Here is a 70,616-nt window from a genome sequence, read left to right on the forward strand (position 1 = left end):
CCCCAATCCCCTCGGACCAGACAGAGCCACAGGGCAGGGTGATCTGTCTGTGCATTTCCTGGTGGGGACAGAGCTGAGAATGTTTCATAACATTTATCAGGACACACACACACACACACACACACACACACACACTGCTGTGTTTCACTACGAAATTAAGCCAAATGGTGATGTGAAGAGACAAGTGCCCAGGGCCCAGACAAGGCCATGCTCAGTGCCCGTCCCTGTCATTTTCCAAGTGTTGACTCCCACTTGCCCATTCCAGCTTTCTGGCCCTCAGTTTCCACATCTGTAAAATGGGCCTAGTCCTAGTGCCCGCATCACAGGGTTTCTGGGAGAAAAATTTTAAATATATAAGGAATTAGGACAGCACCTGTCATGGTTTTCTTTATGTCCTCCCCCAAAAAGATATGCTGCAGTTCTAACCCCAGTGCTTCAAAGTGTGACCTTGTTTGGAGATAGGATCTTCACAGAGGCCATCAAATTAAGACGAAGTCACGAGGGCTGGCCCTAATTGAATATGACTAGCGTCCTTATCAAGAGGGGAGATTTGGACACAGACATAGACAGGCATACAGGGAGGACACCACATGAGGGATGGCAGAGATTGGGATGATGCAGCAGAAACCGAGGGGCTCCACAGGTTGCCAGCAAACTGCCGGAAGCCAGGAGAGAGGCATGAACAGGCCCCTCACCGTGTCAGGAGGATCCAGCCCGGCCGACGCCTTCACTTTGGCCTTCCGGGCTCCAGATCTGTGAGAGGATACATTTCTGTGGTTTAAGTCACTCAATCTGTGGTGCTTTGTTGCAGCAGCCCTAGTCCATGAACGCAGTGCCTGACGCATAGTAGGTACTCAACAGACAGGGTCTTTTGTTATTATTTGCTTGCGGATCCCCGGAGATGGTGGGTGGGGCCGCCTGGGTGGTTCAGCTAAGCGACTGACTCTTGGTTTCGGCTCAGGTCCTGATCCCGCAGTTCGTGGGTTTGAGCCCTGCGTCGGGCTCTGTGCTGTGTCATCGCAGAAGCTGCTTGGAATTCTCTCTCCCTCTGTCTCTGCCACTACCCTGCTCATGCTGTCTCTCTCTCTCTCTCTCAATAAATGAATAAATAAATAAACTAAAAAAAAGAATTAAATATTAATATAGTAATAATATTATTTATATACTTATTACATATACTTTTATTATTCATATATTTGTTATTATATTTTGTATGTTTATTATTTATTAAGAGAAATTAAATAAATACAATAACATTAAAAAAAAAAAGAAACTCCTGGGGCGCCTGGGTGGCGCAGTCGGTTAAGCGTCCGACTTCAGCCAGGTCACGATCTCGCGGTCCGTGAGTTCGAGCCCCGCGTCAGGCTCTGGGCTGATGGCTCGGAGCCTGGAGCCTGTTTCCGATTCTGTGTCTCCCTCTCTCTCTGCCCCTCCCCCGTTCATGCTCTGTCTCTCTCTGTCCCAAAAATAAATAAAAAACGTTGAAAAAAAAAAAAAAAAAAAAAAAAAAAAAAAAAAAAAAAAAGAAACTCCTGAAACCAGCAATGGCTGATCTTATGCTAAGAGTTGTGACAGTGCATGAGGGGAATCTCACACCAAACGGAAGGGAGAGCTGGAGAAGCCAGGCCTTGAAGGGGCCGGGGCCAGAGAGGCTCAGGAAATTCAGGACAGGAAACAAAGGGACCTTCTGCAAAGCGTTGTCTTACAAGGGAGTAAACCCCATGCCCACACGCATTTTCCTTCATCACGTCTGTGTTTTTGGGGAAACTCCAGAATCAGGAGCATCTGCAGGGCACGTCTTCTGGCGGGTGGGTGGGACCCCTGGATCGACAGCCCCACTGGCATTGTGCAGCGGAAGGGATGGTTCTCCTACAAAGGAGGGGCCGGATGCCCACCAGACAGCCTTCTCTCTCCCAGCGGACGGCCTTGCCAGCCTGCTGGCCGCTTTGCCAGGACCACGCTCTCCTTCTGGGCTTTCCCCCCGAATGCCTTCCTCGGGACTCTCCCATTGATGAGTTCCTACAAGCTCTCTGTGTTTTGGGATCTCCCCCACTCCTTTGCCAGGCTGAATTAAGGGAAGTCTGTGCTCCCGCAGGCGGGTCTGTGCTCACTTCTATCCACTCCTGGAGATAGCTCTGTCTTCTTTCCCCTGCTTCTCCAGTCCCTTGCCAGCCCCTGGCCAGCTGCTCGCCCGTGTGCCAGCTCAATATATATCGACTTTTTGCGTGACTTTCGTTGTTAGTCCTGTTCTGTGGGGGTTTTTAGCCACAGGCGAAGAGGACATCTTGTGCAAAAACAAAATTTTCGATTTGTTCCTTCCCAGGTGGGTAAATGGGTTGCTGACAGAGCAGCATGCTGAGCTCTGTGGAGAAGGAGAGAGCAAGGTAGCTGATGGGGTGGAGGGACGGGAGGGGGATTCAGGGAAAGTGGTAGAAAGGGCTGTGGGTAGAAATGTTGCATGGTCTCAGAGATAAGTGGGCTTCCACAGGGGAGGCTGGAGTGCCGGCAGGGGCGGGGGATGCACACCTGCTGCGGGACCCAGAGTGGGGTAACCAGAAACAACGGCAGCCCCCGGGGGTGGCAATGTACTGTGGCCACAAAGGCCAGGGCTTTGGCAAAGTCATGTTTTCAAGTCCTGACCTTTGCTAATGAGTTTTGTGACTTTGGGCAAGTTATTAATGACTCTGAGCCTCCATTTCCCTCATCTGTGACATGGGGTTCATGCCCACCTGACAGAGTTGTTTTAGGGACTCAATGAAACAGCTCTGCTTGGTACACGGTATATAATAGTTGCTCAACAAACACAGATTCCTCACTTCTGCCCCTGGAGAATTCACATAGAACCAGCCAGCAAATATCCAGCATGCCTGCCTGCTTTTGTAAGTAAACTTTTGCTGGAACACAGCCAGGTCTACTGTTCACAGCTGCTTTCATGCTACAGGGGCAGAGCACAACAGTTGTGATGCAATGGGATGGCCAGGAATGCCTCAGATATTTACTGTTCTGGTACCTTAAGTAAACATCGGTTGAGCCTTTATTTATAAGATATATGTCTTATATAGGGGTCCTCAGCTCTCTCTAGATTTTCACTGGTGTGTCCATGTAGAGTAGGGGGTCAATAGATAAGCACAAAGGCTACAGTGGTCAGGCTGGTCAGACTAATATGTCGTTTGCTCATGAAAACGTTTCTGTAGATAGATACATTGTCGTTCATTATTCTTTCCTCTTTTCTTTCCTTTCCTTTTCTTTTCTTTCTTTTCTTTTCCTTTTTCTTTTCTTTTCTTTTTTAAGTTTATTTATTTATTTTGAGAGAGACAGAGACAGCATGATTGGGAGGGGGCAGAGAGAGAAGGAGACAGAAAAAAATCTCAAGTAGGCTCTGTGATGCCAGCGCAGAGCCCGATGTGGGACTCGAATCCACGAGACCATGAAATCATGAGCTGAGCTGAAACTAAGAGTTGGGCAGGTGCTTAACCGACAGGGCCACCCAGGCCCCCCTTGTCCATTTTTCTTGGAACAGGACATTTCTGTGTCTCATCGGTTGTGTGTTTGTTCTCCACGTTTGAGATTGGGTAATTAGAAATTTACTTGTCGGTTCAACAAAGTATTGACTGCATGCTGTGGGCCAGGAAGGCTTCTGTAAGCTGAGAGTAAAGCCGCGAACAAACGAGACAACCACTCTTGCCCTCACAAAGCTCACATTCTGGTGGCAGAGACGGACAATGATCCAGTCAACACACAGCGCTGGGTGGTCATATCTCCTGTTAGGAGAGGCACAGAGAGATGGGTCTCTTCTGGATGGGGTGCCAGGAGCAGTCAGCCTGAGTGGGAAACTGAAGGGTGGTCTCTGTCCTGAGGACAGAAACTTCTGTGCTGGAGGGATACGCAATGTGCGAGGAATGTGATCGTTCCAGGGGTTGAGCCCTCTGCTTCTGTGTCTTTCGTAAGGCTGCAACCTGGCTGTTGGCTGGGACCAGGGTCTCATTGGAAAGCTGGACTGCGGAAGGGTCTGATCCAAGCTGATTCTGCCAGGTTGTGGGCAGAATTCAGTTCCTCTGCAGCTGTTTCCTGAGGACCTCAGTTCCTTGCCCGTGTCGGCTAGAGACCCGCGGGCAGTTCCTGGCCGTGTTGGCCCTTGCAATGCGAAGTGTGTACGCGGAGAAGGCAAATAGAGAAAGTCTGCCGGCAAGCTGGGAGTTACAATCTCAGGTAACGTGATGATGGAAATGACATTTCATCACCTAAGCTGTTTAAAAAAATTTTTTTTTTGATGTTTATTCATTTTTGAGACAGAGAGAGACAGAATGTGAGCAGTGGAAGGGCAGAGAGAGAGCGAGCGAGATAGAGAGAGACAGAATCTGAAGCAGGCTCCAGACTCTGAGCTATTATTACAGAGCCCGACGCGGGGCTCAAACACACAAACCGCGAGATCATGACCTGAGCTGAAGTTGGACACTTAACCGACTGAGCCACCCAAGAGCCCCTTTAAGATTTTATTTTTAAGCAATCTCTATACTTGACACAGGCTCAAATGTACAACCCCGAGATCAAGAGTCACACACTCCACCAACTGAGCCCGCCAGGCGCCCACAATTCTATTAATAACACCTTCCATACCGTGAGTGCTTCCTATGAGCAAGGCTCTAGTTAAGTGTCTTACCTGCATTATTTGCTTCTCACAATGACGGGATGAAGGAGGAACTGGGTAAATATTCTCTTTCTGCTACATATCAGGTGGGAGCCCACCCTTGACTCACACATAATGACCAGTGAGATATTTTATTAAATTAACAGACGGGGGTTATAGAGGGGCGCCTGGGTGGCTCAGGAGGTTGAGCGTCCGACTTCGGCTCAGGTCATGATCTCGCAGTCCGTGAGTTCGAGCCCTGCGTTGGGCTCTGTGCTGACAGCTCAGAGCCTGGAACCTGCTTCAGATTCCGTGTCTCCCTCTCTCTCTGTCCTTCCCTCACTCTCACTCTGTCTCTTTCTCAAAAAGAAAGATTAGGAAAAATTTAAAAAAATTGTTTAAAACAAACACAGGTGTAGGGCATATCACCATTTGTAAAAAGGAATGCAGCCCACGGACACACACACACACACACACACACACACACACACACACACGGGTGTACTAAACCATATTTGCTTGCCCCAAATATCTTTGAAAAGATGTAAAGACGTTGCTAACAGCCGTTCCCTCTGGGGGAGGGAACCCGGTAGCTGGGATCAGGAGAGGCAGGGAGACTTGTCATGGTGTTGCGTATTTTGTACCTTCTTAAAACTTGTGCATATATCACAACATGCCTCAATTTTACCTACACAAAGGATACATGAAGTTAGAGAGAAAGAGAGAGAATTGGCAGTCTGCCTCCAAAGTCTCTATTCTTGCCCACCATCCTGGCTCTGTTTAGCTGTTTAATGCTCCATCTGCCTGTTAACTGCGGATGATAATGCCGCCTGCCTCACAGAATTGCCGTGAGGATCGGGACAGTGGATGCAAAACGCTCAGAAGAACGGCACCTTGCGCCCAGGGTAAGCCGCAATTATCATTATTTTATTCATAGAGAAAAGGTTAGAAAGAAATGCACTTCCTGCGCTAACAGAGTTTTGTCTGCTGTGGGATCATGGGCAACTTTTTATTTTCTTCCTTTTCCCCGAGATTAAAAAAAAAAAAGTTTCCATGTTTTCATAGTGAACGTTTTTCCACATCTTCTCAGCCCGGGCCTCCTTAGGAGGCCCCGAGAGGGGTTCTGTTCAGACTGAGTCATGGCCGAGGTTGGGGGAGGCCAGGCTTGTCTGGCCTGTGTCTAGACACCTTATTTCTCCCGGCTGTTGTAGACACGAGATACTTGTTCATAATGGAAAAATGCTTCTGGACAAACACTCCACGGCCAGGGAGAAGGATGGAGGGAGGGAGGCAGGGGGGTTAATGCGCTGATGTTAATTGGCAAATGGGCATCAATGATGCTTCTTCTTCTTGTTTTTTTTTTCAGAAGGGAGATCTCAGGGAGGTTTTAGATGTTCAAATGAGTTCTGGAGTGGAGATAACTAATTGGCCAAGCTAGCTACTGTTCTTGTCTCAATGATCTGGACTGCAGGTGAAACTGGCTACCAAGCTTCTTTCCCCCGTGTTTTGCGCGCGTAGACGTCACTCTGGGGAGCGGTGGTGCAGAGTGTAGCTGGGTGGAGGGCAGTTCAGCCCCAGGATGCCCTATTTATGCCCCAACTGCAAATGCCATCTGGCTTGGGATTCCTCTCTCTCAGGAAGCCGTCTTTCACTGCCTGCTCTGGACTTCTTCCCACTGTCTTTGTAGCAGAGTGGAGACCAGAACTTACACACTCCTAGGGACCGGGTAAACCCAGATGCAAATCCGTCCTCCTTTTGTGATTTTGGATAAGCCTCGGTTTCCGCGTCTCTAACATGGGGTGATGGTGAGTCCCCACCTTACCAGGGCTTGTGCTGGGCAGAATCAGGGACCCTGAAGGTGTCCACATCCTAATCCCTGTGACTGTGCTGCTTTCCACGGCAAAGGGGACTTTATAGATGTGATTAAGTTGAGGGTCTCCAGTGGGGCGATGTTTCTGCATTTTCTGGGTGTGCTCAATGTGATCCCAAGGGTCCTTGTACGAGCCAGGAAGGAGGGTCAGAGGCAGAAAGTACAAAGACAGACAGGAGAGAAGATGACAGACGACTGGCCTTGAAGATGGAGGGAGGGACCACTAGCCACTGGCATCCGTTGGCTTCTGGAAGCTGCCAACAGCAAGGATCCTCTGGAGCCTCTAGAATGAGTGACAGCTTAGCGTTCGCTCATGGAAACTGATTTCAGACATCTGACCCCTGCACCTGGAAGAGATTAATATGTGTTGCTTCAAGCCACTAAACTTGTGACGATCTGACACGGCCACGGGAAACTCCCACGGGTTTGTTGTGAAGCCAAGTCCTCATCAGCGTGGCAGGTGCAGGGGACAGCCCCCAGGGTCGTCTATCGGAACACCCTGGTACAGGATTTCTAGATCACTCCACAGATGGCAGCGGTCATCAAATAGGACGATTTTGGTCAACTTCTGTGACCACATGTGCTACATCGTGTGACATGTATTCCTTCCCTTTTCTGTGGCCCTCAGGACATGCGAGGTCCTCAGCTGAGAAAGGGGACCTTGTCCTATTCCTGTTGTTTCCTCAGTGCCTGGCACACAGTAGCTGCTCAGTTAATTAGAGCTTGCCAGGCTGAACAGAGATGTGGCCAAGTTCTTGTCCTGTGTGAGGGCTTGAGTGGCCGTACCCTTTCTTTTTGGGTCCCTCTCTCCTCTTCTGGCTGATGCTGTGGCCCCCGTGCTGTGACATCGGTCTCTCACAGCCTCTACTGCAGGTCCTTGCCAGGGAAGGGAGGGACAGTGGCCCCAGCAGCAGGCAGTTTCGAGGGGAAATGACCTTGGAGATCCCGCTGGTTCCAGACAAACCCCTTGTGCCGTTCAGAATGTGTATCAGTGAATTTCTGGCGTGGCCTGTGCTTGCCCTGGCCTCAGAGGGCTGGGGGGGAGCTGACTGGAGGGTGGTGCCCAGTGCTGATGAGGCACTTCTGGCATTCACGATCTGGAAAGATGCTTTCAGGGGGCAGGGCTGGGGCAGGCAAAGTTGTCAGACCCAGTGGTTTAGATTGTTTAGACCTCTGTGTTTAGAGCCGGGCCTGGGTTGCAAGCCCGGGTCCACGCCTTCCTGGCTGTGTGACCTTGCTGGGTCAGACTCTGAGCTGCTATGGCTGTCTCCTAAAGCAGGCACCCACGCTAGGAGCCGGGGCCAGCAGTCACCGGCTGTTTCTATGAACTACCCGGGTCTCTGCTCAGAACTTTACTTGCCCGATTCCAGGCCACAGCCTCTCGATCCCAAGGTCAGGGGCATCTTATCCCTTCTCTACAGATGGAGACGTTGAGGTTTGGAGAGGCTCTGGACCTTGCCCAAGTCCCAGGCTAGGAAGGGCTGCAGGCTGGGTTTGCACCAGCCATCTGTCTGCAGAGCCCCTGTGCCAGTTACGGGCCCCCACCTCTGGCTGAGCAACACCCCTCTCCCCCCAGCCCCTCCCCAGAAGGCAGCGTTACTGAGGTGGGGTGGTGGAACCACCGTGTCTGGAGCGTGGCAGAGATCCACGTTCCATCGGCCGTGCTGTTGTGGTCATTGCCATTCAGCTTGTTGTCTCCATGAGTATCTTCGTTCCATATTCGGTGGAATATGAACACCTCCTCCCTCCCCGTGCCTTTTGTTCAGGCCTGGGCAGGTCTAGGACGTGGCTTTTACAAACTTGCACAGATATATTTGCATATATATATATATATATTCATGTGTGTATACAGTGAATATCCCTATCTGTATCTATATGTATATATATGTGTCTATATACATATACATATGTGTATATGTATATGTACACATGTGTACATATATGTATATACACGTGTGTATATACATATATACACACACACACACACACACACACATATATATGTATATTTAGTACATCTACAGAGTTGTGTGACCATTGTCATAGTCTAATTTTAGGACATTTGTTTCACCCCCAAAAGCAACCTCATGCCCTTCGGCATCCCCCCTGTGACAGTCAGTTTTCTCTGCCGACTTGACTGGCCAACTTCAACATTTTTTTTTTTTTCTGGGTGTTTTTTTCTGGGTGTGGAGGTTGTCCCAGGTGGAATTAGCTTCTGTTAAGAGGGTAGCTCTCTGGTTAAATGTTCTTACCACAAAACAAAAACAAAACCGTAACCAAAAACAAAACCGTAACCAAAAACAAAAGGGCACAAGGAAACTTTTGGGGAAGGTGAGGGATATGTTTTTCACCTTGGTTGTGGTGCTGGTAACACAAGCATATACATATCTCTAAGCTCACTGAATTGTGTAACTTAATCTCGTGCAGTTTTTTTTGTAGACCATTTGTACCACTTATGAAGCGGGGGGCCGGGGGAAGGTGTGGCATGTTTCTCTGATAGGATGAATGTGAAGAGTTAAAAAGGAAACTGGCCTGATGTACCTGCCACGATGTAACAGTTCAGCATGTAAGCTACTCAGAGAGAAGTAACCAGCTCCGCATCTTTCAGCAGGCTGGTGGTGCTGGACCCCAGACATACTGGCTCCTGGTCCTAATGCTCTCCCTACCACATTGCTTCTGGAAGCAGCTTCTGTCTAGCCAAGGAAGTTTTATTCCGATTTGGGAAGATGTTCCCTGAAATGGAGAGAAAAGGCAGCCTGCCTTCATGCTGGGATGTAATGGGGAAATTAGACCAGTGGGTTACTGATCCGTTTTCATTGGAAGCTAATTACATCGTATAGGATAGGAAGAGTGGTAACCAGCTCGTTGATGTCTCTGATGGACAGATGGAGGCTTTGTACTTAGATGGTTATGAGCAGGTCAGGTGTGTGGAGTCCAGTTGGCCAGTAGAACACCTCATGCGATTTAATAAAGAGACCGTTTCTCTCTAGTATCACGATCTTAATAACTGCACAGATATTCTGGCTATGTGTCTACAGCCCTGAGTTTCTTCCTTACGGGGTTTGCCACACAAAATAAACTCCATGCTTGCAGGAAGAGACTTTTGGGTGGAATTCATTTATTAAGTCGACAAATCTGCATTGCACGTCTACTGTGTATTACGCATGAGCCTAAAAGCCAGTAATATGCATTGGGTGGAACCAACATAATCCCTGTCTGCATAGGTTCACAAAACATTCAGCTGCAAATACAGACAATCTTGAAACGGTGGCTTCAACAGATCGGGTCTTATTTTTATCATCTGAGAGTATTCTGGAGGTAGGCAATTCAAGGATGGGGCAGCCATTCAACAATGCTATCGGAGACTGTGACTCTGTATCTTCTTGGTTTTGCCACCTGCAAGGAGGTTTATCCTCATGGCTGCAAGATGGCTGCTATAGTTCCAGATATCACATCTGTATTCCAAGAGGACCAAAAGCCTTCTCCTCCCAAGGTCTTTTTTTTTTTTTTCTTACCTTGGGGCTCACCTTCCTAACAGACTCTGCTTCTACCTCGTCGGTCAGAATTTTGTCACGTGGCCACCACTGGCTGGAATGTGAAGGGGGAGTTGGATCAGGGTGGTGTTGAATGAGTTGTCCTATAGTATCTACCGTACTGCCCGAGTGTCCAAAGGAGCAGGCAGACAGGTAGCAAATGACTTCATCGTTAGTCACTGATTACTACTCGAGAGTCTCAGTGCATGTCTCAGGTTGGGTTTCTTTTGAGGCAGACCCTGAGATAGGGATTTGAGGGCAAGTAATTTTATTTTGGGGGGTGATGCTAGGACACAGTGGTACAAGTGGGGAGGAGGGTGGGGCTCACCTGCCCTGGGAACCTCACAGCTTTCTCCTCCTCTGAGGCTGACAGAGCCGGCTGTCCTGGGGGCCTTCACCTGCCCTCAGTTCCAGCCCTTCACACCCGGGGAGAAAAGTCCATACGTGGGGAGTTGCTGGGTGTGTATAGCAGGATGCTGCAGGCATGAGCTAGGAACCCGAGTGCAGGACAGGATATGGCGGGACATTCATCACACCTGAACTGGCATATCGTAAGAGCCTTTAACCCAAGCTGGGGTGTCAGCTTCTCCCCAGAGAAGTAATTTTCGAGACCAAGCAAGAAAAAAAAAAGTGGAGGTAAGAGTGTTCCAGTTAAAGGGAATGGCACGTGTGAGGACCCAGAGGCAGGGAAGAATGTCACGTGTTCAAGGCCTGAGCGTGTGAGGCTGGAGAGGCAGTCAGGGCCTCAGGCCCTCAGAGCTGCACGAATCCAGAATCCACTAAATACAAAATGCGTCCTTGCCCATGATGCCTGGAGCTTTGTCATGAGAGGTAACCTTTCTTCTTGACATCCTGACATCCTCCCTCCTTTCTGCCCTTCTTCTCTTTCTTTTCAAACATTTCCTCCTTGGGGCGCCTGGGTGGCTCAGTCACTTAGGCCTCCGACTCTTGGTTTCAGCTCAGGGTGTGATGTCCCAGTTCATGGGATTGGGCTCGGCGCAGATAGCTCAAAGCCTGCTTGGGATTCTCTCTCTTTCCTTCCGTCTCTGCCCCTCCTCTGCTCATGCTCTCTCTCTCTCTCTCTCTCTCTCTCTCTCTAAATAAATAAATACGCTCTAAAAAATTAAAAAAATTTTTTCCCTTACATTCTTAAATTGCAGTCCCTCCGACCCCCATCTCAAAGTGCTTTCCACACATACTAATGGTAACATTGCTCTGACTCTGCAGAGGTTACAAAGTGCTTTTACACCCACCAACCTCACCCACTTATCCCATCCTCATAGTGCCCCTTCTGGGAATGGTAGGTAGGAGTACCCCCATTTTACAGCTGAGGAAACTGAGGCTCAGAGAAGGAAGGCACCTTGTCTGGGCTCTCAGGGCCTGTAAGATGCTGATCTAAGACTCAAAATCAACCTCTGGAGCCCCCTCTCTGATGTTGTTCTCTGCCACTCCCAGACCCAGCATGGTGCCCGGTGTGGCTTTAATTCTAAATGCGGTGGTTTGTTTGGATTCTGCCTCAGGAGCGTTCCAATGTTATCATGCCTCTTCAGTTGACTGGCTGAGTAATGATATCATCCTGTGTCTGATGTGCTTCACCCCTTTCCCTATTTATTGAAAAACATTAGTGTTTTGTTTTTTTTTAAGAGTGACTGAGCACAGTTAGGTAGATTATATTAAAATCCTCAGGAACAACAGAGTGATGAAAACCAAGCAAGTTATCCTTATAAAGGGGCCTGGAAGAAGTCCTCCTTTTGGGGTTGAGGAAAGTGAGACCTGGTGAAGACACGGGAACAGGCTGGGCGGAGGGGGCATCTTCTGTGCTGGTCTTCTCCTGGTTCCGGTAACAGCACCTTGGTTTTCCTTTGGGAAGCTACCTGATTTTTGCCAGATAAGATGCAGGATGCTCAGTTAAATTTGAACTTCAGGTTGGAAAACAATTTGTGTGTGTATGTGTGTGTGTGTGTGTGTGTGTGTGTGTGTGTGTGTAAGTATATTCCAAATATTGCATGGTACATACTTGTACTATGTATCTACTCATTGTTTATCTGAAATTCAAATTTGACTTTACTTGCTGCATTGGATAGCCGTGACCCCTCTTAGCTCAAATGTTGGGGGGAAACTGATCCACCTTACCTTGGGTCGAGGAAAGGACAGGTGACCTGGGCTTGGCCACCATGGCATTTTATCCCTCCTACCCACAGAGATGAGTCAGAGATGGGGAGATCAGCTTCAATGTTGGAAATTTGCCTGGCACCATTGAAAAAGAGATTCTTTCTTTTGGCTGGGGTCACTCATCTGGACCCCTGGGATCCAACAAGTGAGAGTCTGCATAAGAATGAAGCCAAGAGAGAGGGGAACAGCAACAGAAAGAGAGAGAGAGAGAGAGAGAGAGAGAGAGAGAGAGAGAGAGAGGAAGAGAAGAGAAGAGAAGAGAAGAGAAGAGAAGAGAAGAGAAGAGAAGAGAAGAGAAGAGATGAGATTTAACGTTAAAGACACCACTGGGGGGCCTTGGACCAGCCTCACTGAATTTCACCTCCATCCTGCCTCCCTAGTGCTGATGGAACAGGGGAGGGCTGATCTCATGATGTTGCAAGCGAGGGCAACAGCGACAGTGGGATGGAATTGAAAGCAAAGGCTTCGTTTGGGGCTGGTTGTGGGAAAGGCCAGTCCTCATCATGGCGGTGGTGGAGGCAGTGACCCAGGGGAAGGGTGTGCACAGTCAAGGGGAGGGTGTGTTCTTGCTGGCGGTCATGCTGTTCAGGGTGCAGGTGCTGCGGATGATGAAGATACAGATACCAATGATGGGGGTCAGGATGGTGTTGGTAAGGAGACTAACGAGGGAAACAGTGGTTCCTGACCTGTCCGTCACCAAGTCTTACCAGCTCTGCCCTCCTCAGAATTTTCAAATTATCTATTCACTTCACTGTCTGTGTACTGCCATCACCACCCAAGCCCAAGCTGCCCGCAGCTCCTGTTGCTTCTATGGCTACATCCTCGTCACTGACCTCCTTGCTGCCCTTCCTGCCTCTCCCTATGGTCTCTGCTCTGTGCCAAAGTCTGCGTGGAGCGTGACATTTAAAAAAAATGTAAATTCAAGTTTCAGTTCTCCGCTCAAACCCATTCAGTGGCTGCAGCTAGGATCCCAACGCTCCATCATGGCCTCAGGACTGGAGTGACCTGGCCCCTACCTGTACCCCAATCTCATTTCCCTCTAGTAGCTTCTGTCTCACTATGTTCTCGTCTGATTACTCTTCTTTTGGTGTTTCTAGAATATAGTAAACCCTTTGTGTAAGGCACGTCCTGGGCGTGAAACGCCTTGCCATGCTTCACGTGTCAGTGCCCATGTCACTTCCTAGATTCCAAATCCACGTGACCTCCTCCTGTTTCTTTCTCTCATGGCACCCTGTTCTAAGGACACTCTGTTGAATGATTCTCTCTCCAGTTTATCAGTTGCAGAGTCTTGGCACAATGTTTCTTCAAGAATGTGTCACAGGAGTGGGCGCCTGGGTGGCTCAGTCGGTTAAGCGTCGGACTCCGGCTCAGGTCACGATCTCGCAGTCCGTGAGTTCGAGCCCCGCGTCGGGCTCTGGGCTGACAGCTAGGAGCCTGGAGTCTGCTTTGGATTCTGCGTCTCCCTCTCTCTCTGCCCCTCCCCTGTTCATGCTCTGTCTCTCTGTGTCTCAAAAATAAATAAACGTTAAAGAAAATTAAAAAAAAAAAAAAGAGGATGGTGATGGTGGTGATGGTGGTGGCAGTGATGGAGGTCGTCCGCGAAGAGGCAGGCGAGGCGATAGGCTCAGAGCACCTGGCCTAGCCCATCGCTTTAAAAAACTTTCATGAAAAATGGGCCCGCCTTTTGCCTCTGCAGTCGACCTAGAAATATCAACCAGAGGTGGGTTTTGGAGGAAGCGTATTGGAGCTGGAGGAAGAGGGGCTGTTGAAGACTGCCAGGCCCGCGAGGCCCCGCTGCCTTCCTCCCAGGTTGTGGGAGGGCTGCCCTCCTGCAGTCCGCCACCGAGAACTTCCATACTTGTCTGGACGGGGGACCGGGGGGGGGGGGGGGGTGCAGGAGGGGGAGCCGTGGGAAGGCCCCGAGCACGTGTGGCTGGAAGTGGGGAGAGCCGGGAGGGCTGGGGCGGAAAGGGCCAGGCAGGGCAGACTGGGTGACGGCCGGCCGGACAGAGGGAAGAGAGCCTGGGAGGAAAGTAGGGGGTGGGAGTGGAGGGCTGGGGTGGGGTCCGAGCGAGGCGGGGGAGGTCCAAGGGGAGGGATGAGGGCTCGGATGGGGGTCTGAAGGCGGAGGAGGAAGGCCGAGGTCTCAGGTGCGGGGTCTGAGAGTGGCGGTGGCTCCGCGAGGCCGGGGCGGTTGAGGGAGGGGCGCTGGCAGGTCTGCGGGCGCAGGTGAGGGTCTGAGGGCGGAGCCAGGGCCGGAGGGAGGGCTGGCGGACGGCAGGCCCGCGCGGCTCCGAGCCCCGAGGCTGGGGAGCCAGAGCTGGGAGCCGCGGGCGGCGGTCCCGGCTGCGCCATGCGGGTGCACCTGGGCGCGCTGGCGGGCGCGGCGGCGCTGACCGGGGCGCTCAGCTTCGTGCTCCTGGCGGCCGCCATCGGCACGGACTTCTGGTACATCATTGACACGGAGCGGCTGGAGCGGGGCGGCCCCGGCGTGCGGGGCCGGGCGGGGGCCGCCAACCGCAGCCAGCTCGAACCTCTGAGCTCGCACTCCGGCCTCTGGCGCACCTGCCGGGGTAAGGCTGAGCGCGGGGACCCTGCGCGCTGCGCGCCCGCCGGGGACCTGTTGCCGGGCTCGCAGCTCTTCCCCTGCCCCCCACCCACCCCCCGCCGCCCCAAGGCGCAAAACGGGGGGTCTGGGCCCGGGCCAGGTGGGCGGGGGGCTGCAGAGCGGGGCTGGTTCCGGCCGCAGCTGCTCCGGGCTCCGCACGATCCTCCCCCGGGGCGGCAGCCAGGGTGGGCGCGGGGGGCGAGGCCACCGGCTGGGGTCTCCGCTCCGAACCCGCAGCCGCTGATTCCTCCGCCCCATCTAGTCCAGAGCCCGTGTGCGCCGCTGATGAACCCCTTCTGGCAGGAAAACGTGACCGTCAGCGACTCAAGCCGGCAACTTCTCAGTGAGTCCCGGGAGGTTGGGGATCGGGGGAGAATCCCGGGTCTGGACGCCAGGTTTGGGGCTCTCCTCCAAAGAGCCGGGCCAGGGCACTGCGGCGGGGGCGCTCCGGTACCGGGCCGGGGTGGGGAGGGGAGTGAGGGGCAGGGGCGGAGAGGGGAGTGAGGGGCAGGGGTGGGGAGGGGAGTGAGGGGCAGGGGCGGGGCCTCTCTTGCTCCACAGGTTACATCGTGTGGTTTAGAATTCATTCGACAAACGTTCATCACAGGCTTTGTATGTGCCAGGCATCATGCTGACAGTTAAGACCTAGGTCATGCCCTCCAGGAGCTCAGATACTAGCTGCGGAGACAGATGTAGAAATGCACAGTCACGTTTCAGAGTGACAAGCAGCGGGGGTGCGGGGTGGAAGAGACACCTAAAGCAGCCTGGGGACCTGAATGCTGCAAAGAGAGATCTTAGCCCATAGATCCGAAGGCACGCCCCGAGTCGGCCTTATTTGTATCCTCAGTGCTGAGAACAAGCGCTTGGATTTGTGCAATGATTCAAGAAAGGCAATCAAGAGGCAGAGAGCAGCCCCCTCCCTCCAGGGGAAATGAACATAATAGTTCAGTTCGTTCACCGAGACTTGCAGTGGACCAGACGTGGAGCTGAATGCTTTCCATCTATGTTTTCATTTAGTGTGCACCTGCTGTGCTATGGAGTTAGTATCATCTCCATTATTGCCTTCATTTTTCAGGGAGATACCATAGAAAGAATGATGAGGCAATGAGGGCTAAGCTCCATAGACCCTGAGAAATGTGAGTAGCTCTGGGTAGGCTTGTTGAGGCTTGGGGACAAAGGTGAAGTCACTGGCCAGGGTGCCTCTCCAATTCCCTTCTCCCCCTTGCTCTTTTTCTCTGGCTAGAATGTGCTAAATTTCCTCCTGCCGCTGGGACTTTGCACGTGCTATTTCCTCTGCCTGAACTCTCCCTGCTCCCGTCCTGCCAGCTTGACTTGCTCAGCTTCTACTCATAGCACAGGTTTTGTGACAGTTTTTGAGTCAAAGTCTGGCTCCCTCATTAGACGATGAAAACATGAGGTCAGGGACCATGTCTGTCTTGCCTCAGCTTGATGCCCAATATTTAGCACAGAACCTGGCATGGAGTGGGGTCAAAGCCAAGATTTGCTGAGCAGGGGTGAGAATGACTATATTATAGTATGTTAGAAGTGGAACGTAAATTAATAAATATGTCAGTGAAACAGACCCTTTCTCCGAAGTCCGGTGGTGTGCCGGGAAAGAGTTAACAATGGTCTTTCTGGGGAAGGAGGGAGTCTCCTGGTTTGATTTGAAGCATTTGCCGATTTCTGTGGTGTAGATGTTTCAAGCTGTCAACATGATGTCAACTGGCTCCCCCAAATCCCAAAAACTTAGCTGTTGGCTCTCATGAGGTGATAGAACCCAGTCCCACTGCATAAGGTCCCAGTGAAGGAGATGTCCCCTAGACCCTTGAAATATGTGGGAGATGAGGGAACTCTGTCTTCAGCCCCAGGCAGAGCAGAATCAATGTTCCGTGTTCCTAGAGCATCATTTCAAGAATAATCAAGAGTTCCTGGCCTTGACGTGAGGGAGGTCGGTGTCAAGTGCAGCCCAGACCTTTAGCAGGACACTCTGTGCTCCTGGGACAGGTGTCTTAACCTCTCCGAGCCTCAGTTCCCTCATTGGCAAAGTGGGCATCCCAGCCATCTCTCTTCATGAGGATGCGGGGAGGATGGGATGGGCGGGTGCGTTTGAGGAGCCTCAGCGGTGCCTGTGCTCCATGAGTCCACCTTGAGTCGGAGTTGCTGTTACACCATGAAGGCTGCCCCTTCAGACCGCATGCTCGTTGCACACCACCCCCAGAAAGAGCCTTTTCTCAGACTCCCTTTATCCCCAGAATGAACCGTGAATCTTGGCCAAGCTCTTTTGTTATGTGAAGATGTTCCTTTCCTTGGAGGACCTGCTTTTGAGGTCATAGACGAGACAGGACAGTTGTCAAAGCAGCACGTTCTCCGAGTCAGCTTCCTAGACAAATCCCAGTGGGAGTGTCTGGGGAAGGAGTCTTGGGTTTTTTCCTGCAAGGAAACCCAAGCAGGCAGACCACTCCATCGCCTGCTAAAAACCCACCTTGCTTGGATGTTTTGTCTTCCAGATTAGCTCTGGGGTTGACATGGGTTTGGTTGCTTTGCCGGGGACTGGAATTATTTTTTTTTGGGGGGGGGGTGGGGCTCGTCAGATTGCATACCGTGTCGAAAAAAGAGCCATAATCTAGAAACAACCAGGCTAGCTGCATCAGCCAGGAGTCTTTTGGTGAAACACAAATCATCCTTGTTTAAACAAGAAGAGGAATTCTTGGTCCGCTTGAAAAGTTCAAGTGTGCTGGGATCCGGAGAGCTAAACTCAATTTCTTTCTTCTCCTCTCTGCGCTTTGCTTCTGTTTGGGTCCTGTTTTCAACAAGTCCTCTCCAGTCTCAGCAACCCAAGCGGCAGGAGGCTCTCTGTTTCCCAAAGTCTGCAGAAACTTCCAAATAGGCTTCTCATTGGGCCACATTGGATCACAAGCCCAGGTCTGAGCCAATCATTGTGGCCGAGGGGATGGGATGTGGTGATTGGCCGGGCAGAGTCGGCGCTTGTAACTTGGGATAGGAGCAGGGCCAGTCCTGTCATAGATGGGGGTCCCCACATCTGACCAGCTGTGTGACTTCTGGCAGGTCCCCTGCTTCCATAAATGGGCTGCTTTGAGATGGAATGAGATCACATAAGCAAAGCAGCATAGTCACACCATGCATAGTGGGAGCTCAATTAATGTTGCCTCCTCCTGCTCTAAGTCACATTGCCTCCCTGAGCCTCAGGCTTCTCATCTGTAAAATGGAGCTAATCACTAGAGACTTAGTCCATAAGTATTCCTTCTCACACTGGGCTAGACGGGTGGGGGGCTAGAACATGAGGAGACGGGTGCATCTCACACAGGGTTTAGAGTCTAGCGCAGAAGGCAGATAATAAACACACGGGCCAGTGACTAAATAAACGTAAACTTGTTTCAAATAGTAGCAGGTGTACAAAGGGAACGAAGCAGGGTCACCTTTCCGTGGAGTGGTTGAAGGACAGCGAGAGGAACAGCCAACATTTATGGAACAGTCGCGTGTGCCCGATGCTATTCTGAGCGCTTTGCATATATCACCTCACTTAATCTTCACGACAGTCTCACAAGGCAGGAACTTTTATTATCACCTTCACTTTTCAAATGAGGAAACTGAAGCACAGAGAGGTTAGGTAAGTTATCAAAGTTTGTACAGTAACAGGTAGGTCTGGGAATTGAATCCAGGCCGTTGCTACCCTTTGAGAATGAGACGACACTGAGTACGATTCCCACGTAATGTGAGCGTGCTGAGCCCGAGGCCATCGGAGTCCAGAAGAGGAGCTTTTGGCTCTTTCCTGGATTCAGAGTCCCCATCCTACACTGCCTCTTCTGACAAGGAATCAGATCGAGATTACCAGGAGGCTTAGCATGAGCAGAGCTGTGCAGTAGATTTGGGGTGGTGGGGGAGGTCCACAGACAGCTGGAAGGCCGGTGTTTCTGGAGACAGCATGGAAAGTGGGTCTGGTTTTTTCTTCTTTTATGTATTTATTTTAAAAGTTTTAATGTTTATTTATTTTTGAGAGAGAGAGAGAGAGAGAATGAGCTGGGGAGGGGCAGAGAAAGACAGAGACACAGAATCTGAAACAGGCTCCAGACTCTGAGCTGTCAGCACAAAGCCCACCGCGGGGCTCGAACCCACGAACCGTGAGACCGTGACCTGAGCCAAAGTCGGACGCTTAACTAAGCCACCCAGGCGCCCCTCTATTTTTTATTTTTGAGAGAGAAAGAGAGAGCGTGAGTGGGGGAGGTGCAGAGAGAGGGGGACAGAGGATCTGAGGTGGGCTCCATGCTGACAGTAGAGAGCCCGATGTGAGGCTCGAACTCATGACTTGAGCTGAAGTCAGATGCTCAACTGACTGAGCCCCCCAGGTGCCCCTAGAAAGTGCTTCTTACACACACCTCAATTCCTGCCTGTTCCTTACTTTGGCTGCATCTCCTAAGAGCCAGGAAAAAGGTCAGACTGATCCTCCTACAGCCAAATGCATCAGAGAGAGCCAAAGCATAAGAGGCCAAATGCCTCGCCCAACACAGCACAGCAGGGGCAGAAGCTGGACGGAGGGCCAGAGGCCTGGCCTGCTTGTCCTCTGAGGAGGCGATGTTGGAAAAATCACAAGACTGGATCTCCAGTCCTTCTGGGTACCCAGCTGTTGCAGCGGTGTGGAAAATTAAAACCAGCCCTCCCATGATGCTTGGTGCAGATTTCAAGAGTAGAGATGGTGGGGGACAGAAAGAAAGGGATTGGGGACATAATGGCATTCAGAGGCTGCCTGAATCCAGGGGGAAATTCTCAGTGTGACTTATGCATAGCTGTGTGGTAGGCAGGAGGGTTTCAGCATCTCCGGGCACAAAGGCCCTCTTGGCTGCCTCTTGAGGTGCCTGTTGAAAGTCAAGTATACACTTTAATTTTTTTTTTTTTTTTTTTTTAACGTTTATTTATTTTTGAGACAGAGAGAGACAGAGCATGAACGGGGGAGGGTCAGAGAGAGGGAGACACAGAATCTGAAACAGGCTCCAGGCTCTAAGCTGTCAGCACAGAGCCCGACGCGGGGCTCGAACTCACGGACTGTGAGATCATGACCTGAGCCGAAGCCGGCCGCTCAACCGACTGAGCCACCCAGGTGCCCCTCAAGTATACACTTTAAACGAACAAGGAGCCACTCTGGAAAACAGTGTGGAGGTTCCCCCCAAAATTAAAAATAGACAACCCTATGACCCAGCAATAGCACTGCTAGGAATTTACCCAAGGGATACAGGAGTGCTGATGCATAGGGGCACTTGTACCCCAATGTTTATAGCAGCACTCTCAACAATAGCCAAATTGTGGAAAGAGCCTAAATGTTCATCAACTGATGAATGGATAAAGAAATTGTGGTTTGTATACACAATGGAGTACTACGTGGCAATGAGAAAGAACGAAATCTGGCCCTTTGTAGCAACGTGGATGGAACTGGAGAGTGTGATGCTAAGTGAAATAAGCCATACAGAGAAAGACAGATACCATATGGTTTCACTCTTATGTGGATCCTGAGAAGCTTAACAGAAACCCATGGGGGAGGGGAAGGAAAAAAAAGAAAAAAAAAGAGGTTAGAGTGGGAGAGAGAGCCAAAGCATAAGAGACTGTTAAAAACTGAGAACAAACTGAGGGTTGATGGAGGGTGGGAAGGAGGGGAGGGTAGGTGATGGGCATTGAAGAGGGCATCTTTTGCGATGAGCACTGGGTGTTGTATGGAAACTAATTTGACAATAAATTTCATATAATAAAAAAAATAAAATAAATTAAAAAAATAAATGAACAAGGAAACAAAAGATTCATATTCGAAGTGATTCCATTTCTTGGGATCCTACTACGAGGTTTCTAAGAAGAGGCTCACCCAAACCGTGTTTGTAACAGCAGAGAACAAGGTACGACCTCAGTGCTCATGGGTGGAGATATGCTACGTGTCTGCCTGTGGTATGTTTATTCTTCGGAAGATGATGTAAATCTGTAAAGAAGAGTATACTAATGTGGATAAAACGCCAAGAAATACCGTGGAGTGAATAAAGCAAGTTCCAGAGTGTTATGGGTAGTGTGATGCTATTCCCAACACGATCTCTTTGCTATGAGTACGGCCCAAAACAATAAGATGTACCTTTATTTACGTGCCATTAGGAAAGGAAGCAACACGGCCATTGTAATTGTGAGATGCTGTGGAAGGTCCAACACATGATGTTTTCGGATTGAAGGGTGCCCTTTAGAATTACAGAGACAGGTGAATATCTAGGAAGATATGTAAACATATGGAAAAAGACTGGAAGTATGTACATCCAAGCACTGACAAGAGGTTCGCTCTGGGGAGGAGAGGACGAAGGAGGGGTTGAGGTGGTGGCCACACCGGTCTTGTCTTCGTTTCTTGGAAGAACAATGTTGTTGTGTTTGCTATAGAGCAAGCCCCAGGAGGATGCCCCCGGGTGGTTGGATTTCTCCTTAGCATGGCTCCTGGGACCTTGGTGAGCGCCCCCTGGCTCTCCAGCTGCAAGAGCTGGGATTTGCGGATGCTTCCAGATAACTCCGGCTTCGTGGACTTGGCGCTTTCTGTCCCCTCGTTCAGGAACGCCTGCCCCCACACCTTCTCATCTGACCTTAGGTCCAGACCTCTTTTGCAGCCCTGAGAGACCTTCCTAATCCCCAGGCTGGGTGAAACGCCCATCTTACCACCCCTTTGTCAGCCTCCTTGGCTGTTCCATCTCCGCTGCTCCACCTTGAGGAACTGACCTGCGTGTCTTGAACCTCACTTTCCTCATCAGTGAAATGGGAATCACAGTTCTTACCTGGTGGAGCCCAGGATGCTGGAGGGCAAGAAGGAAACAGTTATTCTCACACTTGGCGCTCATTAACAGCTTGGCAAAGTCAAAGCCCTTGGTCCAACGGACAGGAGAGGAAGCAGGCTTTTGGGAGACAATGACATTCACCTGGGTACAGGTAGAGTCGGGAATTGAACCCAGGTCTTTGCTTGTAGAGCCCTGCTTTGCCCGCATCACAGTAATGCACCTTGGGTTGCACGATGTCATCCCTCTTCTCAAAAGGACCGAGTAGTGTGTGGTCACAACAGATTCAAGGACAAATACGTAAAAATTTGTTTCTTTTTAAATTTTTTTTTAAAAATTTAAATCCAATTTAATTAACATGTAGTGTAATAATGACTTCAGGAGTAGAATTTAGTGATTCATCACTTACATACAACACCCAGTGCTCATCCCAACAAGTGCCCTCCTAATGCCCATCGCCCATCTAGCCCATCCCCAACCCACCTCCCCTCCATCAACCCTCAGCTTGTTGTCTGTATTTAAGAGTCTCTTTTGGTTTGCCTCCCTCTCTCTTTTAATCTTATTTTTCCTTCAAATTAAAAAAAAAAAATTCACTTCCTTACCAGGCACGGTAGGATTGAATATCTCTGAGCCCTTCCTGGGGCTCAGCGTCGCTTTGACAAGGTTTGAAAATAAAGTCAGGGGGCACCTGGGTGGCGCAGTCGGTTAAGCGTCCGACTTCAGCCAGGTCACGATCTCGCGGTCTGTGAGTTCGAGCCCCGCGTCAGGCTCTGGGCTGATGGCTCGGAGCCTGGAGCCTGTTTCCGATTCTGTGTCTCCCTCTCTCTCTGCCCCTCCCCCGTTCATGCTCTGTCTCTCTCTGTCCCAAAAATAAATAAAAAATGTTGAAAAAAAATTAAAAAAAAAAAGAAAATAAAGTCAGTGTGACATTTCCCCCTTTGGGAGATGGTTCCTGAGATTTTCTTCTTTTGCCAGTGCTTTGGATATTTCTGGAGAGAGTTGTGTCTCTGCTTTCTTTAAGAGCATGACTATTACTTGGGTAACCACCCTGGGGCTGCCTGACCTCGCTGGCATTGTGGAATTGGAAGCCTGGTTTTCCCAGTGAGCAGTTCTTTGAACAGTGTGAAAACGGGATGATCACAATAATCTTTTCCTTGGCATGAACATTTTTGCCTCTTTCTGTATTTGCTCTTCTCTTTACTTGCCACAAAGCACTTCTATATTGAAAGGCCTCTTGCCCTTGGACACACATTTGCCCTTGATAAAACAATGACCTGTCAACATTTATGATGGTTATTATTAATTCTATGTAGTAATCTTAGCTATGATCTGTTGAGCTGCTACCATAAACACTGTACTGGATTGGAAGGTGTCACCCCTTCTCCCCCCAAAAAAGAAAGATACGTCCATGTCCTAACCCCTGGTCCGTGGAGATGTGACCTTATTTGTAAATAGTGTCGTTGTACATGTAATTAAGTTCAGGATCTTAAAAAAAATTTTTTTAAGTTTATTTACTTCTGAGAGAGAGAGAGAGAGAGAGAGAGAGAGAGAGAGAGAGAGGCAGAGAGAGAGGGAGACACAGAATCGGAAGCAGGCTCCAGGCTCTGAGCTGTCAGCACAGAGCCAGACACAGGGCTCGAACCCACCAACCATGAGATCATGACCTGAGCTGAAGTTGGATGCTCAACTGACTGAGCCACCCAGCCTCCCCAGAAGTGGATACATTTCTAAGGGGAACAGAACTCAGAATCAATATTCATGCCCCACGTCTGTGGCTCTGGAAATAACAAAGACTAGGACACACACACACACACACACACGCTCACACCCCACAAGAAGCTCAGCCAGACTTCAGCAGGAGATTTTACAACTCTCCCACAGGAAGCCTGTTCTTACCCAGACATTTAATTGAACGTGTACATCAAGTCAGCTTGCAGCGTGTCTGGGGAAACTCACACGCCGTGCCGCCGGGCTGAACCCGCCCCAGGAAACCTCATTAATTTCTAAATGAGAAATGATTTCCCTTCCCAGCCATAGTCTGGAGGCAATGCCATACAGGGCCACAGATCTTACTTACTGGCCCAAGACTTTTCCTTAAGGAAGGAAGGAAGGAAGGAAGGAAGGAAGGAAGGAAGGAAGGAAGGAGGGAAGGAAGGAAGGAAGGAAGTAGGGAGGCAATGCCATACAGGGCCACAGATCTTACTTACTGGCCCAAGACTTTTCCTTAAGGAAGGAAGGAAGGAAGGAAGGAAGGAAGGAAGGAAGGGGGAAAGGAAGGAAGGAAGGAAGGAAGAAGGGAGGCAATGCCATACAGGGCCACAGATCTTACTTACTGGCCCAAGACTTTTCCTTAAGGAAGGAAGGAAGGAAGGAGGGAAGGAAGGAAGGAAGGAAGGAAGAAGGGAGGCAATGCCATACAGGGCCACAGATCTTACTTACTGGCCCAAGACTTTTCCTTGAAGGAAGGAAGGAAGGAAGGAAGGAAGGAAGGAAGGAAGGAGGAAAGGAAGGAAGGAAGGAAGAAGGGAGGCAATGCCATACAGGGCCACAGATCTTACTTACTGGCCCAAGACTTTTCCTGAAGGAAGGAAGGAAGGAAGGAGGAAAGGAAGGAAGGAAGGAGGGAGGGAAGAAGGGAGGTCGGTCTTGTTTCCTTGACCTGCCAGGGCTGGTAGCATTTAGAGGGTTGCAGACAAGGTGATCTGGTCACAGTGGGTGTCGGACCGGATTACTGTCTCCCTCATTGTTACTACTGGCAAGGTCACCATCTATCTAGTGCTTACCACATGGTTACGCTTTCCTGCGCTGCCCCATCATCTTCACACACGCCGTCCTTATGGTAATACTGTGAGTCCCATATTATTGCCTCCGTTTCACAGATGTGGACAGGGAGGTTCTGTGGAGTTAAGTGACAGGCCCATGGCCCCATAGTCAGCCTGAATTCAGATGCAGAGCATCTGGCTCTCAAGTCCATCGTTTTAACCACTCGTGTGCTTGCTTGACATACAGCATTATATTAGTGTCGGGGGAGGGGCGCCTGGGTGGCCCAGTCGGTTGAGCGTCCCACTTCGGCTCAGGTCACAATCTCAGAGTTCGTGAGTTCGAGCCCCGCGTGCGGCTCTGTGCTGACAGCTCGGACCCTGGAGCCGGCTTCGGATTCTGTGCCTCCCTCTCTCTCTGCCCCGCCCCCACTCGCGCTCTGTCTCTCTCTCCCTCAAAAATAAATAAACACTAAAAAAGTTTTTAAAAATATATTAGTGTCAGGGGTACAACATAGGGATCTGACAATTCTGTACATCATGACAGGTGTAGTCACCATCTGTCTCCATACAACGTTACTATAGTATTAATGACTATAGTCCCCACGCAGTGACTCATTTATCTTATACTTGGGAGTGTGTACCTCTTAACTCCCTTTATGTGACTTGTCCCCCCCCCCCCACTTTCTGGCAGCCACCAGTTTGTTCTGGGCATGAAAGTGTTTTCTGTTTGCTCATTCACTTGTCTTTTAGATTCTACATCAGTGAAATCGGATGGTATGTATCTTTCTCTTAATTTCATTTAGACGAGGGAATATTACTCAGCCATGAAAAAGAGTGAGGTCTTGACACGGTAGTAACAACGCTGTTAATTTTTGCTCCCAGCACCCGGGGCCTGGTCCCTAGGTGGTGCACAGTGTTTGTTGATTGACTGCAGGATGTTGCTAACCCTCCTCTGCCCGCTGTCCTCCTCTCTCTTCTAAGCCATGCATGGGACATTTGTGATTCTGCTGCCGCTCAGCCTTATCCTGATGGTTTTTGGGGGGATGACGGGGTTTCTGAGCTTCCTCCTTCGAGTCTCCATCCTCCTCCTGCTCACGGGGACCCTCTTCCTCTTTGGAGGTAGGTGCCCCCATGCGTGGAGCGCGGGCTTTGGAAGGGGATGTGCATGAACCCTCGGCAGGGGTGGGTGGGGCGGGCGTCCCATTCCCTCTCTGGGTCTCGGTTTCCCCATCTGTGACATGGGGATGTCCATATGTGACATCCTGTCCACATAGCTGGGTGGGGTGAATGGTTTTGGCCCAGGGTCCCTGGGTCTGTGGCCCCAAGAGAGAAGCAGAGGGCAGGGGCAGATCCTCAGGATTGCTTTCCTGGTTTCACAGAAGACGCTGACAGCTTCCGCTTGAGGGCTGTGGGTTGGCCGGAGACCCTTGGTCTTCGTGTCTCTCTGATGTCCTGACAGATCCTGCTTGATGCTTGCTTAAAAAATGGGCAATGCCTGTCATCCCTGTGGTCTGGCAGACCAGAGGCTTTCAAAGATGGGCTCCAGCGCAAGGCTGGGAGCGTAAGGCCTCCCTCCTTGAAAACAAAACAAAACAAAACAAAACAAAACAAAACAAAACAAGTACAGAGGTGATGCACACACCTGGGGTCCATGGAGGAAAAAACCCAAAAAGAATGTCTGGACGTGAAAATACCGTGAGGCTCAGATGTCCTCCAATCACCCACTACTGTTACCAATACTGGCGTTAATAGCTCACTCAGTGACTAATTCTCGAAACCACGCTGGCCAGTCGTACGTTCTGCAGTGGCGGGAAGTCTGATCCGCGCTGTGCCAAGGGGGAGCCTCGAACCAGGTTGTGGGGCACTTGAGGTGTGGCGGATGCCTGGGAGGGCTGAGGGGTTCGTTTAAATTGGTTTAAGTCGTCCCCTGTGGCCAGCAGCTGTGGCCCTGGACGGCACTGCCCTAGTTCACGGTCTATGGAGGCCTACCGCGTGCCAGCCCCGTTCTGGGCGCCGGGGGAATCCAGGACGGGGCCCCTGAAACTCATAGCCCGTTGTCGGGGGGTGGACGTCAGCTCAGTGATCTCACAAATGCAAAATGCGCCTCTGACCTGGACAGTGACGGAGGGCCGTGAGGTGCTGTGAAACCACAGGGGGTTTGACCTGCTCTGGGAGGTCCTGGAATCAACACGAGCTGAGATGTGGTGATGAACAGGAGTTTTTGAGGGCAGAAGGGACAGGGAAGGGAGCAGAGGGGGAGGAGGAGGGGAAAGTGGGGGGAGGGGGAGGAGCAGGAGGAGGAGGACGCAGAGCCCTGGGGTTTGATCTGCTCTCCTTTGCCTGTCCCACAGCCTTGGTGACCCTCGCTGGAATGAGCGTCTACATCGCGTACTCGGCCGCCGCCTTCCAGGAGGCACTGTGTCTCCTGGAGGAGAAGGCCCTCCTGGACCAGGTGGACATCCGCTTCGGCTGGTCCCTGGCCCTGGGCTGGATCAGCTTCGTCACCGAGCTGTTCACCGGGGTGGCCTTCGTGGTGGCGGCCCGTGTGCTCAGCCTGAGGCAGAGGCAGGACCAGGCCGTCTGAGCCCGGGTGCCTGGTCCGCTGGGAGGGAGGTGCTGGCCAGGGGCGGCCGGGACCCGTTGGGCGGGGCTGCAGTCTTCTCCTCAGCCCGAGAGCCGCTGTGGACTGAGCTCTGGACCCGGCTGTCGACTTCGTGCCGTGTGTGCGGCCGGGCCTGGCGCGTCTGTGGGTCCGTGCACGTGTGTGTCCGTGCGGGCCGAGGGAGCTGCGGGAGTGCAGAATCCCCATCACCTGGAGTGACAAACGCACCCCCTTCATCGTAAGCAGAGCCTCCCAGCGTCCGCAGGCCCCTCCCCCCCGCCTTTGCGTCAGCCCTCACCCCACGCCCCTGCCCAGTGGATCAGCTCGCCTTCTTTGCCAAGGACACGGGAGACCAGAGAGGTCAGGAGAGCTGCAGAAAGGTGCACAGCGAGCTGGTGGTGTTTTCCTCGCTGCAGGGACAGTGCTCAGTCCTTTCCCTTGGCTGCTCTGAGCCGGTTTAGCAGCTGGCTGCAGGGTGCTTGCTGTGGGTGGCTGTGCTGCGACCTGGAACCCAGGGGGGCGCGGGCGGTGCGAAAGCAGGGGACGAGAGCAGAAGTCTGGGCTTCTCACCAGCCAGGCCGTGCACACGTCCTGCCGAAGTCAGCCGGGTGCGTGCTCGTCCCGCCCGGAGTCCCGGGGCTCGAGTAAGTCCGGCTCACTTGGAGCAGAGATTCTGCGATCAGGGGCTGTTTTTTGAGACGTCACGCGATCGTCCCGGACGTGAAGGCCTGAGGGCCTCTGGTGGTCAGTGCTCTGGTCCCCTTGCGTGTCGCTTCATCGCTGTTGCCAGGGAGGACCACCGACACGCTCACAACGGGCGGGAAGAGGAATCGGCAGGCTTGGGGTTTGCAGGAAGGAACAGTCAGGAGACTCGCCCGGGGAGGGAAGAACGACGAGCACGTTCGCGCTCGGTGGGCGAGAACATCCTCACAGATGCAGCAACAACTCCTGGGCGGTTGTCTTGGCCCTTAGTTTCCACGTGAGTGTGTTGACTGAGCCTGCTTCCCTGGCCACAAGCCCACGGCTGGCGAGGTCCACACACGCCGGGATGCGGAAACCAGGGTCCCCTGAGGAATCGGCACATCTCAGTCGTCACTGGCATTTAAACAGTGAGCAGGGGCCACCTCAGGAAATTGTGCATTTCTAACACGCCTCCAGAAGGGAGGTGTTTGTTGTAAAGTGTCCCCCCCCGCCCCGCCCTGCTGTCCCCACATGCGGTCTTCTGCCCAAGGTGTGAAGTCCGCCGTGGACCGAGTCCTGGTGACACTTTTCCAGCTCTTGTGTAATGACACAGCGTTACTTGTCGTGTGGCCTTCGTGGGTGTGGGTGGGGGATGGTGCCCACCTGCGTGGGCCTGTTGGCATGGAGTGTTCTCCAGGGAAGCCTGGCTCCTTCTAGGCAAACATAAGTCTGGGGGTGACGTGGGCCTTTGTCAGTGTAGGCGCTGGGGGTGGGTCTAGGATGTGAGGTGACAGACTCCCACGGAGTTTGCCGACAGGGCGATCTTCAGGGACTCCTTGTATCCCTTCCTCCCTCCCCCAGGACATTCCATCCCTCCTTTCTTCCTGGTTTTCCAGCCCATGGGAATGGGGGTGCCCAAAGTGTCCGCATATCTGAATCCCTTGGGGTGGCTCTGCTCACACCGGAGCGTGCGAGACTCTTCTCGGTGTCCAAACCCCCCTGGGGGGCTGCCCTCCCCAGGGGCCGAAAGAGCCAGTCAGGAGGTCCTGGTGGGACCCAAGAATTCACATTGCTGACCAGCTCCCGGGTGATGGGGATGCTACTGGCCCGGGACCACTGTGTGTATGACATCACTCTGGAGGATTTGCTAAGTGACAGGGGTGATTGTCACCTTACCACACATTAGAATCACCTGGGCATCTTTTAAAAGCCCTGTGCCCCGGGCTGCATCCTTGCTCTGATGGCATCTGGAGGCAGAGAACTCTCTGGATGGTTCCAGCGCACAGCTGAGGTTTTGAACCTGTTCTTGTAAGATTCCTCGGTAAGTGCAGGTTTGGGGGTCGTGAGATGACCCTACCACTGTCCTCACCATGACACCATCACCCTTACCGTGACATCACCCTCCTTGTGTGGCATCACTTCACGGTGACCTCCCCTTCCTGTGTCGTGAGCATCATCACAGCTGACCCTTGCTGGGTACTTGTTAGGCACCTGCACTCTTCCACATGCCGTCAGTCAGTCACTCAACAAACAGGTGCATGCTAGGAGCTGGGGGCGCTGACCCACCGGAGCAAGCCCTCGGCCTCTGAGCTGCCGCATGATCGAGGAGGGAGGGGGGCAAAACCGGTGGTGGGTGGCGGGGACTATGGAGATAAGCGGGGCAGGATACAGGAGAGGAGACTGAGGCACAGACAGGCTAAGTTAACTGGCCTGAGCACGAAGAGAGAAAGGGGTACAGCTGGGATGGAAATTAGATCTGCCTGATCCTGTGTCAGTCTGGAAAAGTGCAGGCTGAGCGGATCGCTCACAAGGCCCCATGGGGAGGGGAGCCGGCAAAGTTGCAAAATCAGTTAGCACGCCCCGCCTCGGAGAGAAATGAAAAGTTTTCCGGAAGAGAGGGCCGCCATGCTAGTGAGACAGCGGTCTTTGCCGCCACCTGCTGGTTGTGAGGTGGACATGCGTCGGGGGGGGGGCCTGATTTCTCAAATCGGTCCAAGGACTCTTCAGTCCTCTGGGTGCCCAGCCATGTGTCTGACACTGCAGGGCACGGGCTCTCCGCTGGGGCGATTCACCGTCTCCTGCCCACCTGGGATGTTGGCTATGGCCACAGACATTTTTGGTTGTCACAGCTGGGGATGAGTGCTCCTGGCATCTGCTGGGCAGAGGCCACAGGGACACTGCTAAGCATCCTTCAGTGCACAGGGCAGTCCCCACGACAGAGAATTACCTAGTCCCACGTGTCAGGCGTGCCGAGCTTGAGAAACCCTGCTCCGGGCACAGAAAGCACGTGTGTACTCAAGGAACTAACAACATAGTCGGAAAGAATCTCATTCATTCAGTGAATAATTGCCAAACTCCTATGATGTGTCTAGAACTGTTCTTGGCGTCTGGGACACTGGGGACACAACAGTGTAGGTGAATGACAAGATCTGTGCCCTTACTAGCTTATACGGAAATGGCCAATACACGAACCAATGATACACATGATAAATTTAGGTAGTATTAGGGTCATGAAGAAAATAAAACAGGGTCATGAGCTAGAGGGTGGCCAAGAGAGGCATTAGTCTTGGAAGGACAGTCAGAGAGGGCTTTCTGGAGGAGGTGGAATTGTGCTGAGACCCAGTGAGGAATCTGCCATGTGGGGAAACAGCAGACCAAGCAGGTGACAGACAGTAAGTGCAAAGGCCCTGAGGTGGAAACAAGCTCATGTGTTTGAAAAGAAGAAAGAAGGAGAGTGGAGGGAGGGTGTAGGAGGTGATTAGGGGTGGGGGGTATGTAGGTAAAGGGGGGGAGGAGGGAGAGGAAGGGGTCGGCTAGTGCCCATGGTCTATGGCAAGGAGGTGCCGATGATAAGTGGGGTTTGCGATTCTGTTCTGTTCTGTCCTGTCGTATTCCATTCCATTTTGAGGGCAAAGAGACCTCTCTAGGTGAGGGAGTGCGTGGACCCTACGACTGTGGTTCTCAACCCCACCTTCACATCAGCACCATCCAGGGACTTAAGGAAACCACACGTCTAACGCTTGGGCCTCAAACTCCTACCACTGGGGAGTCCGGAAGCTTGCAGGCAGGCGCTGTTAGCCCCATTTTGCAGATGGGGAGCCTCAGGAGCAGAGAAGGGGGACCGTGCTTGTGATAGATCCAGGACTGAGACCCTGCCCCAGTGTCATCAGCCCCTCCCTCCCTCTGACATCGGGCTTCTCACTCCCAGTACCTGAGAGTCAACGCCCTGGATTTCACTTATAGTAAAAAGGGGAGCGATCTGTGGTCTCTGCGTGTCCCCAAGTGAATTTCCACTTGTTATTTTCCCAGCACATGACACCCAACCACTGGGTCACTGGTATTAGGTCCCCGGGAAGGTTGGAGGCAGACTGTCCTCTCTGCCTGGTTCCAACAACAGCCCGTGCTTTGTGAAATGTTTATGAGTTAGGTCCCCTCTGGGGCACATGGAGCGTGTGGGGGGAGAGGGGAGGCGGAAGAGATGGAAACACACACACGCACGCTCACATGCGTGTGCAGGTGCACACTCATGCACAGACGCCTGGAGAAATGCACAAACAGTAACAGAGACAGAGACAGAGAGAGGGGTGGGGAGAAGGCAGTGGAGGAGGAAAGAGCGGACTCGGAGACGGGCAGGAGAGAGATCCGCGTAGAGAAAGGAGAGGCAGGAAAAACAGAAGAGAGGTTGAGAAACCAAGAATGTGGAGATGTCGGGGGAGGGGGGCGGTGAAAGACCCCTCGGAGTCGGAGAGGGTGGGGAACAGAAGGATGGTCCGTGCAGACCCTTCCGGGCTGCAGACACTGGTCAGGGCGACACTTCTGGGCAGCATGCGGGGCCGGGGGAGTGGGGTCCCTTAGGACAGGGCCCTGGGTCCCCACAGAGCTGGGGACAGTCAGAGGGTGGGTGGGGACGTTCCCTGGTGGATGACAACAGCCCTGAGGCAGTAGTGGGTCCCTTTTCCAGGAGCAGTATATCCCATGCAATAGTTGGGACATACTTATCTTAATTATGTATCGCTTCTGCGATATTCAAATTTAAACTGGCATCTTGGGTTTCAGTCTGCTAAATCCGGCAATCCCACCCCTCCTTTCTGGCTCCACTCTTCTCCCAGGTATCCACACTGCTCCAGCCACACGGGCTTCCTTGCTGTTCCTCGAACACGTCCGGCATTTACTGTTCCCCTGCCTGGAACGCTTTCACCAGAGAGCAGCGAGACCTTCCCAGGTTCCTTGGCTAAAATTGCAACCCCTTCACCACACGCCCAAACGGCCTCTCCCCTCCCACGCTCTCTTGATCTTCTTAGCGTTTGCTGCTTTGTAATGTGACCTGTGTTCTATACGCTTGATTTATTATCTGTTTTCCCCACTGGACTCTGTGCTCCTCGCTGATTCCTGAAACAGTAGCTGCTACTCGTTGGATAAATGTGTAAACCCCAGACTCTACCCAGTCTCTTCTCTGAGCACATTTTCCACCCAGCCCACCCCATGGGGCATTGGTCGCCTTGTTGCTGTGTTGAAAGTTCCAAGTATCAGGTGTTTAGGGTTGTGCTGGGCACCTCGGCTTTTCTTGGCTACCTCGTAAGTCCTACGCATTCATTCACGTCAATAGGAGTTTAGGAAGAGTCAACTATGGGCCAGAAACTGAGGTATATGGAGGTGTGGGGGGCAAACTCCCCCGGGATCCAAGCCCAGAACAATCTTCATATGACGTAGGGGTGAGATGATTATCTGAGAGAGGCAGGGAGGAATGGAAGAAGGAAGGAAGGAAGCAATGTACGCACAGGAGGGGTCACATTAAAAATGATGGGGCACCTGGGTGGCTCAGTTAAGTGTCTGACCTCAGCTCAGGTCATGATATCACCATTCGTGAGTTTGAGCCCCAAACTGTCAGTGCTGTCATTGTGGAGCCCGCTTGGGATCCTTTCTCTTTCTGTCTGCCCCTTCCCCATTCGTTCTCTCTCTTTCTCTCTCTCTCTTTCCGAAAAATAAATAAAACATTAAAAACTATATTTAAAAAAATGAAATGGCTACTTATCATGAACCATTCGTTCTCTCTCTCTCTTTCCAAAAAATAAATAAAACATTAAAAAATGTATTAAAAAATGAGATGGCTACTTATCATGAACCGCGACTGTACCCAGTTCTGTCTTTTAAAGGAGGACGGGCTGGCATGGTTCCCACCCGCGGGGAGGTAGACCCGGCCAGGATTCATAGCTGCCAGCAGTGGAGACAGATTTTGGCTGGCGTCAGCATGGACGGAGAGAAAGGGCTGCCCGTCGCTCTTCCGGTCTCTGCCAGGGCTGGGGAATAGGTTTGGGGTTACGCACCCGGGGTGATGGCACAAATCACGCAGTCAGAGGGATCTGTGGAGGGCTCGGCACCATGGCTGGCTGGCCTTGCTGGCTATGTCTACTTGCTGTCCCCAGCCCTGGACCTCATCCCACCAGCTGTCACGGATGTCCTGGTGTCCATCCCCCAGCCATGGCAGGTGGATCTGATCGGCTGAGGCTCCTCATGCGCTGGGAAAAGGAGGATCTGGATTTTGAGCCAGCAGGTAGGCTGCTGGCACTGTCTCGTCCATGAATCTCAGGACGGGCATCCCCCCGGCCCAGGGAGGAGGGCTGATTTGGGGGCGGCTGAAGGGAATGACAAGTGTCCCCCCCCCCCCACCAACAATGCCCCCCTGTCCTCGCAAAGCCTATCAGGGGAGGAGAAAGGAGACCTCAGGCGATGCCCATTGTGTAGCAGAACTTGGCATGACTGCTTGGTGGCTGTGCAGAGACAGGTGCACACGTGAGCCTGCACCAGCTGACTGTCACTCTTTCCAAAAGGTTTTTATTTATTTTTGAGAGGGAGAGAGAGAGAGAGCAGGGGAGGGGCAGAGACAGAGAGGGAGACACAGAATCTGAAACAGGCTCCAGGCTGCGAGCTGTCCGGACAGAGCCCGACGCGGGGTTCGAACCCACCAACTGCGAGATTATGACCTGAGCCGGACGCTTAACCCACGGAGCCACCTGAGTGCCCCCTGGATGAATTACTCTTAAAAAATGAGTGATTTTTTCTTAAGTTTCTCGAGGGTGGAGGTGGACGGCAAAAACCAAATCAGTGAGGGGCTTTGCAAAATTCAGGGAAACTTCTTCCCAGTAGAGTAGTTGTTACCACCCACACACCCGTTTTGCCCCCACATCAGTGCTCCTTGAGGAAATGAAGGAAAGATGGAGTTTCCTGCCAGGCAGGGGGTGGGGGTGGGGGTGGGGGAGTTGGGGGAAGGGGAGGGGAGGGCTGGGGCTGAGAAAGGGCCATGCAGGGAGTCCCCAGAAGGAGGGAGGGGTGGGAGGTGATGGGGAAGGAAACCAGGCAAGACTGAAGGGGCACGTGAGGCCATGTCTGAGGAAGGGAATGGGGGAGGAAGGGAATAAGCCAAGAGCCCCACCCCACTCTGCCCCCCACCCCACTCTGCCCCCCACTCCACTCTGCCCCCCCCCCGCCCCCACCATGGTCTGCAGAACCAGAAAGGCAGCTGACAGTGAGGGAGAAACTTTGCGTTCTCAAACTCTGTGGATTCTGGAACTCCCTGACACCCCTGGGGTCCTTAGACCCTGCTGCCCACAGAGGAGGGGGCCCGGCAGAAGCCATGGCCCCCGAACTCAGCGGCTGCCCCCGCTCAGGGTGCTAGCATTGCCTCCCCTAAAATGGAGACTGTTGTGGGTCCAAGCATCAACTCCAAAAGATACATTGAAGGTTGAATTCCAGTACCTGAGAATGTGATCTTATTTGGAAAAAAAGGTGGGGGAGATCGATCTTCTGGAGTTGTGGGATGCAGGATGTCCAGTTTGTGCTGGTTCTTGGCGGTGGTCCTGGGAGGTCCTTGCAAAGCAGGCTTAGTGCTGGCCCTGGCGGGCCTCCTGCTGGACTCACCCTTCATCCCCACGTATTTGCATTGGGAATGTCCTTCCTGTCTCCATCACACCTTAGGTCTCCCTTCTGAGATCTGTGTTGAGCCACTGGATCTTTTTTGACCAAGAATGGGAGGTGCTGGTCACTCGCTCACAGATAAATAAACTGAGGCACAGAGAAAGGGACTAATTTGCTCAGATTCGCAAATCAAGTTATCAGATATCAGAACGAGGACTATATCCCACGTCAGGAGCATTTTTCTGCTCTAGACCCCGGACAGTTTGACAGCCAGTTCACAGACTGATTCAGATCTATTTGTCTGTCTGTCTGTCTATCTATCATCTCTCTGTCTATCCATCATCTGTCTGTCTATCTATCTATCTATCTATCTACCTATATTATTCATTATTTTTCTTCTTGATGATAGCATATGTTCACTGTAGAAAATTCCATAGTTCCACACTCAGGCATGACTCCCATTAATATTTTGGTGCATTTTTTTCTAGCTATAAGTTTTGGTACACTTCTATTCATCTAGCTATTGCCGATAAAGACACACACGCACAAACATAGTTAACTAAGCAGGCAGTTTCCCCTAATTCTTCCAGCATCTGTGTGTTCCCCTCAGGCATGTCTTTAAGTTTCACCTAAGAATCTGCTTATATAAACAAGGCTACCATCACCCCATGTGGCCCCAGCTCATATGGTACCTTTGTGTAAATTAGCAAAATTCACCCCTCCAGGTAGGGGCACGTGACTTCGCAGGTGGAAATGGAAAAAGTCCTTTTGTGAACCAGCCCAGCCCCAGAGCACATAGTCTGGTGAGCAGGTGCAGCTTAGAATTCACCCTCACCTTGGCTGTTTGGAGGGGTGCCTTGTGCAGTGTCCAACCTGCCCAACCATATGTGATGACCCTGTGCACAAAAGCGTTCTTGAACAATGTGGGCATTTCTGCCCACATTCATGAAAAATATTCATGAAACGTTCATGATAAATGCATGCAAATCATGAACTTCTAGTCAAGATAAACAGAGGCCAAACACTTTGACTCCAGAGTCATTCTTTAAATCTCTCTTCCAGGTGAATTGCCCATTTCTGTCTCCCTGGTATCTAGCAATGTACTTGGCCTAGAGGAAATACTCTGTATTTATAAAACTGAAATGACATGCATAGTATAGTGGTTGTAAAATATATCTGCAGATTCTCTGACCCTCCCGCTATGAAAAGGTGGAGTCTAATTCCTCTTCTCTGGATCGTGGGCTGGCCTTTGTGATTGGAGTCTACCCAACAGGTGCCAGAAATGTTGCTGCATGACTTCTGAGGCTGGGCTGTACGGGACGATACAGCTTCCGCGTGGTTCTCCCAGCCCTTCCCCCAACACGTGCCCTTGGAACTGTGAGCCACCATGGCCTGAGGAAGCGCCAGCAGCCACATGGAGGGACCACATGACTGCCAGCATCACCCGCAGGACGTGGGAGGGAGGGAGCTTTCGGATGATTCCAGAGCCCACATTCAAGCTGCACCAGCTGAGGCTGAGTGGAACAGAGAGACTGGCAGTCTGCACCAAGCCCGGCCAACTGGGAGATTTGTAAGCAAACTAAATGTCCTCACCATGCCGTGTCGCCCAGCGTTGGGGTGGTCTGGGAGGCAGGCTAGATAAATGGAACAGTTCGGCTGCGGAATATTACATTTACAGCCTGCTCGGGGCCACACCATTTGCCTTTATGTGCTGATGGATTTTGCCACAAGCGTCTATGACCTGAGGACGTTCTCTGGTCCCAGGAGTCTGCTTAGCTAATACCTTCACTGGGAGCAACTCGGTCCCCGCCTCCAGGTGGGACAACCTTAGTGTGTCTAATGATGGATTACACTGGTAGAATGGTGACTGCAGCAACCCCAAAGTGTTCTTGGAGGAGAATGAAAGGAGGAGAATACCGTTTACCTTCAAAATGCAAAGTGCCGTCCTGTTTGCAAATCCCTTTCCAGCTGGGATCTCAGATGCCTGGAGCACGCCTGTGGGCAAAGAACAGTCGTCTCCAGTCGAGGAAGAGAGACTTGATGGGGAATTGGTGGCAGAATAGGCTTGGACCCCCACCTGCTGGTCCGTTAAACTCTGTGTTCCCTGGCCGCAGATGCCCTCAGAAGGGACCACCTACTACGATTTTTCCAGAACTCCAATTTCAAAGGATTCTGCAGTGATGCCCATTGAGTCACAGGTCTTGGGGTGGATAGCAGCGGTCAGCACTCCCGTGGCTCCCAGGGCCGCATCCTGGCCTCTGGGCTGAGCAAAGGGTCAGCCACAAAGGAAATGATGTGGAGGCGGAAGAAAACCTGCTGGGAAGCGGGAGCCTCAGCCGGATTAGCAAGTGACCAGCACTAACTCATCAAAGGACCTGGATGAAAGGCTTGGAGATCACTCGGGGAGAGTTTAAACACAGGCAGCTTAAGTGGTAACAGACCCAAAGTGTGGGATCAAAGAGGACTTCAGAATCACAGCTCAGCCTGCCCTGGGAGCTGCTCACCCCCACGCATCCCCCGCATCCCCCGTGCACTTCTGTGAATCAGGCTAGAGGAGGGGCGGGGACGGCATGCTGACCCAGCAAAAGGCTTCACCTTCAAGCCCAGCCACGTCTCCGAGCTGCTGAACTCGGGGCACAGGTAGGACGGTGCATAAGAGCCACTGGCTTGTTTTCCTTTGTATTTGGGAATAATTATAGGCTCGCGGGAACTTGCAAACAAATAAAAGCAAAAAAGGACACAGTGTCCCGTCACCTTTACTGGAAGCTTCTGCCAGGGGTAGCTGTACAGTACCAAAGTTGGGAGATGGACGTTGGTGCAATACTGCTAACTGGACTGCTGACCTACTGTGTGTGTGTGTGTGTGTGTGTGTGTGTGTAGCTCTATGCAGTTTTCTCCCACATGTAGATTCACACCCCCACCACTGTAACCAAGATGCGGAACTTCTCCATCACCACGAAGGAGGCCCTTTCTGCTACCCAGCTATGGTTGCACACCCAGGACCATTCAGGATGGATGCCGGGCCATCACTCATGCATTCTCTGTCTCAGAGTTCTGTCATTTTGAGATCATTCCGCAGATGGAATTCTACAGCAGGAGCTGGCTTGAGACCAGCCTTTCTTCCCTCAGCAAGAATGCCTGTGAGATACCCCCACACCCCGGCCCCGAGTTATGATATGCACCAATATCATTCCTTTCCACGTGCAAGCAGTGTTCCAGGGAGTGGGTAGGGCACGGATTATTTATCTACGCCCCCCCCTCCCCCCAGGATGTTTGGGTGGTTCCAGATTTTGCCAGTTACAACTGTTCTTTTCACTGAATGATACATGGGTTTTAATGCAGGAGGCCCCACAAAGTATCCCTAAGGAGCACACTGCTAAATTTGATGGAAGGGTGTGGATTTAGAGCCCCTACAACATCAGCTGGGCTCTTCTCTGCAGAGCCCACAAGAGGAAGAATTTCTCTCGGGGATAGAGAGAGGCGACGTTTCTCTTCAGTCCTCAGTAGATTTTTATCCAAGGAAACTGGCAATCTTGCAACTCACAGAGTTTCTCTCTTTGCTTTGGCCACTAGGAAGCCCTTGGCTTTTTAAGCTTTTTTTCTTTTCTAATTTTAATTTTTAATTTTTAAAAATGTATTTATTTTTGAGAGAAAGAGAGCAAGTGAGCAGGGGAGGGGCAGAGAGAGAGGGAGATTCTGAAACTGAAGCAGGCTCCAGGCTCTGAGCTGTCAGCACAGAGCCTGACTCCGGGTTCGAACCCGTGAACCATGAGATCATGACCTGAGCTGAAGCCGGGTGCCCACCTGACTGAGTCACCCAGGCGCCCCTAATTTTTATTTTTTGCTTTTACACATTTAGTATAACAACACGGAGAATTTTATCAGAGTTCCAGGGGAAGTCTCCCGTTGCCGAGAAAAATCTGCTGGGACTGGACCTCGTTTCCCAGGAAGTAAATCCTCGGTGCTCAGTGTAATGTGTGGGGAAGCTGGGAAGGATGGGTCACCTTTGCCTGACTCTGAGCTCCCGGGGTTATCAGAACTGTTGCCCTGTCCACCTACCCTCACTGGCCAAGCACAAGGCCAGGTGCTAGCTGTGCCCAGTAATGCCGAGCCCTTCTGCTTCCCGAGGGCAGCAGTGGGCATCCTGCCCAGTGCATCCAGCTCGACCCACCGGGAGTTGGAGAGACCCGGAGCATCCGAGAACGTTAAGAGTGGATGGGAGGCAAGTCTTTGGAGCCCTCAGGAGTGGTGTGCAAAGAGGGGCCTGGATTTCTGATTTCCCAGAAGGGAAAACACGATTCTGGGAACCAAAGTCTGTTGCCCACTTTTTATCTTGCCGAGTAAGTCCATCAATTAAGCAACTACCCAAATGCACAAGCACATACAAGCCCACGTGCCAAAGACAATTACTATCATCTCCTGTCCCAGCCATGTCATGCTTACACACACATGCACACACACACACACATGCACCAATGCATGGGAAGGGAAATATTTTGGAATCAAAGGTTGAATTTTAAACGAAGACATGTGGAATTTCTTATTTTTTTTCGCTTCATTCATGTCAAGATCATGCATTCTTGACATGAGTGAAAATTGGCTTATTTAAAAAATTCAGAGACGCTTTATTTCTTTTAATCCTAGTTCGTCTACTGACTATGCGAAATATAGATATGTTACGTACAACTCACCATAGTCTATGTATGTAGACACACATACATAGACTTTTTTAAAAATACTTTTTTAATGTTTATTTATTTTTATAGAGAGACAGACTGTGAGCAGGGGAGGGTCGGGGAGAGAGAGAGAGAGACAGAGAGAGAGAGAGAGGGGAGGTCAGGCTCCGCGCTGTCAGCACAGAGCCAGATGTGGGGCTCAAGCCCACAAAGCATGAGATCATGACCTGAGCTGAAGTTGGGCACTTAACTGACAGAGCCACCCAGGTGCTCCCTGTATATACTTTGTATAGATACATACATATACAGTGAACCTTTGCTTACTTCCTGATGGGCGGGATAATGAATAAAACATGTGGGTAAGATTTTATCTCTACTCAGAAAATTGGCTCTTGGCTGTTGCCATTGGTTCATGGCTTCTGGTACAGAAACAGATTATATCTATATCTATATCTATATCTATATCTATATCTATATCTATATATCTTCTATATCAAATCTATCTATATCTATGTCTATACCTGAATCTATATCTGTATCTAGATATCTATATCTGTATCTATATTTGTATCTATATCTGTATCTATATTTGTATCTATATCTGTATCTGTACCTATATCTATATATCTGTATCTGTATCTATATGTGTATCTGTATCTATATCTATATATCTATATCTGTATCTGTATCTATATTTGTATCTCTATCTATATATCTATATCTGTATCTGTATCTATATCTATTTATCTATATCTGTATCTGTATCTATATCTGTATCCGTATCTATATTTGTATCTATATCTGCATCTGTATCTATATCTATGTATCTATCTCTGTATCTGTATCTATATTTGTATCTATATCTATATCTGCGTCTGTATCTATATCTATGTATCTATATCTGTATCTATATATCTGTATCTATATTTGTATCTATATCTGTATCTGTATCTATATTTGTATCTATATCTGTATCTGTATCTGCATCTGTATCTATATCTGTATCTGTATCTATGTATCTATGCAGTATACATTCAAAACTTCATGGGCTATTACAATGTCATGGGCGAGGGTGGAAATTAGGAAGAAGAGCCTACGGGAAGGTGACAATGAATAAAAGGCCAAGAGGCAATGCTGTCGACCTGCATGGGTCTAAGGGGTTGGCACTGGGCAAGTGCAGGTCTCGCCTCGGGGACACACTCTAGGTGCCATTGGAGCTTGAGGAGTGGGTGTTAAAGTTGTCAGAGTTTGCTGTGGGTTGGGCATACTGCCAAGCCCTTCAAATGCATCTTTTCACACAACGTTGAGAGGCAGATGCTCACGTTATGCCCTTTTCACAAAGGGGGAAATGGAGGGGCAGAGAGGATAAGGCACTTGCACAGTCAGGGTCCCCTGTTACTAAGTGTCGGAGCTCGGCTCACCCTTGGGACCTCGGGCTGACTTACTTGAGATCAGGGTTTTCTGGGGGTCGTGCTTGCAGAAGCTCCAGGATTGCAGGGCTTGCATTTCCCTTTCCTCATGAAATTTAAAAAGTCTGGCCAAATGTTCTGGCCAGAGTCTCATTCCTGGGATTTGTCTTACCCAGACTGGGAATCATTTCCATGGCTCCAGCGAGGCCAGATGTTGGAGGTCAAAAGAGCAAGCCACAGGCCCATCAAAGCAATGATGGGTCTCCCATGCCCGGCAATTAGGAGGGGATTCTCAGCTGTGAATGTGCCCCTTGGCTTCCTGATGGAAGGCTATCATGCTAATTAAATAACCATGACTGTGCCCGGCCGCTGCTACAGCTTTACCCCACGGCCACACAAGGACCTGTCCGGGGTGCCACGATCCTTCGTGATCAGGAAGGAAAGCCACTCTCCAAGGGCAATGGGAATGCACCTTGGTATAGGGAATGTCTCCGCCACGGGGCAGAATCTGGTCTAGAGCTCCTGTGCAATCCACTTTAAGGAAGCCCGGTTGACGAACTCTGTCTTTGCTTATTCCATGATGTGTTTAGGGCACAGACCAGGATGCACCTCGGCTCAAAAATTCCTCGAGGGCTCCCTCTTGCCTACAGCACTCGTGGCCATCACTGAGGCCACACGGTCCTTTTACATAACTGTGGAATACATACATGACCTGAGAACACATACAGGCAGCAACCATTGTATATAGACTGGATACATACCCTACTGGGTCTTGCCCGTGTGACTTTTCATGAAATGCTTACGTCTCCCCAAGGTTCAGTTGGCTGTGGCTTCCCTCTGGGTCCTTCAGCTATCTGGAAATAAACAAAGACCAACCTAATGAGAACAAGCAAAGACTATTTATTCAGAGTTTGCCAAGACCCAGGTGGTGGGGAACTGACTTCCTTGCATTTTGGCAGAGGCTCTGGGGCAGGCAGAGAAGGAAAGTTGCCGGAGAAATAAGGGAGGGTTAAGGTGTGCCCGGACTGCATGCTGTTGGCTCGGGAAGGCTGGATGTGGGCCAACTGGAATTAGAGACATCTTATGGGATTGTTAGGGATGTGTTCTTGGCTTTGTCTTCTTGGTCCCCAGTTGGCAGAAAGGACAAAAATTAGGGGGGTTGGCAGCGATTAATTGAGTCCTGCTCATTCGGAACCAACTGTTAACAAAAGTTTGGCCTTCTGGACTGGCCTTTGGCCTTCTCTCTAGCAAGAGATGGTGGCTTTGCTTCCTACAGTCTGACTTACAGATAGCAGCCTGGCCTCCTGGGCTGGTTAGTGTAGACGGCAGACAGTGGGTTGGTTTCCTGGGCTGGTTGCTGGAGATTGTGGGTCAGAATTCTATTTTTTTTTAATTAAAAAATTGTTTTTAACGTTTATTCATTTTTTTGAGAGACAGAGGACAGAGCGTGAGTCGGGGAGGGGCAGAGAAAGAGGGAGACACAGAATGCAAAGCAGGTTCCAGGCTCCGAGCTGTCAGCACAGAGCCTGATGCGGGGCTCAAACTCACTGACCTTAAGTTCGTGACCTGAGCCGAAGTCAGACGCTCAACCAGCTGAGCCACCCAGGCGCCCTGAGAATTCTATTTTTTACATCCGGTCTGGCCACTGCCTGCTTGCATGTTCTGTTTCTCATAATGAATACATAACCGTACAAAGTCTTGGCTCTCACTTGAAAAATGTTTACATGTAATCACAGGCGATAGGCAGAGGTCATGCGGATCAAAGCAAGTTGAGAATGTGTGGGACCATCCATCTTAGACATCACGCAGATGTCAGTGTTTAGAGGGATCCTGTGTTATTTCTAGACATTTACCTCCCCACCTAATTATTTTTCTATATTGTGAGCATTTCGTCATGAAGCCAAGGGTTGGAAACTTTAAGAAAGGCAAACATATATAAGAAATCCATAAAACCATAGACAAACCCTTCATGAAGCTGAGGAGAGATGATGTAAATTTGTGGTTCTCAAAGTGTGGTCCTTGGGCCAGCTGGGTCAGTACGGCTTGGGAATCTGTTGGAAATGCAAATTCTCGGGCCCCACCCCAGACCCACTGAGTCAGAAACTCCTGGGAGGTAACTACCACCCGGCAATCTGCTTTAATAAGCCCCCGAGGGGGTGCCATTGAGGACCACCCAATTAGACAGATGCTGCAGACTGTAATGTGACAAGGATAGATTATTGACAGAGAAACCTGAAGACAGAGAAAAACAATCGGCCAAACAAGAGAAGGGTGCGGCAGGGACTTGATTAAATAAATGAGAGAAGCATCTAGTAAAAATAGTCCCTGGTCTGGCCCCACAGTGGAAGGAGCTGAGGCAGGGGAGCATGCTTCAACGCTGAGCCTCATAACCTAAGATGCTGGGGAGGAGAATAACTACACAGAATAGACAGTCATATTTTATTTACGGCGATGAGGAGAACACCGTCTGTTTCTCCGGGTGTAGCTATTTTTCAAACGTCTGTAGATTTGATCGGGCTGAACAAAGTACAAATTAATTTAAACGCATCACTGAACTCACCATAACTTTTGCTGTGATGGGTTTTCTCAGACAATTTGCGCTGAAACCACTCCCATGAAATTTGTGAACATTGAAATGGAGTCTCCCATCGGCGAAAGAGTTATTATAGACCAGTGGCCCGCAGGATAAACTCGAAACTTATCAGCAAGGTCTGCCCCCGCGTGTTTCATGACCAAGCCTTCCTCTTTGTCACGCGTTGTGGTCCACCAACCCCACATTCCATGTGTGATCTTCTAGCCATATCAAATCACTTGACATACAGTCTTTCCTCCTCTGGTGAACTCCTATATATCCGCAAAGACCCTGCTCAAATATCACTCCTTCCAGGAAACCTCTCCCCAACTTCCCCGGAAAGCCTCATGTTTCCCTTCCCCCATGGCACACAGGACATGGCAAGTCATGGCAGGTACCCACACTAGGCTGTAATCATGTCTGCTTCCCAGTGACAATGCGTTTCTTGAGTGAAGCCTCCATGTTCTTTTCTTCTTTGTAGGCACGGGACTGGCTTGATGCCTATCTCATAGTCAATGCTGAACAAATATTTGCTGTTTGTCTACTGCTCATCAAAATTATGCTTGTTATTTATCTAAAGCCATGCTTATCTGTTAGGTCCAGCATAAAGCAAGTATTAGAGGGAATATGCTTTACGTATCTTTTGCGGTTAACCTGTGTGAAGTCATTTGCAAAACCGATGATAGGTGAAATGAGAAAATAGGCCAATAAATTGAAGATAGAAAACAGCAGAACAATAAAATCACAGAGCAGAAAAGAGAAAATTAATGATGAGTAAGCACGACATTTAATTTCGAGCTTCCTGGCAGTCTAGGTGAAAAGGGAAATAATAGGTTATAGGTGTTGGTTTGGACAGTGAATCATAGTAGTTCATCCAGAGAGACAGGTGGTTTCAACCAGGAATTTACGGTATAGGTTCCATTGTGATGGTATGAGGAGGTGGGGTCTCTGGGGCATAATTAGGTCATGAGGGTGGAGCCCTCATGAATGGAATTAGTACCTTTATGAAAGGGACCCTACAGAGCTTCCTTGCACTCTCTCTCTCTCTGCCTTGAGGACTCAGTGAGAAGTCATCAGTCTGCAACCCCCAAGAGGGCTTTCCCCAGAACCTGATCATGCTCGTGCCCTGATCTTGGACACACAGCCTCCAGACCTGTGAGAACTGTTTTTTTTGTTTTTGTTTTTGTTTTTTTAATGTTTATTATTTATTTTTGAGAGAGAGAGACAGACACAGCATGAGCAGGTGAGGGGCAGAGAGAGAGGGAGACACAGAATCCGAAGCAGGCTCCAGGCACTGAGCTGTCAGCACAGAGTCCGATGAGGGGCTCAAACTCATGAATCGTGAGATCGCGACCTGAGCTGAAGTCAGATGCTTAACCGACTGAGCCACCCAGGCGCTCCTAAGTGTCTGTTGTTTATAAGCCATCTGGTCTACGGTGCTTTGTTATGATAGCCTGATTGGACTAGTGCACTGGGGATGTTGCCAGCAATTTGGTAAGACTGGGGCACGTCAGGGAGGGACAAGAGGTGAATCAGGCAAGATGAGCAAATGAGTGCTAGACCATGAAGGATTATGAGTGACACCAAAGGACCCTGTGTCTTAGGTTCTGCAGGGTGGGAAATGGGGAGCTAGGAAATAATGTAAACAGGGAGGTGATGCAGCCATGCTCTATGTTTAAAAGACGCAGAAAGGCTGGGGCACCTGAGTGGCTCAGTTGATTAAGCATCCTACTTCTGCTCAGGTCACGATCTCATAGTTTGTGAGTTTGAGCCCTGCAATGGGCTCTGTGCTTACAGCTCGGAGGCTGGAGCCTGCTTCAGATTCTGTGTCTCCCTCTTTCTCTCTGCCCCTCACCCACTCGTGCTCTCTCTGTCTCTCTCCGTCTCAAAAAAAAAAAAAAAAAACTTAAAAAAAAAAAGATGCAGAAGGGCCCCTTACGTCGCTCCTCCTTAGTCCCCCACCAGGACCCTGCTTTGCTCTGCAGTCAACATGCACTGGTCCTAAATTTCTCTGCTACGAGGCCAAGCACTTTGAAAACACCGAAGCCTGAACTGACATCAATTATGCTGAAAGGGAGAAAAATTAATTAAAAGTTTTCGAAGGGCTCTAATTCTGTATTCTTCTCTATTTTCATGTTATCAGCAATGCCGCTTTTTCTTCTGGCCGGGAGTTATTACAGTGGAACATTTTCATGTTGCTTGTAGGGTAATTATGTCAAATATACGGGAGATGATAAGCAGCAGTTTCTATTACTCTGTGATTAATCTCCATACATTCTGGCATTTCAATCTGGCCTCAGAAGACGGGCTTTGCTCGGCTCTGGTGTGGAAGGAGGGTGTGAGGAACAGCCAGGAAGACTGGGTGGTAAACACTGAGTTGGCTCTGGTGGGGAGTACCCCGGTTTCCCTGAAGAACCCACCACCCCCAGGCTCCACTGCACGTTCTTGCCACGGCTCATTCAGCCCAGCGCTTCTGAGGGTGTGGTCTGCAAAGTACCCGCACTGACTCGCCCGGGATGCTTGGGCGAAGACACACTCGTATCCTCCCTCCCCCAGCCCACGGGAATCAGCATGCAGAGAGGACCTCCGGCCTAGGAATCTGCATTTTCTTTGTAAAAAATTGTAATTATTATTTATAATTTTTTGAATGCTTATTATATTGCAGGAGAGAGAAAGACAGAGCGTGAGCAGGGGAGGGGCAGAGACAGAGAGAGAGGGAGACGCAGAATCCGAAGCAGGCTCCAGGCTCCGAGCTGTCGGCCCGACGTGGGACTCGAACTCACGAGCCGCGAGATCATGACCTGAGCTGAAGTCGGATGCTCAACCGACAGGGCCACTGAGGCACCCCAGGAATCTGCATTTTCAATCAGAAATCCTCTGGCATGCTTAAAGTTTTTGAACAGCTCAGATCACAGACATGAACCTCTGTAAGCCCCAAATCGAATATGAAGCTTTTCCAAGGTGTTGAAGGGAGAGCAGACGTTGGGATCAAAAACTAGCACAGGTGACCAGGGGCAGGTGACCAGGGGAGGTCATAGGGCGCCTGGGTGGCTCAGTTGGTTAAGCGACCCATTCTCCATTTCAGCTCAGGTCATGATCTTGTGGTTCGTGGGTTCGAGCCCGGCGTCGGGCTCTGTGCTGACAGTGTGGAGCCTGCTTGGGATTTTCTCTCTTTCTTCCCCCAACCCCCGCCCGCTCCCGCCCCCACACTCTTTCTCTCTTTCTCTCAAAATAAATCAATACACTTAAAAAAAGATCCAAAATAGGTACAACTGTTTTGTTGCTACCCATGGATAGGATAAGGCATCTGTGGTAAGAGTGCAAGAAGGATAAAATGAAATTTCAGTAGAGGTTCTGGATGAAAAGTTTGAAAATAAGCCCCAACCTTGGAACAGCACCCCGAGGGGAGGGAGATTTGGCTTTGCTTCCACTCTCCCTGGACAACCTGTGCCACCCCCGCCGGGCAGGTTGTGCATAGATGAGCCCGTCCTGCGGCATTTCATCCCCGCACTGGGGACTTTCCCCCGACCCCCATGGTGTCCTGGAGGACTGGGGACCATGAAGCCACATCTCTTCGAGCCGTCCCGATTACGGCCAGCTCCCCTCCTCTCCAAAGGCTGGCCATTTGGGTCCTGTGCAACTCCAGAATCTCCCCGGTCCCCAAGTGGAACCGTCTGCCAAGTTAACTTTGGCAAACTCCGATAACGCTGACAGGCAAGAAATATTGTGGGCTATGTTGGGTTCTCTTTGGTCTATGATTTATTGATGGAGAGTATGAAATTTTCATTAAAACAGACTGCCGTTTCTCACTCATTTGTCACATTTTTAATTTATATTTTAAAACATTAATAAAACCGACACGATTAATTATTTTTTTTGAAATGTCAAATATATTTAAGATGTGGGACTGGTTGGGGCTGGGCTTCCTGTTACCGGTGGAGGGAGAACATAGTTCAAGGAAGCCATGTTCTGGGTCCACTGCGTCCTTTTCCCTGACTCCGTGGTCGGCTTAATTGTCTCTGGCCTTTTCCTGGATGTCATTGTTTACGAAGTACTTTCATTTTCTTTACCACGAGGTGTATTTGGTATCACCTGGGACGTCCTAGTTCCTGTCTATGGTCCTGGCATTACTAACAACGTCCCTTTCACACTTCCTGCTTTCGTGACGATTTGTATGGTGCTCTGAGTCTGAGGCTGAAGGGCTTTTGACCTGCACATACGTGATTCAAATTCTTGGAAGCTACCTGCCCTTTCTTTGGCCGGTTTCCTCATTTGCAAAGTGGAAATAATATTAGCAATGTCATGATACTGTCATGAGTTAAAATTTTTTTTTTATGTTTACTTTTGAGAGAGACAGAGCACGAGTGGGGGAGGGGCAGAAAGAGAGCAAGACACAGAATCAGAGCGGTCAGCGCAGAGCCTGACTCGGGGCTCGAACTCACGGACCACGGGATCATGACCTGAGCCGAAGTCATACGCTGAACTGACTGAGCCACCCAGATGCCCGATACTGTCATGAGTTTAGATGAGATAGCACAGCATGCCCAGCACGGTGCCTGGTATGCAGCAAGTGATTAATTGATGACGGCTGCCATCAAATTTGTGGTTACTGTCATCAGTAGACCCTGCGGAGGGCTGGCCCAGGCTCAGCTCCCTCCTGCCTCAGCCCTGCTCTCCTCTTTGCGGCTTTTTCTGAATCCTTCATTCACTGCCCAACTTGGAAAATATAGATGTGATGAAAACAGGAATAATATCTGTGATTTTTTTGAGGCACCTGCCATGTGCCAGGATTTTTCCCTGCCTTGTCTCTTCAAGACTTGTAACAGACCAATGAGTACGATGCAATTGTTACCACCCCCCTCTTACAGATGAGCAAACTGAGGCCAAGGAGTAATAAAACCAGGACTCCTGCAGAGGCGATTGGACCCAGCAGCTCCTGCTCCTGACAGAGTATGTTCTACGTCTGCTAGATAGATGAAGAATCAGGAAACAGAGTTCCAACATGAGACTCAGTTCCCAGAACGTCTGCCCGTGGCCCCTGGGAATGCTGCGTCTCAGCCCTGACAGACGGCACTGTGCTGCCTCGTGCTGGGCTCGGCCAGCCCCTCCCTATGCTCCTGTCCCCTCACCCCCGAGTCCCTTCTCAGAGGGAAGTGTGTTCCAGATCCCACTTTGGAATTCCAGACCGTGTTGGCCAGAAGGATCCTGAGCAAAAGTGGCCCAGGGATTCTCAAACATCTGTTCACTCCCACATACGAGGTGGGTTTTATCTGCAGAAGTGACACATTCCCAAGGTGATACCCAGGTGGTGACAAAAACCTCCAAATGGACAAAGTAACTATGAGAAGGATTACAACTCACAAATAGGATATTTCCATAATCAATATGTCTACTTTTTCAGGCATTACAGCTATTTGTCAAATATTTGCTGAGCTCTTTTTTTACACTCTAGGAACTTGGCTGGGGGCTGAGGATATAGTGATGACCTAATTTTTTTTCTTTTACAGTCACAGATACAACGTACCAATGACTGATTTAAACATAACACCAATTTATTCTATTAAAATTATATATGTATATACCCACTTGCAGTGAAGTATGTAAAACAGAGGAACAGAACATCCACAAGTTTTGTCTGGGTTTATGCCATTATATGGACCCAAATACCAGAGGTAGGGTAGGTAGGGCATGTAACGAGATGCCTTAGATCTGTGCCCAATGGGTGTCCGCCCAGAAAAACAACCCAGCCTTTCCAGTTCTTCAGATTCTCCTCCAGAGCAAATATGTTTATATGTTCTACCCCTCCCCCTTTTTCTTTTCTTTCCTTCCTTCCTTCCTTCCTTCCTTTCTTTCTTCCTTCCTTCCTTTCTTTCCCTTTCTTTCTTTCTTTCTTCCTTCCTTCCTTCCTTCCTTCCTTCCTTCCTTCCTTCCTTCCTTCCACCCACCCATCCATCCACCCATCCACTCACCCTTCCTTCCTTCCTTCCTTCCTTCCTTCCTTCCTTCCTTCCTTCCTTCCTTCCTTCCTTTCTTTCTTCCTTCCTTCCTTTCTTTCCCTTTCTTTCTTTCTTTCTTTCTTTCTTTCTTTCTTTCTTTCTTTCTTTCTTTCTTTCTTTCTTTCTTTCTTTCTTTCTTTCTTTCTTTCTTTCTTTCTTTCTTTCTTTCTTTCTTTCTTTTCCTTTTTTTCCAAAACCCCACACAAATGGAAGGAAAGTAAACAGTGTTCTAACCTTGCTTTTTTGCATTTAACAACCGATCTTGGAGATGGTTCCGTATCAGTACACAGAAAGCTTTCCTGTTCTTTTTACAGCTGTTTTTGATAACTGTATGGATGTCAGTGGTGAATTACTAACAGTAAATCAATACAATGAAAAAGTTCCGCAGGGCTCCGTCCAATGGCAAGAGCTTCCTGGGACAGAGATTACAGTGGAGCACAGGTATTATGACGCTTATGTAAAGTTGACTCTCCATGTAGAAATGGGTGTCTATGAATTGGCAAGGATGTTTGCGAAGGTATTACCATCAGTGCCTTCATCGGTTCAAGCTACCACAAGAAACACCCCATAGACTGGGTGGCTTACATACTACAGAAATTTGTGCTTCAGAGTTCTTGAAGCCGGAAGTCCAAGATCAAGGTTCTGGAAGATTCAGTGTCTGGGGGGACTCACTTCCTGGTTGATGGGTGCAGGGTCCTCTCTGCATCTTTACATGGCGGGAGGGGAAAGGGAGCTCAATGGGTCTCCTTAAAAAGGGCACTAATCCCATTCCGGAGGTGCCCCCCATGACCTGATCACCTCCCAGATGCCCACCTCCTAATACCATCACACTGGGGGTTGGGATTTCAGCATAAAGATTGGGGGTGTGGAGGGGCAAACCTTCAGTCAATATAGCATTCTGCCTCTGGCTCTTCAAAATTCATGTCCTTCTCACATGCAAAATGCATTCATTCCATCCCCAAAGGCCCCAGACTTTTAACTCTTTCCAGGGATCAACTGTAAAGTCTAAAATCCAAAGCCTCACTTATATCTCATCGAAATCAGAAACAGGATTCATCATGGGGCAAATTGCTCTCTAGCCGTGGACCTGTGAAACCACAGACCAGCATGTGCTTCCAAAACACAGTGGTGGGACAGGCAGAGGATGGGATTTCCATTCCCAAGGGGGAGAAATGGGAAAGAAGACAGGGTAATGGGTCCCAAGTGACTCCAAACTGGAGGCTGGAAGAGTAGCATCCTCTTGGGGTCATAGTCTGTCCTCCAGACCCACAGGGACGGTGGTCCCACGCTCTAGACTCACAGAGTCCTTGTGCTCCAGGCTGAGGGTGGACGACAGACCATGAATGGCTGTGATCTTCAGAGCCTCAGGTCGGTGCCTGGCACCTTGGGAATGCCGTAGACATGGCCGCAGATAAAAGGGCATGTGTCTGAACATAAAGGGGCAAGAGGGGCTTTGCCAGAGGGACCTTGGAATCCACTCTGGTTTGTTTCACAGACTCGTCTGCACACTTCACGACCATAGCTGATTTTCCTAATGAACGACCCATGGCTCGCCCCATCACCAGCCACCGCTTGCTAATGCTGAGATGCCCACGTCAACCTTCTCGTTTTCCAGCCAACTGTGCTCAGTCACTGCCTTGTTCCTGGAGTGGAGTACAAGGCTTGGTGAACTTTGTCTATTCGAATGATCCTATGAAGAGCTTCCCAAACACGCAGTGGCTGGGGGAGAAAAAAAAAAGAAAAATAGGTTCCGAGCCACGAAAGAGATGGGGTTCAGGATCTACTCCAGCCCTTCATCGTATCTTCCTGGTTTTGCCTTTTATTTTTCACTGAGGATCATGAGGGCTTGGGGGGGGAGGTCTTGCCCGCATCGGACCGGAAAGCCGGGACGGAGACCCCGGGCCCCGCCGCTGGTAGCTCTGGGATGTCTTCGGCACTGTGGACCCACTGCAAGGAGGCCGTAAAAGATGGCGAGGCCGTCCGCGCCGCAAGCCTTCCGTACCTTCACCTGTATTTGCTGTGTCGAGGATTCTGCGGGAACCCCCTTTGCAGGCGACGTCCTCCCCGTGAAAGATTCAGGGCAGTGCTGCATTCATCACCCAACTCCTAAGAGTGGTGCCTACAGCATGGAAATCCTTTTTTTTTCCCTTGACAAATGATATATTTCATTTATTTCCCATGATCTTCTTGCATTATTTCAATATTATTAATACTCGGCAAATATATTAAAAAAGTAATAAACTGGCAATTATGATTGTGCTATGGACCCCAAACCGCAATTATTCATTATGTTTCAATTATTAACTTCACTTCAAATGTCTTTCAGCAAAGATTGCAAAAGGAAAAAAAAAAATCCCAACGAACCTCTGTACCCTGGTTCCTGAAAACCCTGCTTCACTCTGACTTGCCATTTCTCTGATTTATCTGCTATCTCAGGGCTGGAGGAATCAAAATAATAATAAAAAAATCTTCCTCTCTATTTAATAAGCAATAACCATCAACACCTTGTATCTATGGGTAGCTTTTTAACCCTTCTTAGGGCTTTAGTATCTATTATGATATTTTATTTAAAAAAATGTTACTGAACAGTGCAGGTCCAAACTGGTCCCCAGTTTGCTGACTGGGGACACAGAGGCGGGGGAGGCTCAGGAATTCCACAGAGCAGACTCCTAGAGGCTGAGACGCCCCACTGCCCAGGACCCCCCTCGCCCCCCCCCCCACCTTAGTGGTGGCCCCAGTTCCGAGACTTCCTCAAGCCTCTACCCACCATCTCCAGCATTTCCCACATCTGCCCTGGAGGGTAAGTGATGGCCATAAAGGGTATGAAAAATTCCATTTCTTAAAAGTAAGCAAATTGTATTAAATTTTAACGGCGGTCATTACGGGCAGGTCTGTCCCCGGCGCTCGGTGACTCCTTCAGTCCCCTCTAAAGAGTCCCATTTGCACAGATTAATTGCCTGCAATTTTGCCCGGCGTGTCCTCATCCCAGGCATGGGGACTGTGACGCCTTGTCCCCGCCCGGGCAGAGCTTGATGATGTAGCACTTTGGCCTTTAAAATATGCACAATAAATATTTTAGATTTGCTGACGAATGACTCAGGCTCGCTACAAGGTTGCCAAATTTGCAGGGATGGAAGGAGGAGGAAGTTGAGTGAGTCTCAGAAGGAGAGCCAGGCCAGGCTTCACAAAGAGGTGCTGGGTGCCGGGTGTGAGGAGGGGCTTTGTGTCAGCTGTCACTGTAGCGGGGTCACACCTGCTTCCCAAAAAGCTTGGCTGTGTCCTGCTCACGTGTGGGTAAGACTCACAGAGTAGGGACTTTGCACTTGGTTCAACAGCTCAATTTTCCATGAAGCACCCAGTGGGTTCTTCAGAGCTACGGACCAGATCATGCTGCTCGCCGGTTAAAACATTCTGCTGTTTCCCAGCACACTTAGAATATGATCCTAACTCCTGACCATGAGCCCAGAAGGCCTTACATGATCCACTCCCGTGGCTCCTCGGACCACCTCACCTACTTATTGTCCCTCGCTCACAATACTCCGTCTACAGGGGCCTTTGCTCATCTTCTGTGAACACACGGAGCATGTTTCTGCCCCAGGACCTTTGCACTTGCTGTCCCCCCTTCCCAGAACACTGTGCCTCCACATCTTCCCGTGGTTGGCTTGTTTTGGTCATCTCGATCTCAACTCAGTTGTCAGGTGCGATATGCCAAGCACTTAATCTCGACCGCTCTCCACCCTATTACCTCATCTTACCAGCTCTAATCACTCTTTCAACTTGTTTGCTTTGTTTGTTTACATGGGCTTTACTTATTGGCAGTCTGTCTCTTCTGCTCTGCTCTAAGCTGCATCAAGGTGGGGACTTATGTATGCTGTTCATCCCTGTATCCTTATGTCTAGAAGGGAGCCTATCACATTGTGTGTGCTCAGAAGACATCTGTTGAATGAATGAGTGACCAATTCTTGAGCGCTGATGATGTCTGCTGGGCCCGTGGCACTGAACGAGACACGTATGGTTCCTTGTAACATTCATCTTGCGTTCCAGTAAAGGTCTTTGGTCTTCCAACTTCTAGCAGCTCAGATAACCAGCTCTCAGGCAGACGTGCCCAGAAGGGAGTGATCCGTGTCTAATTTTGGTGACCATCTTAGGCTGAGACTCTGAAATCCCAGGGGCTTCAGTATTGGAAGAGGTTTTAGAGATCATGGCATCCAAACCGCCCCATTTACAAGCCCCGGAGAGAGGACGTGACCTGGACAAGTTCAGGCAGCAGGCTGGAGGCAGAGAGGGAATTAAAATGTAGGACTCTGACTCTGGGGATTGTATTTGCTCCATTTCATTGTCCTAACTCTCAGGTCTGGGTTCTGAGAAATTCTGATTGGACCCAGTAGCTCACACACTGTTTCATAAGAAAAGGTTTACACCAGCACATTCCGATACACCCGAGTCCAACAGCAAGTGTTATCCCAAAGGATCTGTTCCTAAGGGCACCAGGTAAGCACCCCCACTGGCTTTTCCTTAAGCCACCTGTCTCTCTTTTCTGTCCTTCAACAGCTTGTCAGTGTTTGTCTTGTACTAAAACACGAAAAATCGCTAGGCCTGCTGTGAATCCAACTTGGTCCTTCATATATAAATGGGGTGCGGTTGGTAATTCACAGCACAGATGCCTGCCACGAGAAGTGTTCCCCACATCTAGCGTGCAGAATATTACACTGCCCTTTCCGTTACATATCTGATGGAAAGTTTTTCCGAGTGTCCCATAGACGGATTCAGCTGCCTGTTACTGTGATCATCTCACTGGTTTTTCCACACTGACTACTTTGCCGGAAATTGCACATCTACCTTTCAGCAGGGGTTTGAATCTCAGCTGAAGTCCCTGAGATCAGGCAAGGTTTAACAAATGTATGCTTGAGAGGCCCTTCTGGCTCTCTTACCTCGGCCGTGCTAGAATCCTGCGCCCACTGCTTCAGTAGAAACAGGTTGGATGCCCCTTGTAACGGCTCTCAGAGCGGCTCCAAGCTTGGCCATAAAACGCTGTACTTGATTTCCCGGCTGAAACACTTCCTTTCCCGGTGTCCTAAGGAGGGAGTTGCAATGGATAAGTTATGTGTTGTGGTTTCAGGCATTAATGAATATGAGAAACTAAATTATTGAATTTTGCAATGCAAATTGTATTTTGAACACAAATTCTTCATTTCTGAATGCTAAGGACTCATAAAGAATGTCAATGGTTTATGAATTAGGCCATTAGCATGCAATTCGTGATTCAAACAGCACACCAGCACCATGTAATAAGTAACTATATAAAGAGTAGTGTTGTCTCAATTTTCAAAATATTTTGCTTGATGCATTAGAGAGTTTTCAAAAGACTCCAATGACCTGCTCTTCCTTCCTTCCTTCCTTCCTTCCTTCCTTCCTTCCTTCCTTCCTTCCTTCCTTCCTTCCCCTTACTTCCTCTCTCTCTCTCCCTCTCTCTCCCTTTCATTTCCTTCCTTCCTTCCTTCCTTCCTTCCTTCCTTCCTTCCTTCCTTCCCCTTCCTTCCTCTCTCTCTCTCCCTTCCTTCCTTCCTTCCTTCCTTCCTTCCTTCCTTCCTTCCTTCCCCTTCTTTCCTCTCTCTCTCCCTTCCTTCTTTGCTTCTCCTTCCTTCTTTCCTTCTCCTTCCTTCCTCTCTCTCTCCCTTCCTTCTTTGCTTCTCCTTCCTTCCTTCCTTCCTTCCTTCCTTCCTTCCTTCCTTCCCCTTCCTTCCTCTCTCTCTCTTCCTTCCTTCCTTCCTTCCTTCCTTCCTTCCTTCCTTCCTTCCTTCCTTCCTTCTCCTTCCTTCCTCTCTCCTTTCCTTCTTTGCTTCTCCTTCCTTCTTTCCTTCTCCTTCCTTCCTCTCTCTCCCTTCCTTCTTTGCTTTGCCTTCCTTCCGTCCTTCTCCTTCCTTCCCCTTCCTTCCCCTCTCTCCCTTCCTTCTTTGCTGCTCCTTCCTTCCTTCCTTCCTTCCTTCCTTCCTTCCTCTCTCCCTTCCTTCTGTGCTGCTCCTTCCTTCCTTCCTCTCTCTCTCCCTTCCTTCTTTGCTTTGCCTTCCTTCCGTCCTTCTCCTTCCTTCCTCGCTCTCTCCTTTCCTTCTTTGCTTCTCCTTCCTTCTTTCCTTCTCCTTCCTTCCTCTCTCTCCCTTCCTTGCCTCTCCTTCCTTCCTTCCTCTCTCTCCCTTCCTTCTTTGCTTCTGCTTCCTTCCTTCCTTCTCCTTTCTTCCTCTCTCTCTCTCTCCCTTCCTTCTTTGCTTCTCCTTCCTTCCTTCCTTCCTTCCTTCCTTCCTTCCTTCTCCTTCCTTCCTCTCTCTCTCTCTCCTTTCCTTCTTTGCTTCTCCTTCCTTCCTTCCTTCCTTCCTTCCTTCCTTCCTTCCTTCCTTCCCGTTCCTTCCTCTCTCTCTCTCCCTTCCTTCTTTGCTTCTGCTTCCTTCCTTCTCCTTCCTTCCTCTCTCTCTCCCTTCCTTCTTTGCTTCTCCTTCCTTCCTTCCTTCCTTCCTTCCTTCCTTCCTCCCTCCCTCCCTCCCTCCCTCCCTCGTTCCCTCCCTGTCCCTCATCTCCCTCTCTCCCTCTTCTGCTTCCACTGACCAACTCCGTTAGCTCTTCCTCCCGCCTGCCTCAATCTTTTCACAGATTACATTGTAGTAGCCACATGAGTCCTAAGAACTAATTTAGGTGGACCCCCCCCCCACTAGTTTTAGAGCTGGGAACTCAGAGACCCAGAGTGAAAGGGTCTTGTCCAAGGTCCTTGGAGGAAGAGCCAAGTGGAAGCAGGTCTCTGACATTCAACACTCATACCTCAGTTTATGCCATCATGCTTGCGGGCAACAGACTCATTGCAGACACTGTCTGGAGGGTGGGTGTTCAGGCAGGGGGAAGAGGTGAGGGCACTGGCTTCTAGGTGGGGTGGTGTAGGGGGAAGGGGTGAGGGCCCTGGAGAAGAACGATGCTGACATCATCCACTTTATGGACGGACACACGCCCACACGTTTGTCCACTGGGACAACCTGATCTCAAGGCAGCCGGGACCAGCAGGTGAAGTTAGTATGGAGTGAAATCTCAGTTCAGCTGCAGGAATGAGGTCTCTCGGAACCATCAGTCCAGGAATGAAGTACCCGGAACCCCGGCGAGCACTCCATCACTTAGAGAAATTCAAGTTGAGTGCAGATACTAAAACCCAATAAAATCCATAAGCCTGATGTTCCTCTAGCTTAGTGGTTGGTGGTCAGCCTTGGCTGCACCCCAGCATCACCTGGGACGCTTGTAAAGCTCTCCACGCCACCCTCCTACTGGATTAAATCAAGATCTCTGGGGTGGGTTCTACAGATTCCCTCTACAATCGCAGTGTTCGCATAGGGTTCAGAATCTTTAGCGTAGCCCAGTAGTTCTGAAATTCCAGCATGATTGAGAACCACCGCGGAGGTTACTTATAAACACAGGCTCCTGTGTTCTTTCTCTGAGAAATTCTGATTCCGCTCACCGGGAAGGGTGCCTTGGTCTACCCCTTCAGTTGCAGGTGATATTCAAGGGTCTTTGGAACCAACATCCCAGTCACCGTCTACCCATACACCTCCTCTGGTGACGGGGAGGAACAGATTCAGAGATGGGTTGACTTCCATGCTGTAGAGCTCTGACCAAGACTCATAGTCCCAATGGCTGTTGAGGATCCTGATCAGAAACATGTGGGCACACCAGCACTCAGCATTTAGCTCCAGGATCAAGGCTTGACCCTAGCCTTCGGTAGGAAGTTAGCAACAAGGGAGAAAAAACCTTTGTCTTTGGCATGTAGCCTTTCTTTCCTTCCCAGATGGATTGACTCTTGGGTTGTCCTCACCTCTCACTGGGGCCAGCTGCAATCTCTTTCAGGCAGCAAAGAATGCTGGGGTGTTGTTGTTCCCCACCCCCTCCCAACCTGCAGGCTCTCCTTTGCCCTTCAGGGATCCCTGCCCAGGAAAGCCTCAAAGTCAGCGAGCTCTAAAGAACCAAGTTAGAAAATACCTCCCAGCTTGCCCGCAGCAGTCATTTTCTCTGAAGATGGTGAACAAAAGCACTATTCAAATGACCAGAGGCAAAATAAACCACAGAACCCGTCCCCCGCTCCCCCCAAGACTGTCCTGCATGAGTGACGACAGAGGGCCTTCAGGGGCTCTCCCGCACCTCGCGCCCCCTTCTCTGCTCTGTGAGTGATGGCCACGAGGCAAAACAGCTCACCTTGTGCGATAAAATATTTAGAAGTTAACTTAGCACCCTCATGCTTTAGAAAGAAGAAGGTTCATGCATTTTAAAATTATTTTGTAAATCACGTTGAAGGCTGACAATGCAGATTTACCTCTTTGGCCGGGATTTAAATACCAGGTTACCCCCTCATTATGTTAACGGTGGGAAGAGCCTCAGAATCCTTCCCTCTGATCTGCCAGAAGCCTCTTGTGCTCTCTTGATGGCTGCATCGCCCGCCCCCCTGCTCTGGCTTCTGAGAGGAGCTCCCCTGTGGTGTGAGAGGTTCAGGGAGGCAGTGACTGGCTGTGTTTGGAGGAGCAGGTGAAATGGGGCAGCAGGGTATCCATGCCTATTAACTAGAACAGCATGGGGGCATCTGCAAAGGAGAAGAGAGAGCGGGTTGAAGTGAGATGCATCTTCCTCCTTTAAAAAACTTATGGATTAATTCAAAAGAGAAAGTGTGCGCGTGCGCGCATGTGTGTGTGTGTGTGTGTGTGTGTGTGTGTGCACACACGTGCATACGTTTTGGGTAAACAAATCCACATCAGAAACTGGAAACAAAAGACCTGCCTGAGCAGATATCATACATAGATGGGGGGTGTGAATAATGGCTTGCTAAAAATAGTTCACAGACACCCCTCCCCCCACCCCCCCCAGGGTGATGTGGTGCATTTGGTGCCAGATCCTTTTATCGGCTGTTTACAGCTGTGTGACTTTAGGCAAATTACTTAACCTTTCTGGGCATAGTTTCGTTTTCTGTAAAGTGGGGCAAAAACCCTACGTCCCTTAACGGTCTCATGTGAAGATCAAAAGACAACACGAGAGAGGGGTGAGCTAAAGAGCTCAATGTAAATGGACTAAAAACACACAAAATCCAATGATTTTTAATTTTTTCATCTTGACCACAACCCAGACATTTTGTCTGGGCCCTACCTACATTATCTCATTTTGTGCTCACAACGAACCCATGGGGAAGTGTCCATATCATGCCCATTTACAGAGAAGGGGACTGAGGCCCAGATAAGTATTGGGCCCCAACTCACACAGGCAGGAGTCAGCAGCGTTTGCATTTGGGTCTTCCTGCCATCAAAGCTGGGGGATTGCTTTCTTCCCTTGCTGCGAATCTCAGCAAGCACAGACTAGCCAACCCTCATTAATTCATTTGGCAAATGGCCTTGACTCTATGCCTGGCTGTGGGGACACAGACAGAGCAAAGACGTTTGCTTCTCCGGAGGACCGTCTGGCTTCATGGGCTCGGAAGCCGCAAGGGTCTGTGAGGTGAACAGTAAGCGATGCAAACTTACTAAGCACTTTGGTGCACCTGCTAAGAGTTAAACAGCACTGGCCAGGAGGGGAGGCTGTTCTCCATTCTTTTTTGGATTGTGCATTTAAATTGTGCCAGGTGAGCCAGCTCTGCCCCGGGGCCTTTGCACTTGCTGGAATGCTCTCTCCCACCAGAGGGGCTCCCCAGTTCTTTTTCATTTTTCAGACCTCAGCCTCTACTGTCAGCTCCTCAGAGAGGCCACGCTAACCAAAGCAGTGCTCAGGCCCTTGCCACTCTCTGTCGTGCCACCCTCTCTCCTGCACAATCTGTAACCATCATGTTTAATGATTTATCTCCTGCTCATTGACTCTTTTCCTCCAGGAGAAGGGAAACTGCTCTGTCTTTTCCCAGCTGTATCCAGAGCCCTGGAGACGTCATCTGGCACCAGGCAGGTGCTCAGTGAATGTTGTTGAATGGATGAACGAAGGAATCAGCGACACTCTTTCATCCTCCTGAGCCCTGTTCCCTCCTCCGCAAAGTGAGGGCGGCTGTACCTGCATCAAGGGTTGATCTGGGACAGCTGTGCCCCAGGGTCATGCACACCAAGGTCCCTAGCACAGTGAGAGCTCAGGAAACACTGCCACCTTCTCCTCTTCCTGCCTCGGGGCTGGCGTTGCCCTAGGAAAGGGAGACAACAGACATTCGTGGTTCTGCTCTGCTGGGGCAGCCAGAAGACCGGGACGCACATACCCACGTGGAAAGGTTGGCGGTTGGCGAGGGGGATTCTGAGCACTTCATTCCAGCAGGGGATGAACAGTACTGGCTGCAGCTTCTGGGCTGGGACCACTCTGATCTCTTCTGCTGGTGTTTGCCTGTTTCCTCTCTTTGAGCAGGCTTCTTCCCCAGACCTTCCCTGCGGGCACAGAGAGCCCCAGCCTCTTGCTTTCCTGTCTTCCACCCCCTCAACTTGCCTCTTCTCCGAACTGTGTCCATGGAAAGAGAGATCATGGTGAGCTCATTTGAAACGACCAAATAAATTCTCATCTCGGTCGGGACCCAAAATGGATATTGGATCTTTCGGGACCAGCAAAATGTCTTATTTTCATCAGGCACAACACAGTAAGCACTTACTGGCCACCCCCCACCCCCATCCCCAACCCTTGCCCCGCGTCAATTTGTTAGGTGGCAAAATCAGCAGTCACCAAGGCAAAGAAAGCACCATCAACGGACAAGACGATGCCATGAAACAAAATCTCTCAAGTAACAGATTACTGTTTGTCATTAAGACACTTAATACACCAGGGGTTGCTCCCAAAGCTCCCATAATCAATTTCTGCTAATTTGCCAATTCTCTGGCTCTATGAGGGTGCTGGTAATTTCATATTTTACACACCCACAGAGGTTACGGTAATTGATTCAGTTCTGGAAAGTGTTGTAATGACTTTGAATGAACTTGAAAGGTTTTGCATTTGTTTTCAGGGGCTGTTAAAGGGAGTGATTCAAACTTTGCCACACGGGCACTATTTGTAAAGGTTGGACGTGAAAACGGCGGATTAGCTTTTCCGGGAGACAGCTATCTTCTTGTCATAACCTCCCTGCTCACGAGGCAGGCTGGGCTCAGCACTGAAACACTCAACTTCCTTTTTATCTGTATCTCAATGGTGGCGGAAATCATCTCTGAACATCTGAAGGGAAAAATGGCAATTATTGAAGAATCCTCCTAGAATGACTTGGCTTTCCGAGTTCTATTTTTTTTTCCTTAAACAAGTACCCAAAAAAGTAAGGTAGGCAAAGACGAGAAGTTGTAGAAATCTTCTTGACTTTGGCACTTCTGAAATGCAATACATACACAATCAACTTTGTTTTGCTCCTGAGCTCATGTCTGGTGGCAAATGTCTTCTTTCCCCGGGGCAGACATGATCATGAAGGCAAACGTGGGAAGGAAAGTATTAACCCCTTTGCAGCGGGCCAGTGGCACAACCACTGTAATATAATCATCAGAAAGGGTTTCCTGCATGCCTGGCCTGGTGCTGAGCACTCTGTACGATGAGAACATTTCATCTGAATGTATCTCTTTAAGTTGACCAGCCCTTCTCACAGATGACAAAACTCGAGGCTCAGCGAGGTTCCAAAACTTCCTCGATTTTCCCCTCTCTCTGGTTGCAACACCCGGGCCTTTAACTTCTCTCCCACCCCGCCATGCGACCACTGCCTTGCTGGTCCATGTTTACTAACCAGGTTTCTGGAAACAAAGCCAAAAACGGAACCAAACTCTGGTTTGTAGAGCTTGTCAGCTACCCGCCATATAAGCACTCTCACCGTGGCTGATTGCAAGCTGTGGACGTGATGTCGTGACATAGGGAAGGGAAGTGCGTGGTCAGCCCTCACGCTGGGTTGACGCAATCCACCCGTCCTTCTCCCTGATCCATGCATGCTCCATTTTCTGGTTTGTTCCCAACCCTCCAGCTCAGACTGCTTTTGATGGTGGTCTCACTTTGCTCTCAGTCTAGCTGCTGGGTGCTATGTCTCTCCCCAGGCTTTCAACGTCATCAACGGCGCCACCATTCATTCATTCATTCATTCATTCATCCATTCATTCGAGTTCACTTCCAGGGCAAACACCCTGCTCAGCCCTAGTCTGGCACCCCTGCTGGGGTTTCCTTCCCGCAGAAGCCTGAAGCGGCACAAAACGCATTTTTCAGAAGCACAATAAGGTCTCAGGTTGAAGGTGATCACTAGTGAATGTGTGTCTGTGTCTGTGGCGGGGGGGGGGGGGGCATGGGAAAGAATCAGCTGTTCTGGTTGGTAGGGAAGTGAACTATGAACCCACGCAAACAAGCTCGCGTCGGGACCAATGTGGATGTGTTGAGAAAGCACCATGGGACCTTAAAGAAACATTTCTGGAAGGGCTGCCCGGCTTCCAGGGTGGGGAAGGAGCCTCTCTCTGGACTCAACGGGGCAGGGGGTGGGGGGTGGGGGCTCTGGGAAAACTTCGGAGTTGCTCTGTGGGGGGATGAGACTTTCTGCTGCACAATTAAGGCCACATTGGAAACATTCTAATCTTTGTCTTCAGGGGCCTCTGGGACCGCTCTCGGAAGAGGTGGTGGCTTGAGTTTAATCAGGAGGAAATGAGCCAATGAGAAAGCATGAGACCGGAATCTCAGGGGAGCCTCTGGAGTTTGCTGGGAGATGGATGGCGGCCAGGGCTGGGGTGTGGGTGCCTCGGGGCGCCAGAGGAGGAGGAGGGACCTCGTCAAGGAGGAAACAGCTGTGGCTGCCTGGCGGGTAATGGCCCATCTCCTGGACCCATTCCTGGACACAAGGCAACTGATGCAGGTGGGTGGAGAGAAAGATGCCCAAAGGTTACTGAACGCCCTGCGTTAGGCTTTGTGCTTTATTTTATCCTCATGAGAACCTTTTAACGACACTGAGACAGAGCTGGGGTGGTCCTGGGTCAATGACAGGACTTTCTGCTCCCCCTCACTGTCCTGACCCTCGCACCCTCCCATTCTTTCTTTCCTATGTGTGTCCTCCTCACTGGAGCTCCTGGCTTTGGAAGCAACAACCCGGCTAAAGGCTTTACACCATTGTTGCATTAAATACTCACAACACTGCACGAAGGCAGGTGTTACCCACTGCCCTTTTTCCAAATGAGAATATTCCTCCTGGGAGGGGTAAAGCTGCTGGCCCAAGGTGGTTCTCAACAGCTCTGACGTCTGGCCTCCTGCCCTCTTGGGGCATTTGGGACCAGCACATGTCAAGATCTGAGGCAGGAAACAGCATCCATGCAAGAGCACAGAACATGCTTCAGCCGACAGCCTCGGAGGCTCCTCTTTTTCTCCCGGGGTTTTCACGGCTGACCCCAGACAAGGTGACTTCGCCTGACATCTCAACACCTTTGCCCTTCGGCAAAAATGTACCAAGTATCAGGAAAAGTAACCAGATAATTCTTCCATCCTGAACCCAAGGGTAAATGCTTTAATTCCAGTTAGAAATAAAGTTTCAGCTTCGAGTTTATATCTAGCAGTGAGGTCTTAGGAGAAGTGGATTTCTGTCTCCTACAGGAGGGGTTATGTGGATGGGAAAAGGCTGTGCTGTGCCCTCCTTCCTCACCTCCTGCCCCTTAGGGTTAAAATCTACCATTCAAGGGGCACCTGGGTGGTTCAGTCAGTTAAGTGTCCGACTCTTTTGGAAAAGTTTTTAAAAATGTTTATTTTTGAGAGAGAGAGAGAGAGGGAGACAGCATGAGCGGGGGAGGGACAGAGAGAGAGGGAGACACAGAATCCGAAGCAGGCTCCAGGCTCTGAGCTCTGAGCTGTCAGCACAGAGCCTGACGCGGGGCTTGAACTCACAGACCGTGAGATCATGACCTGAGCCGAAGTCGGACGCTTAACTGACTGAGCCACCCAGGTGCCCCTTGGAAAAGTTTTTAAAAATGTTTATTTTTGAGAGAGAGAGAGAGAGGGAGACAGCATGAGCTGGGGAGGGGCAGAGAGAGAGGGAGACACAGAATCTGAAGCAGGTTCCAGGCTCTGAGCTGTCAGCACAGAGCCTGAAAGATCATGACCTGAGTGAAAGTCGGACGCCTAACCAACCAAGCCACCCAGGCGCCCCAAGGGTCCAACTCTTGGTTTCAGCTCAGGTCATGATCTCAGGGTTTGGGAGATCACCCCCCATGTAGGGCTCTGTGCTGACAGTGTGGAGCCTGCTTGGGAGTCTCTCTCTCTGCCCCTCCCCCCACATCTGCTCTCTCTCCCTCTCTCAAAAATAAATAAACTTAAAAAAAAATCCACCATTCGAGGTAAATGCTTGTCTTACCTACCTTTTAGCAGCTCTGGGCATGGAGTCAATGACTGTATCCCACTGTGCCTTGATGTGTTCATCTGTGAAGTGGGTCTGAAGGAGAAGAGAGAGAGACTCATTCCTCCTTTTCTGGGGTAGCAGGAGGCTTGAAGGAGAAAATCAGGTGTGAGCAGGCACAGAGTGACCTGGCAGGTGGGAGCTATCATCCGGGGAAGGTGTGGCAGCTATGATCTGGGAGCTGGGGTCAGAGGGTCCCGGCCCTCAAAGCTGAGCTCTATCATTGGGTAAACCCGGGGAAGTATCTCAGCGTTTCTGAGCATGTCTCCTTGTCTCTAAAGTGGGGTATGAACGACGCTCGGCTAATGGGGTAGATGTGAGGGCGATGTGGGATAATGGGGGGAGAGTGCTCAACACGGCGCCTGATGCCCTGTGGACACTTAAGAAACGTTAGCTGTTGTTCTGTCGGAGGTCTTGTGGTGTTGGAGCCCGGGGCGGGGGCTTACCCTCACTGGAGGGATCCAGGGGGAGTCTGCAGTTCACGTGTTTTGAATCTGGTACCAGGACAAATGAGGCATGTCAAGGGGGTCTCCCTCACAAGGACAGGACGGAAAGAACATCATGTATTGAACATTCTAGGTGCCCTTGTAGAAATGTCATCTCCCTTCATCCTTGAACAAACCCAGCAAGGTAGCATCAGATGAAAACCCGGGGGTTCATGACGACGAATGGGCTCAAGCCGCAGAGTGCAGAGGGCACCCGGGTCTTGGGGAGCTTCTTGAAATGCACTGTTCTGTCCTGTACGCCCCGTGGGGGCCACCGGAGAAGCAGTCTGGGGACAGAGGGCTCCTGCAGGGAAGGAACCAGAGAGGATCAGTGGCTTCTAGAAGTGCTGCTGCTCAGTGCCCCCCACCCCAGGGGACCGGAGGCAGCCCCTGGGCCCCAGCGGAGTTTCTGATGACCACGCCACCCCCTGCTTGGTTCATTCCACAGCTCCACACGCCCCAGCCCTGCAAGGCGCCAGCGGCCTTTGCTAATGTTCCCAAACAGCCCATTCCCGGAGACCCAGACAACGGCCCAGTTATCTGCGGCCAATCGCGGGCCCGCACCCTGCTTGGGGCCCACATCTAGAGGCGATTTCTCTTTTTCAGGAGAGTCTGCCAGGGACCTGAGAGCCGCTGTGATGGTAATTAGGAAAGTATGGACGTGGAAACCTGTCTCCTCTGCTCCTGCGGAGGGAAGCTGGGGGGGGGGGGGGGGGGTGGGCGGGGTGTCAGGGCCCTGCAGCTGCTTTTTTCTAGGCAGCTGCTGGCACAGGGCAGCTGGGAGTCAGAGTCAGGCGTCAGGTCAGGAGGGAGGGGGAGAACAGGGGTGTGTGTGTATGGAGACCTCTGGACCACAAAGTTATTTTTCACGCATCTTCCGAACTGGTTTGAGACCTGCCTCCCTCCCCTCCTCCCGTCTCTCTCTGTCTTCTTCGTTTGCACTGTTCACCAGCCACTGGTGATCAGTAGTAATTGAGACACGAATAAGGCCCCTGCTCGTTCACCACACCCATGAGCCGTTTCTGCTTCCTCTCTCCCCCTCCCTTTGGCCCACGTCCTACCGGGCTGAAGTTTTGTTGGCTTCCCTCCTGCACGCAGCCCCAATTACATGATTTCCCCTCATTTATGCCTTGGTGCAGTCATGCCCCCTTCTTTAAAAAAAAATTTTTTTTTAATGTTTATTTATTTTTGAGAGAGAGAGAGAGAGAGAGAGAGAGACAAAGCATGAGTGGGGGAGGAGCAGAGAGAGAGGGAGACACAGAATCCGAAGCAGGCTCCGGGCTCCGAGCTGTCAGCAAAGAGGCTGATGCAGGACTCAAACTCAGGAACTGTGAGATCATGCCCTGAGCCAAAGTCTGATGCTTAACTGACTGAGCCACTCAGGTGCCCCTACTCTCTTTGTTTTTAAAAGTTTACTTACTAGGGGTGCCTGGGTGGCTCAGTCAGTTGAGCATCCGACTTCAGCTCAAGTCATGGTCTTGCAGTTCATGGGTTCAAGCCCCGTGCTGGGCTCTGTGCTAACAAACAGCTCAGAGCCTGGAGCCTGCTTCAGATTCTGTATCTCTCTGCCTCTCCCCCTCCCCTGCTCATGCTCTGCCTCTCTCTGTCTCTCAAAAATAAATACACGTTAAAAAAAATTTTTTTTTTTTTTAGAAAGTTTATTTACGAGACTGGTTTATTTTGAGAGAGAGAAAGCATGAGCAGGGGAGGAGCAGAGAGAGAGGGAAAGAGAATCTCTCGAAACAGGCCCAGCACAGTCAGCACAGAGCTGGATGTGGGACTCGAACCCGTGAACGTGAGATCATGACCTGAGCCCAAGTCAGACTCTTAACCAAATGAGCCACCCAGGTGCCCCAGGGCTGTTCACTTTCTGTTTCCCCTGTCTGGGCTCCTCTCCCTTGGGTCATTTGCATGTCTGGCTCCCTCAGGTCTGAATATCACCCCTTTGAAGTACCCGCATGCCCCCCTTCCCTGTAAACTATCTCCCATGTCCGCCTGGATTTTTTTCATAGCATCTATGACCGTTTTGCTCATTTACTATTTGCTGTTTTGTGTGCTGCATATTGCCACTAGACATGTGAGTTCCACAGGGTTGGGAACTTTTCCTGTTACATTTCCCCATCACCAAGTAAAAGTGTTGAAAAACATCTATGGGTTGTGTGAGTGAGTGCCAGATGTGACATTCGAGTGATTTTTTATATCATGTCCTCTTACTATTTCCCCTAAATCCCATGAGTTAGGGACTATTCATGCCCATTTTACCACTGAGCAGACCGAGAGGCTGAATGTGCAAACAGACAATGGCCAGACCGTATACAACAACTGTTGTCTGACCTGAACCTCTAGCTACCAGTCTGAACCACGGGTCTGCATCACCTGCTCCCAAATGGTCAGGATTTGGCCAATAACTACCAGCTTCCCTGATTTTTGCTCCTACTTCCAACCCAGGACCAATCAGAGAAAGCCAAATATATGCCCCTAATCAACCACATAGGACACCCCACTTCTGGGTAACCTGCCTCCTGCTTCCTCACGCCAACAGCATCCAGTTGGGCACACCCAGAACCGCTCCTCTTTTCCACTGTGAAGCTTCCCTGCTTCTCTGCCTGCCTTTGAGTATCTGCCAAACCCAAGCGATGGGGGCTGACTCGAGCACACTCTGAGTAAACAGCTTTCGCTTGTTTGTGTCTGGGTGGCCTTTGTTATTTCCACAACCCTGAGGCAGCTTGGAAGGGCTGGTGACTTCTCAGGGTCACGCAGGTAAGGGGGGTCTCAGGTGTTGGACCCCATAGTCCTTTCTTCCACCATGCCCACCTTTCCACCTTTCTCTGCCCCAAACCGATGGTGTGGGCGCAGAGGTGGGAGCGTGGGGAAGGGGGACAGGCAGAAAGGTGGCATCTTGGAGGGCAGTGTGGAGAAGGACTGGTGGAGCGGAGGGTCCCAGGACAGTGGCAGGCAGGCCGGCACAGGAAGCTCAGTCGTGGAATTTCAGCCTTGTTGTCGTATTCCTTATCCATTTAACAAAACGAATGTTAAACGCGGAGAGTCAATCATTTGTCCTGAGGTTGTTATTTGTCTGAAGATAAGTATGACTATGGAGAGATTCGTGGGAAAGGAGCAATTAGCAGCTCCATCCATCTCAATGAAAGATAATAATAATATTAATTAATAGCCATACCAGGGTGCAGCGGAAATTCTGAAAGTCTATGAGCGAGAGATCTTAGAGGGCCACGTCTTTTCCTAAGTGCCTCTCTGACAGGTGCCCATTTGTTAACGGGAACAAGCAGAGAGTGTCTGCCCGATCTGTCACCAGTTGCTGGCTCCCGATTCCTCATCCAGTCATGCTGGGCGTGGACAAGTTTTAGGGACGGGATGTGGAAGGAGCCCCCAGGAAGTAGGTGGGCAAAGACTGAGAAGGACGATGGGGGTCCTGGATGAAGTCATGACCCCCAGAAGCAATGGGGTCACCCCACTGAATTTAGGAATGGATGCGGATCTCTGAAAGAAGCATCTTGTAAGGTTAACATTAATCCTCCCTGTCTTCTGATTATAACGACCCATTGTCCTTTGGGGAATTACCCATGCCTGGCTCCTAGGCTCTGTGGCTCCGTTAGGACTGGGCCAGTCCCCTGCTTTGCTCCCCCAGGAATGAAACATGGTCCAGGCTGGTGTGAGGTGATATCTCATTGTGGCTTTTATTTGCATTTCCCAGATGATTAGTGATGCTGAGCATCTTTTCATACACCTGTTGGCGATCTGTACATCTTCTTTGGAAAATATCTATTTGCGTCCTTTGTTCATTTTCTAATCAGTTTCTTTCTTTCTTTTTTCTTTTTTAAATTTGCATCCAAGTTAGTTAGCATATAGTGCAATAATGATTTCAGGAGTAGATTCCTTAATGCCCTTACCCATTTAGCCCATCCCCTCTCCCACCACCCCTCCAGCAACCCTCTGTTTGTTCTCCATGTTTAAGAGTCTCTTATGTTTTGTCCCCTTCCCTGTTTTTATATTATTTTTGCTTCCCTTCTCTTATGTTCATCTGTTTTGTCTCTTAAAGTCCTCATATGAGTGAAGTCATGATATTTATCTTTCTCTGACTGACTAATTTCACTTAGCATAATACCCTCTAGTTGTATCCACATAGTTGCAAAGGGCAACATTTCATTCTTTTTGATTGCTGAGTAATACTCCATTGTATATATATATCACATCTTCTTTATCCATTCATCCATCGATGGGCATTTGGGCTCTTTCCATACTTTGGCTGGTGTTGATAGTGCTGCTAAAAACATTGGGGTGCATGTTTCCCTTGGATAAATACCTAATAGTGCAACTGCTGGTCATAGGGTAGTTCTATTTTTAATTTTTTGAGGAACCTCCATACTGTTTTCCAGAATGGCTGCCCCAGTTTGCATTCCCACCAGCAATGAAAAAGAGATCCTCTTTCTCTGCATCCTTGCCAACATCTGTTGTTGCCTGAGTTGTTAATGTTAGCCATTCTGACAGGTGTCGGGTGGTATCTCATTGTGGTTTTGATTTTTATTTCCCTGATGATGAGTGGTGTGGAGCTATTTTTCATGCACCGGTTGGCCATTTGGATGTCTTCTTTGGAAAGGTGTCTATTCATGTCTTTTGCCTATTTCTTTGCTGGATTATTTGTTTCTTGGGTGTTGAGTTTGATAAGTTCTTTATATATTTTGGATACTAACCTTTATCTGATATATCGTTTGCAAATATCTTCTCCCATTCCATCGGTTGCCTTTTAGTTTTGCTGATTGTTTCCTTCACTGTGCAGAAGCTTTTATTTTTGATGAGGTCCCAGTAGTTTATTTTTGCTTTTGTTTCCCTTGCCTCCAGAGACGTGTTGAGTAAGAAGTTGCTGCGGCCAAGATCAAAGAGGTTTTTGCCTGCTTTCTCCCCGAGGATTTTTATGGCTTCCTGTCTTAATTTAGGCCTTTCATCCATTTTGAGTTTATTTTTGTGTCTGGTGTAAGAAAGTCGTCCAGGTTCATTCTTCTGCATGTCGCTGTCCAGTTTTCCCAGCACCACTTGCTGAAGAGACTGTCTTCATTCCATTGGATAGTCTTTCCTGCTTTGTCAAAGATTAGTTGGCCATACGTTTGTGGGACCATTTCTGGGCTCTCTGTTCTGTTCCATTAATTTGAGTGTCTATTTTTGTGCCAATACCATACTGTCTTGATTACAACTTTGTTATTTTTTCTTTTCTTGTCTCAGAGAGTCCCCCTTAAAATTTCTTACAGGGCTGGTTTAGTGGTCATGAACTCCTTTAAGTTTTGTTTGTCTGGGAAACTTTTAATCTCTCTTTCTATTTTGAATGACACCCTTTCTGGATAAAGAATTCTTGGCTGCATATTTTTCTGATTCAGCACATTGAATATATCCTGCCACTCCTTTCTGGCCTGCCAAGTTTCTGTGGATAGGTCTGCTGCAAACCTGTTCTGTCTTCCCTTGTAGGTTAAGAACTTTTTTCCCCTTGCTGCTTTCATGATTCTTTCCTTCCTGAGTATTTTGTGAATTTGACTATGACATGTCTTGTTGATGGTCGGGTTTTTTTTAATCTAATGGGAGTCCTCTGTGCTTCCTGGATTTTGATGTCTGTGTTTTTCTACAGGTTACGAAAGTTTCCCCCTGTGATGTGCTCACATAACCCTTCTACCCCTTTCTCTCCCTTCCTCTTCTGGGACTCCTGTGATTTTAATGTTGTTCCTTTTTAATGAGTCACTGATTTCTATAATCCTTAAATCATGCTCTTTTGCTTTAGTCTCCCTCTTTTTTTCTGCTTCATTATTCTCCGTAAGTTTGTCCTCTGTGTAGCTGATTCTCTGCCTCATCCATCCTTGCCACCATGGCATTCATTCGAGATTGCAGCTCAGTTACATTTTTTATTTCATCCTGACTAGCTTTTACTTCTTTTATCTCTGCAGAAAGGATTCTAATCTATTTTTGACTCCAGCTAGTATTCTTATTATCGTGATTCTAAATTCTGGTTCAGACATCTTGCTTGTATCTTTGTTGGTTAAGTCCCTGGCTGTCGTTTCCTCCTGCTCTTTCTTTTGGGGTGAATTCCTTAGTTTTGTCATTTTGAAGGGAGAAAAGGAATTAATGAGGTAAAAAAATTAAAATTAAAAAAATTAAAATAAAAAACAAATTAAAATTAAAAAATTAAAAACAACACAGACACACAGACACACACACACACACACACACACACCAGATAAGTGATGCTAGATCCTAGGTGTGTTTTGGTCTGGGTGTTGAAAGGGGTTGATAGATTAGAGAAAAAAAGGGGAAAGAAAAAATGAAAGGAAATCGATTGAAAATTTAAAAAAATGAATACACTGAAATAGAATAAAATGAAATGATGGAAGCGAAATAGAATTTGAAAAAAATATACAAAAGAAAAACATAGAAAAAAATTAAAGAAAAATATTTTTAATAAAATTTGAAAATAAGAATGAATTTTTTCCCTTTCTGTATTCAAGAAAAAGAAAAGAAATGAAAAAGAGAAAAAAAATCGATAGATGAACAGCAAACAGATAT

At 49.9% G+C, this 70,616-nt stretch overlaps 1 protein-coding gene and 1 long non-coding RNA gene across 3 annotated transcripts; one reads left to right on the top strand and one right to left on the bottom strand.

The window, feature by feature from the left end:
• Window positions 1-11,624: 11,624 nt before the first annotated feature.
• On the bottom strand, window positions 11,625-14,086 carry LOC131501043 (uncharacterized). Its single transcript, XR_009256595.1, has 3 exons — window positions 13,918-14,086; window positions 12,164-12,355; window positions 11,625-11,904 (listed from the first exon to the last, which is right to left on the bottom strand). It is a non-coding gene; the product is annotated as an uncharacterized LOC131501043 (long non-coding RNA).
• Window positions 14,087-14,552: 466 nt separating this feature from the next.
• Window positions 14,553-26,956, top strand: TMEM114 (transmembrane protein 114). Of its 2 annotated transcripts, XM_058710968.1 has the most exons (4): window positions 14,553-14,775; window positions 15,073-15,153; window positions 25,354-25,491; window positions 26,724-26,956. In XM_058710968.1, the coding sequence occupies exons 1-4, from the start codon at window positions 14,556-14,558 to the stop codon at window positions 26,954-26,956; spliced, it is 672 nt and encodes a 223-aa protein (XP_058566951.1). In that variant the 5' UTR covers window positions 14,553-14,555. The 2 variants fall into 2 exon arrangements, with proteins under 2 accessions (XP_058566951.1, XP_058566950.1); XM_058710967.1 differs by lacking the exon at window positions 25,354-25,491.
• The last annotated feature ends 43,660 nt before the right edge of the window (window positions 26,957-70,616 follow it).

This window comes from Neofelis nebulosa, chromosome 18 (genome assembly GCF_028018385.1).
Source record: "Neofelis nebulosa isolate mNeoNeb1 chromosome 18, mNeoNeb1.pri, whole genome shotgun sequence".
NCBI lineage: Eukaryota > Metazoa > Chordata > Mammalia > Carnivora > Felidae > Neofelis > Neofelis nebulosa.

What these genes read in the sequence shown, in the direction of transcription:
- TMEM114 (XM_058710968.1), top strand. Translation starts at nt 14,556, where the DNA reads ATGCGGGTGCACCTGGGCGCGCTGGCGGGCGCGGCGGCGCTGACCGGG. An exon ending in CCTCTGGCGCACCTGCCGGG is followed by an intron (nt 14,776 to 15,072) that starts GTAAGGCTGAGC and finishes CGCCCCATCTAG; the next exon opens with TCCAGAGCCCGTGTGCGCCG. An exon ending in CTCAAGCCGGCAACTTCTCA is followed by an intron (nt 15,154 to 25,353) that starts GTGAGTCCCGGG and finishes CTCTCTTCTAAG; the next exon opens with CCATGCATGGGACATTTGTG.